This window comes from Argiope bruennichi, chromosome 4 (assembly GCF_947563725.1).
Source record: "Argiope bruennichi chromosome 4, qqArgBrue1.1, whole genome shotgun sequence".
NCBI classification, from domain to species: Eukaryota; Metazoa; Arthropoda; class Arachnida; order Araneae; family Araneidae; genus Argiope; species Argiope bruennichi.
The window spans coordinates 87,438,436-87,510,524 of NC_079154.1; the positions used below are offsets into that span (position 1 = coordinate 87,438,436).

A 72,089-nucleotide genomic window follows, 5' to 3' on the forward strand; every position below is an offset into this window, starting at 1 on the left:
TTCTTTTTTCTTTTACAAATTTTATATATATATATATATATATATATATATATATATATATATATATATATATATATATATATATATATATATATATATATATATATATATTAATAAATCTGCCCGCGGTTTTTTCTCAACTAAACGGCTTTTAACAGTTTATTTTGCTAACCGGAAGTTGATCACTGGATTAATGATAAGCTTTATTCCATTTTATTAACGACTTTCAGTTTTCCGAAGAAGGTAAGAAGGTAAGAATCCACTTAAGGTAAGAATCCGTGATATCATTTTTAGATCTCATTAAATTTCCATTTCTCTATTTTTTCTATATCAATGTAATGACCACCTTTTGACTGCAAGAGATATGCATGCTTTTATAAGAAAATTCTTGTCCGATATATAAGAATTTTACTCGATTTACAGAAACTATACCAAAACTCCGATATGCGGAATTTTCCAATTTGATTTTATACTCCATATTTTCGCTATCAATAGAGTCCAAAATAGTGTCACTTTTGTATCAAATCAGTTGTTTTCAATACATAAATTACAATAGTTCTTGCTTTTCGATTAAAAAAAAAAGTAGCATATAATTATAGTATAAGTATTTATGTATTGACTCTTTTCTAAACATTACTCTATAATTTTTACATTTAGAGATGATTACATTAAATATGCAAATAGATATTTTCCACGCTAACAATTTCTGAAAAAAAACTACATTTATTATGTATATAAGCTCGTTCTCTCTTAATTAAACAGATATGACTGAATAAAGTGAATCGGTGTGTAATACGCAAACAATAAACGATTTCACAATCTACCGGAGGGGCCTTGTTGTTGTTGTTGTTTGTTTCTTTTTCTTTTTCGGTAATTTCGGTTGATTTACTCGTAACACAAGTTTTCAAATAATTACCAAAATAATATATTGATGAAAAATATCTGTAATTTACATAAAAGTTTATTTAAAATGCTGTAGACAAATTAAGAATGAATGAATAAGCAGTTTTTCTTTGAATATGCAAATCATTTTTATTTAATCGATGTTTAGCTAATGTATTGTACTTTATTATTACTGTTATTACTTAGATTGCAAAAAGGATGTCATTATTATGTAATGATGTACAATATAATATTTAATTTATCTCTTTAAATACCTCGTTTTGATCAAAATTATATTTTACTGTGGTAGTATCTCCTGAGATTTGAGAGGCCGTTTATATGAATTATTATTCAACCCGCTCTTACCCAATTATGATACAATGAAAACAACTATGCAATCATTTTTAAAAGATATGCAGTTATATAATTACTATCATCAATTATTTATTTTAAAAAAATCTATAGGCAGATGTGTGCAAAGAAAGTGGTTCTTTTATACCATCCATAAATCAAATAATAATAATTGTTCGCAACTTCGAGCTTTTTGAAATCTGTATAAATAATTTAAAATAGTAGAATCTATGTGCCATAATATTAGTATCAATTCTTTTATTTTCGACTTTAAATATGCAGTGTTTGGAAGGCAAACACTCCAGATCATCGTATTTGTTTCGGTACATTATTCTCGGCTGCTCTGATTTAAAAAAATGCATTACAATTTTATTATAAGCAAATGCTTTTTTTCTTTTACTTTAAATTCTTCAACTTGTTTTTGAATTCTGTATTATTGCAATTCAAGAAAAATCCCAATGTGTCATTTTTAATTTTATTTTATCAATCATGTCATCTACTCAATACACAGCGGCAAATTTTATGAAAGACGAATATTATAAAGTACCAAAAAATGAATCTTCATGTGAAAAAATAGCATTTTTCTTGAATAGTATTCTATACCGAAATAATTACAATAAAAATAGCAATAGATTCTTTGCTCAGTTATTTGTTAATTCACCTGCATATATATTTAATAAAATCGGTACATCTTCATTCAGGAAAGCGTGGTATACAGTCCTTTTATTGTGCTTGTTTGGTTGCATTTACAAATTGGAAATGTTTCGCAGATTGTACGTACAGTACCCTATAGTAGTAAGTTTAGGAATTGATAAAGTTAAAAGTTTAGAATTCCCTGCAGTTACAATTTGCAATTTAAATCGAATACATATTGAATCTTATGAACGCACTCCTGATATGACTACTGGCACGCCTCTTATTCTTTCTGAGTTTAGAAGCTTGTATCACTGTCAAAATGGCACAGAAAAACGAACAGTGACAAATGATTTAGCATTAAACTTCTTAATGGATTATTACAGTAAAAGCATCAAAGAACGATACGAAATGGCATTAAAGCCCATGTTTTTTATAAATCAATGTTCTTTTAATAATAAAAAGTGTTCCTCTTTGAAGAGTGTTGCTAACTTCCGATATGGCAGTTGCATCGTTTTCAATAAACAAAAGCAAGGAAAAAAGTATTTGCAAATTTCACAAACTGGACAAGGAACTGGTTTGATTTTTCTTTTACATTTGCATCATCGTAACTATCATGAAAGCGATACCACGTTTGGAGTAAAAGTAATTATTCACCATCCTATGGTAAATCCAAATACAGAAGAAGATGGATTCATTGTCAGTCCTGGGTTCGAAACTTCAATATCTTTAAGACAAACTATTTATCGAAGATTACCAAAGCCATATAAAGATCACTGCGTGAACTATGGTGCTGGTACAAATAGCTTAGCTACAAATAAAAACGAATGCATTCGCAAATGCATCCAAGCTAGAAACTTCGAAACTTGTGGCTGCATTGATCAATCTTTAGGTGTGATGGATAATTTACGTCATTGTAATTTCACAGATATAGTAGAATCATGTTGCATTGATGCAGTTTTGAAGAACATGTCCCATCATAGTTCATCATGTAGTTGTCCTCTGCCTTGTTCTTCGGTATATTACAATGAAATAGTTTCAAAAGCTTTGTTATTAGGAACAAATGGAAGCTACTATCTCGAACAGTATAGTAATCCCGAAATAATCAAGTTCAGTATAGTGAGATTAAATATTTTTTATTCAACTTCAGAAATATACATTTATGAACAAAAGCCTCAATGGCAGGAAACGGAAATAATTAGTTACATAGGAAATGAGTTGGGATTATGGCTAGGTTTGTCTCTGGTGGTCATCTTCGAAGTATTTGAGATTTTAATGTTGGTTCTTAAATGTATAATAGCAAAACTTTTTTCTGTACTGAAAAACACCACTTGGTGTCAGAATTTTAAATGTTAATTTTGAGATACATCAAATGTCAAAGAAATAATTGTGATAAATAAAATTCGCTAGTGTATTTTTTTTTTAATTTTAAAACTCTAAAACCTTAACGTATGCTGTATATTAGAAATGTAAATGCTTTACAATAAAAATGAAGTCAGATAAATAAAAATATAAATTTTTTAAATGAAATGTAAATATTTGATTTTCGGCATAAATTAATATATTATTAAACTATAATATTTAAATTATCACTTGTTTTATATGAAATTAAATATCTCTTGTTGAATTTTTAATATGAAATATTATTTGAGAATCTGTGTATGTAACCATTTATTACTATTAAGTATGCTTTTACTTTTAAAATAGCAAAATCAACGAATCCTTTCCACAACTTCAACCACTGGTCCTACTTAATTTATTTTTATTTCATGTGAAAAAACTCATAACATCTAAGTATGTTATAAATGTCACCGCAACCAACTTCCATTTTCTTTAGAAATGGGAAAAAACATTACTTCACTGTAATTACCCAGGGAAAAAAAACCATGTCAGTTCCCATCTGCAACCACTATTTCAAATATTATTTCATATAAAAGTCCATGATCTATATAAACGTCGTCGAAAGTAATATATTTCTGCAATCCCACCCTCCTCCACTTTCGAGAAGTTCTGAAAAATAAATCTTGGAAAAGCCCCCGATCTCAACAAATGAACAGACTTCGCTAATTTTTATTACCAATTATTTTCGCCATTTTGAATCATACTATATTTTTTTTCTATTTTTAATGAAATTTTCAATATATTTTAAGCGTATTGTACAATAATATATTTAACTATTGATGTGAAGCTCGAATCGAATCGTTTTGAATGTTGCTACTAATATTTAATCCTTGTTTTTTTTCCCATTGTTAATCATCAAGATTATTTTTCCATGTTGAGTCAATTTCAGTATGAGATACATTTTTAATATATTTTTTTTTGTTTGTTGTATTTAAACAGTAAAGAAATTAATTTCAGAATCACGCTGTATTGAAAATGTTTGAAGTGCCTTCATTTTTAAATGTTGTTGCTCTTTTCTGGAATATATTGAGATATATGAAAATACAAATAGAAAATTAGGAAAATGCATAGCACAATGAACAGAAAAGTGTAAGATTTCTACAATAGTATGAATTATATGTCTATAAAAACTTGAAATTTAAAAATATTTGGCTGAAAAAGGTTATTAAGACATAGCTGAACAATATATATATATATAATATGCAATTTTTAGTAACCTTTAATACCAGGGAAACAATAGGTCTCCAAAGATGTCTAGTTGTATAAATACGCTCATGTCGACCAATTTTGATAAAAATAAGTATAATTAAAATAAAAGAAAGCATTGTAATAAATTATCCTTGCACAGTAATGATAGAGCTTTCAAACTGGTTAGTTGTTAAGATAGAAGGCTCCGTCAAATATTTATTTTACAATATCTTTCTAAAATTAAGGATGAGAGATCAGATGACCATTTATGATATGCTTAGGGTTCACAAACTTTCATATATATTGAAAATTAGTGAAATCAGACATGTAATTGGGCTCTGAGATACTCTTTAGTTTTGCTAATTATTTTAAATATATAATTGATGGATAAATCACGGAAGGCAACTTCGTTCTGGTTTAAGCTAAATTTATGATAAACCCTTTTAGCATTAAAGGGATTTATATGTGTATAATTTCATGAGAATTAAAAAAATGAGTATGAATAAATATTACTTTAATAATTTTTATAAGTACATAATTTTTATAGTTAAATGCAATCAATATATGCAAAAATCGAACAAATATGCTTGTTTTAATAGAATTTCACATGTGGTGAAGTTGGTCACGACAAGGTGTAATTACAAATTAAATGTTTGTCTTTAGAGTGTTAATCGCAACTTTTACGGCAGAATCCCTCACAGTTCCCAATACAACTGCAAGGGAGACATTTTATTTGTTGCAAATTATTAAAACTTCGCATTAGATGCTAAAGAAAGGGTTGCATCTAATTTCAATTGTTTTTAATAAAGGCAATAGTTTCAATGCAGTGCATTGTGAGGGTTATTTTATGTGCAATAAATAAAATAAAGTGTATCATTTATTTAAATTATATTTATAATGAATATAAAAATATGGGTAAGTTGTCATTTTCTAAAACCGGATCTTAACTATAATCCTCCAAATAATATTGTATATTCAAAAACTTTTGTTGGAAGTACCTAAATAGCAATAAAATGTTAACGTGTGATTGTGTTTTTGATTTTAGTATAACAAAAGTTGGATTCTGTGTATCATGTTTTATATATAAATAAGTATTTTTCCTCATTTATATATAGTTTAAATCAATATTTTTAGGAATGTCCAACTTCCAAAGATAACGTTTTTTTTTTTTTTTTTTTTTTTATGGTAACAAAGTCCTCTGATGATAAATAAATCACTTTCTGAAAGATGTTCTAAATGCTTTATCTATTCCTTTTCCGTAAAATTTTCCCTTCATTTCAATATTTTTAATCCAATTTCATACACAATTGATTTGACACAATGTTTTGAAATGTTATGATGGAATTAAAACTCATCCATCAAAACATTCAATTGCGCTGTATTGCAAATTATTAAGGAGACACGGTACCTTCACAATATATATATATATATATATATATATATATAAATGTTTCATAGTAGTGTATATTAACATTGAAATAAAAACACTTTGAAAAAGACAAAAACAGTTTTTATCTGCCTGCTTAGATAAAATTTCAATATTTTAAATTTGCTACTACTTTTTTAAATATGATTATTTTTAAATCAATTTTTTTAGAGATTCTCTGAAATATATTACACAAAATTGTGCATGGATTACAGATATATTCAGTACTTATTTTAATATAAAATGCATAATGCATGGACTTATGCACAAAATTTGAAAACTCTATCTTATTTAGGAAAAAAACTTCAATTTAAAAACATGAAGATGAAAAACATCAAAACATGGAGGAAAAAGACATATTTAAAGTTTTGATTTGTCAGTAAGAAGCTATATACGCTTTTCTCAAATAAATATTTTGCATTGTCATGATAACTATTTAATTTTAAATATATATACAAAATTGAAAACACCTATCTTCAATACAAAATATTTTATAATGACTTAAATACTCATTATTGGAGCAAAAAGAAACCTGATCGAGAAAAACAGCAGCATGAAACCGACAAAATATCCAGGTTTTTTTAATGAATTAACTAATCTGGACCTAGTCTATGATCTGGATGAATAAGCTGGTCGCCAAGGGCGGCTAGTCATAACACAGCACACTCAAAAATTTAAAGCAAAAGGAACTTCTGGAATTTCTAAAACTGATTATTATTTTAATAATGTAGTTGATAAATGTTTCCTTCTTATTTAAATAACTTTCTTCAAGTTATTAAACTTTAATTAAAATGCATTTAAACAGTTCCAAAGTAAGCACAGAAAGCATACATTGAAGGTGTAATCATTTTTTTTCGAAACTATCAATATAGATATAGTCACATAAAATCAAAAATTATCGGAATTAGGATTTGAATTTCACTTTTTTATTCTTAACTTTTTAATAATAAAAGATATTTGAAAAATTTACAAAAGTTTATTTTAATGAAATGCTAATTTGTCTCATTAATTTTTATTTATCATTTGCTTATCTTTTAATCGTAAGGTAATTAGAAGGAATCGTACGAGGAAATGAAAATTTAACCCCCCTCCACCCTCCTTCCGAAAAACACACACAATTTCCATTTCCTTTGAGATAGATGGTCCACCTAAGATCTCAGCCGAAATTTTTGCACTTTTTACAGCTTTACTTTCAAAGCTGATTAAAATTCAATCAAAATTACACAAATCATGTTAACATTGGCAACGCGTTATCCGCATGTATACACGAACTTTTGAATGAAGAGTAGTTTGGGGCTCTAGTGAACGTGATCGATGAAGATCTGTAGAAAGTTTGTCATAAAAATCATTGCAAATGGTAATTTTTGTATAAAGAATTTCCCTAAAAAATGAGATACCTCTATATAATTCGAGTATTATCGCATGTTCACAAACTTTTATTGATGAAAAGGACTCAAGAAGAATGTTTATTCAAATCATCAAACTGCTTAATCAACCTATTCAACATGGTTAGTTAAGTTCTGATGGATTTAAGTTTTAAGTCTACACCTTTATTAAGTTCTGATGGTTTTCTGAAAATAACACTTCCGATGTTAAAAAAGTCATATGTTGTTGTTTTTTAATAACATCTGAAAACCTGTATATATTTTATAAATATCTTTATACTTAGTTAAAGAACTTCATCTTTTATATAATTTATATAATAATAAATGAAATATTGATATTTTTTTCAAATTTTTAAACATGATTGTAAAAAAAGGAATTTTAACATAGACAAATTTTTGCATGAATATTACATTTTCGAAATATTTACAAAAAATTGAAAAATGATAACATTTAATTTTTTTCAAACATTGTATTTAACCGTTTTGTTTGATAACGAACTGCTCAAATTCGTGTTTTAGCGGTTATTATAAAATCGCACTTAAATAATTACAGAATTTTATTTTCATATCAAACGATTTAAATATAAAATTATCCCCCCTCCCCCTTTTTTTTTATTCACATCATTTAGAATATATGATATTTTTCATTAGAAAAGAGTTTCGTGACAGAATTTATCATTGGAAAAAAATAGATAGTCAAATTTTAAAATATGATTTTTAACAAATTAATATACAATTTTTTATCTAACTCCTTTTTTTACTCCCTTGTTACCAAGATTTAATTTTCAATGGCTGATTATCCTTATTTATGAATTTTTTAAATAAAATTTATGGTTTAAATATTTAAGATTTCATTTGAATCCTACTCTTTTTTTATAAATAAAAATCTAATATATTTTACAAAATTCTGTTTTTATATTTTTTCATTTGATTTACTTTATTCTTCTGCATGGTTAATACTTTTTTTTTGTTCTATTTATAAAGCATTTTTTCCAGATAAATACTTCTTAAATTTTAGTCGGTTTAAATATGTGATTTTACCATAGAAACTTAATTTCTCTTTATGCTATTCGAAGTTTATGACTCTGAATTTCTTTTTAAATTTGTGGATTAGAATAATAACTTTTTTAACTTCGAACCACAAAACAATAAAAATATTATTTAAATGTCTCTCATTGTCATTCCCATTCATTCTAAACAATAAATTCCTTGTTTTCATCGTAAACTTCATTGCACACACACACACAAAATTTTAATAATTAATCAAACATAATGATTTTAACTCAAATATGTCAATTGTTTCGGTTTTAAGGAAAACTTGAATACGCCAAAGCTCATGCACATATGAATGGCTGTTGTTATTCTTTATAATCGTTTCTTTAACTAGATGCAAGTCTGTGTATAAAAATATACACAAATTTCCTCTATCTTCTTTTTGAGTTACCATATATTCATGTATTAAAATGGACTAATACTCAAATTTCCATTACATGAACTTCATGCAAACTGCAACAAAAAAATTAATAAATCAAAATCACATGTCGAATTTCATTCATCTATTTTTAATTTATTGTGTTCAGTAGTTTCGTTGAATGAGCCTTTACATTTTGTACAGGCAATTATGCGCGAAAAATCGACTAAAAATAAAATTAAATATTTACTAAAAATTTCAATATTAAATTTGGAATCAATCTTCGAGGGACATTGAATCACCATTACGATTATCTATACTCCAAATTCTATATGATTGTGAGTGCAATAGATTTAGTAGACTGTCAGAGAACACCTCATACACATACGCAACGAGCATACAAATGCTTTCTATTATAAGCAAAGAATTTTGTTTCATTTCAGGGATGTTTAACAGGATTCAACAATAGACAAATGAGTGCGTTTGGTGAAAGGAATAAGTACAAAATAGGAAATAAGATGCAAAAAAATGACATTTATTGCAAATGTAATTGCGGAGATATGACAGATATTTCTAACATCAAATTTCTCTGGTCTGATATAATATATGATTCTTACATTTTAAAATCTTTTCTATTGAAAGTTTACTCTACTTCAATCAATTTTCCGCATTCATGATTTTTTACTTGCTGGTATACGTAATATAGAAAAAATATAGTAATCGACAAAAAAATTCAAACTCGTGATTTTGACAAATATCCACATTTTAAACCTCCCTGACTTGTAAAAACACATTTTTGAAAAATGTCTGTCTCTTAGTATGTCTGTCTCTGACAAAGATAGCTCAAACACACTTTGAGCTAAAAGGTTGAAATTTGGAATACAGCCTTAACACCAAATTCATTGATTTCTATCAAATTTTGAGTAAAATATGTTCAGAGGAAATCCGGCTTTCTAATATAAATTAACACGGTTGACTAGAAAACGAGAAGTTAATAAATAAAAATAGACTCGTCGATTTACCATGCTTTGTGCAGACAACTGTGCAATTTTGGGCCAAATCAAACAAGAGGTGTTAAACGTCAGTCTGTATTTTAAGAACCATGTAAACGTTATAACTCAATAACGCAATGATTTAAATGTATCAAATTTGGTATGAGATTTTTACTACTACTGTAGTTCTGATCAAATTTTGATTTCACTTGGTTGGGGAAAATATATCTAAAACTCAAATTCGATTTTCTAATACGATTAACCGCATTTCTGGGATTAATCACGAAAAAATCGCAATAAATCATATAATAGATTCAACAAAATCTAAGAAGGTTAATAATTCGTAACTATTGTACGCCAATGTCAAGAATAACAATGTCTGATATAACAAAGAAGTTCATTGGAGAATATGCGAGAAAGTTTGGGGGAGATCATTCCCACTAGTTTCACTTAAAATCCTCAAAAGATTTTTAAGAAGGAAATGCGAAACGAGGTATATATTTTTGAAAAAACATTATATTTATAAGATTTTGCTATTTGCGAGAAGACATTAAATAAACCTTAATTCATGGTTAGTTATTCAGAATAAATACATCTAAACTAAAAACATATTTGTTGTCATGTGCAGTAGTAGGTGTAAATAAATCTGATAATTTAAAATTTGTCTTTTCTATTGAAGAATTCTTATTTGAGTATAATTTCTTTTCCTTCAAACGTGCGTGTTTTGTATCATTTTGCTTATCAAATAAGTTTGATGTATTGTTTGATATGAAAGTATTTATTTTTAACTCGTTTGATTTTAAACTGTGATAACATCTTCCACTCATATCTCGTTGTGCATCATATTCTTAAAATAAAAGTGAAATTTGATGTAAATAAAAATATTTTTAAATGATTACGAAAAAGCGCAATGTTTATTTGTTTTTATTTATATTTGTACCTTATGCAACTAATTTTTTTAACGTAAATATCATTATTTTACAAACAATGTCAAGAAAGACAACCTTCTTTCACTTTAAATTTGAATACTTGTGTTAATGACTTATTTAATCTGTCAACATTTTTTTATGAATTTTTATTTAAATTTAAATCTATTCAATTTTTAATGTCGCTTGTTATATATCATTTATATTTTTAATCAAATTTTGATTTTCTTTAAAAAATTACAAATGATTTTTGATACAAGTGATAGTTATACTTTAATTATTCTTTTTATAGATATAAAATGTGGTCAACATTTGGAAGACTGTTGTCAATTTCCAATACTATTAGAAATTCAAAAAAATGTCAGAGGTAAAATTCTTTTCATTGACTTTTAAGCAAGTTAAAATATAATTTATATACTAAATGTAGTTTATGCATATATTTCATAAAACTGCAGCTTCTTATTATTGATTTTTTTTTTCTCATACTACTTTAGTTGAGTATCATACTGATTTATAACTCATATAAATAACATAATTGTCTTAATTGATATTATTGTATCTCAGAAACGATGCATTTTTAATGTGTTAACATTTAATTTTGTTGTAAATACTGCTAAATTTAATGATATTTTCTTTCTTATTATGTGAAATTGTAGATGCAATGATTAGTGTTAATTAATTTCTTTTAAATAGCATTCTTCTTCAGCTTCTTGAATTATCGCATTGTAAGATTTCGATATTAAAAGTTCAAAAAATTAGTTTATTTTCTATTTAATCTTTAGCTTTAAAAATATAAGAAAAGTAGAGAAAAAGTTTCATGGAGAATATATTTTGATTTATATATATTTCCATAGTTTGAAAATATATTTTTCCATACTTATGATTATATGTATAATTAAAATCCCTTTTAGCATAGTGTAACTTTATAGAGCAGAATTTCATAGTAGTTAAGAAATTGATTAATAGTTAAACACATATTTTAACAAGTAGAGAATTTGTTTTAAATTTTTAAGATTCTGTAGCATGTCATAGTGCAGTATTTTCCTCTGAAATTTAATTGCTTTCATTATTTAGAATTAATAGCTTTATTTTTTAGATTAATTGCTGCTGCTGTAGCAACTTCTGTTGCCAGCTATGAATATATTAAAATGAATAAAGTAAGTAAAATCTCTTTTATATATTAGGCATCTTTCAGTATAAGTTGTAGCCCATTCCATTAAAGCATGTTGCGATAGATAATTTGATTTATCAATATAAGAGGAAGTTGAAATTGTATTCATAGTTTACTTAATAGAATACTTTAGAATTTTATTCAAATGATCATATTTAATTATAATTATATGTTCAGTATTCATTTAAATTTGATGCCTATGAATTTAACAGTTTGTGGCATGAAACTTGTTAAATGCATCTATGAGTATTTGATTGAAAAATTTGTTGTTTATTTTAATATTTGCAAACATTTTTGACACTATTACTTATCTGTATTGAATTCATTTTCAATTTTATGTAGAATAATTTTGAGGAAAAACACTATTAAGTAGACATAATTTATTCTTCTTTTGTGTATTTATCATTTTTTATGAGTTATATAGTTTCAGTTGCATTTATTAAATCAATTTGATTGCATTTTAACAACACTAAATAAAAATCTCTGCTTTTATTTTATAATATTAAATAAAATAGCAGGTTGTGCAATTCAAATTCATTTCATATAAAAACAATTTTTTAATAATTTTTTTTTTCTTGTTATCTAGGTTTATTTAGCAACATCTGTTATTGAAGAGAGAAATTTTATGGCAGAGCCAATAACAGAGAAGAAAGTACTACAGTTGGTAAATATTAATTTAATTAGAAGAATATTTCAATAATTATTTTTTGAGCTTAGTATTTACTAATCAATTATTTTTTCTTTATTTTTAATAAATAATTTTTAACTGATCGATTCCTTTCCCTTTTTCTACAAACTATTAAAACAAAAAGTGTACTTTAGTTAATATTTGATAAAAGAATAATTAATTGATGATTATGGGTACAAGATGAATGATTTTTCTCTAACATTTCAAACATATTTTGTGTACAGTTTCAATCAGAAACATTCTACTTTTTATAGTTCTTTTTTCCCCTAAGCACATACTTACATGTTGATTATGTGTTTATTTTCTTGTTGTTCTTATATCTTTACATTTTAGTTTCATATCATAAAAGCTAGTTTTTACTTGTCTCTTTCTATATTTTATAGAGATTTTGAAATATTATTCATTTAAGATAGCTTGTTTTATGCATTATCATATTATGTAAAAGGAGATTCATTACAGAAAAGTTCAAAGAGATATATAATTTTTTTCACACAAAGAAATTTAGTTTAACAGATTTATGATGAATTTCAGTTTTCAAGTGTTTCTAATTACTTTTTTTCCTCAAAACAATTCAAGTGAATTGTAAATTTTTTAATCAAAATGTGAATGTTCTGAAATTTATAATTTTTTCTGTTTATTCTGTTCCTTTTTGTTTTTAACCGTTTAAAAAAATATTATTTATTCTAGAAAGCTACTCTGGACTAGAAGAAAACTATAATTAAAACAAATAAAAATATATAATTTATTTAAATTAAGTAAGCAGAGAACTGAGACTCACACTTAGCCCTCTGGCTGCATAATTCTTTAAAATCACTATTTAGATGCAAAGTTGGCAAATAAGTTCAAATATTTTTCAAAGAAATTGAACTGATACTACATGTTACATAATTATAGTATAATATAATAAAAATCTGTAACCATAAAAATAAACACTCTAAACTGCGAAAAACGTAGGATGCAACAGAAAATGGACTTATTGCTAATTCGCAGAAATCGCAAGATACGCAGATAGATGGTTAAGATATTGGTGTGTTTTTCATTTCTTTGAACAAAATTAAAATTAAGGAATTTTATTTTTTGATGCCATTTTATGTAATAGATGAAGGTGCTTTCTAATTAAATGAATGCAAAAAAAGGAGAATTAAAAGATACATTTTTTTTATTAATATAATTGCATTTAACAAAATTATTATGATACATAATATCAATGTATTAAATAAAAGATACAAGTATATATTTCAAAACTTTATGAAAGTCTCAAATATAATTTGGCATTTTTTAAAAATTCATTCTGTATATTGTCTAAGATTAAAATTAAAAGTGTTTTTTTTTTTCACTTCAGCTTTCTAAAATATTATATATTTCTGTATTTATTGTGTAATTTTCGAGCAAATTTTAGAAAAATAAAATATATATATATATACTATAACTTTCAAATATGTTGCTAAGAGAATGGAAATATTGCCAAGCAGATTAAGGGGATGGATTATTTTAAACTCAGTTCACTATTAAAGTAAAATGCTAGATGCCAATAACAGTAGTTTTTATTCTGGTAATTCTGTCTGAAGCTAGCACCCCCACCTGCCCCATTTATTTGCTGTTTGTATATGAATTATTATATCTGCACTATTCTTATTTTTTGTTCCATTTTATTTTTTATTTATAAGTTGAACAGAAGGAGAATATAGCAAATATCAAACTACAGATGATAATGTTTACAGAAAATTCTAACAGGTGGCTTGTAATTCTCCTTAAATCTGCTATTTGACTAAACAACCCAGCAATAATAAACAATTTCTAAAACAAAGCAACTCATTTTCTTAAAAAGAATAACTGGTTTTATTTAAAATTAATTTTTCCTTAAACTTGAGAAATATAAACTATAGAAATTAAAGGCGTTGAATATGGCAATATTTAGCAATTTATTGCTTATGGCCGACTAGGGAAATGTATCTACATTTTTTTTTTTTTTTTTTTTTTTTTTTTTTTGCTGGATTAGTGATCCATATATAAACTGGTCCCTTTAGTTTAGCTTTAGAAAATTCTCCAAATTTCTTGTTTATGCGCAGAAATATACTGTATTTATTTGTAAGTATTGTACCAAAGGTGTATAGCATGGAATAAAATATTCATTTGAATTTCTATAGAATAAACTAATTCTCAAAAGTAGTTATTATTTAAAATATATGAAGTATTTCTTTTTATATAGGCATTCTATCAATGTGTTTCTTAATAAATATCAAAGTTCACTGTTTTTATGAAAGAAATACATTTCCAAAATAAAAGTATGGTATTCTTGTAAGATTTCGTTTCAAAAATTTCTTTTTATGTATTTCAACTATTTCCAGTTTTCTCTCTTAAAATATTATGTAAATAAATAATGTATTCTTTTTTAGGATATGAATGACATGAAAAAGAGAATGGAAGTTATGATTTTAAATGCTCAAGTATGTTATGCTTGCTATATATATACATATGTGGCTTTAATCTATTTTCAATCATTATTTTAATTATTTAATTTTTTGATAGGCTGAATTTTGCAAGGCTTTGGAGAAGTATGAAGATACTCAAAAATTTAAAGTAGATAGATGGAAACGACCTGAAGTAAGCTTGTTTATCATAAAATGCTGATATCAATTATAATATTTATTTGCTGTATATTACTTATTAAATATTAATCATCTCACTGCATATCAAACAATTTCCACAGGCAACATAGAAGTAGCAAAATTTGTGCAATTTTTTAATTTTTATTTGTCTATTTAGCTATGCAATCCCCTTTTTATCCCATTCATGGTTTCATTTTGGCTTTTCTGATTTCATTCGGATTTGGATTAACAGATAGCGTTAGTTGCCAAAGGTTCTGTGAAATATACAAGCATGTTTTGCAGCATTTTGTGCACTCATTTCAAAGCTCAAAGATGTCTAACAGAAAACTTTTTGGAGTTTTTGAATTTATATTGATAAAAGAATTATGCCGCAAGAGGGTTAATGTATGTAAAATGAATTTTTTACATTAAGGCGGACATTTAGTTGAAAGTAGCCTACATTGGGCATGTATTAGTTTAGACTCTTGACAAATAGTATTTTCAGTAAAAGAAGTAATCAAAACAAATCAATGAAAATATTTGTGCATACTTGCATGCATCCTTTATTTGCTCTTCATTCTGATAAAGTCTATTTGTGTGGACTAATAACTTTTTTAAAATTATAACAAAATTACTCTAATCATTTTATAATATTAAACACGTATAATTAAATATAGTAAGTAAAATTTAATAATGTTTCTGAAGTTTACTAAAAATGAGCTATTTGTTTATTTATTGAATCATTTGTACATGTGATATGAATTCTCAACCATAACATTTAGTGCTTAATTATTAAGATAGTAAATTTTAAATTATTGTTTATGCAGATTAAATATTTTTTTTAAAAATTTAAAATAAAGAAGTAATTACTTTATATAAACTGCTATTAATTAAAGTACTAGAGGAACAAAAATTGTCTTGCTTTTCACCATCAATAATATTAATGTTGTATGGCTGAAAAATTATGTCATCAAAAAGAGGTATAAGTTTGCTTATACTTATTTCTGTACAATTTATTATTCAAAATGCAATCATTTTGATTTTGGGTACCCTACCTTGTAGTTCCAATTTATGAGTGTTAAATATATACTTTTTCAAATGAAAACCTTTCATCTAAATTCTACCAGTCAATATTTATTTAGCTGTTATGTATGTATTATTAATTAATTGTATTTATTTAATTCTTTTATCAAATGGTTAAATGTAGGAATTAATGTAAAATATGGCTAATAATTATTTAGCATTGTGGAATTTGATTTGATTCAAATGTAAATTATTTCTTACAGAAAATAAGTTCTATTTATTTTATTAACAAAACTTAATTTGGTATTTGTAATATTTTATAAAATCTATTTTTAAAATTAAATTTTTTATGGTTAAAATATTAAGACTATTGTTCAGATATAATCTTCTTTTTTATAGTTATTATATCTATTTTATATTTGCTACAACATTTACTGTTTAATTTATTATTTAAAATATTAAACTAAATGTGAGAGTGATGCATATTTTAGTGATTCACATAATGATTATGCTACAGAATATTACTGTCAAAGTGATTCAGTCCTTTGTACAATATTAAAAAAACTTCCAAACATATAATTGTATTAGTGTTACACATTTTATGTTAACATTTGTTTTTTACTATTTGCCTTTGATAACCAATTGGCTATATTTAATTCCAGTTAAATTATTTATTTAATTTATATAGTTTCATTTCTATGGTTCTACCATATTGCCTGTCATTAAAGCCATATTATTTTAATCATCCTGCATGTGCTCTGCTCATTGAATACATGAAACTTTCCAATTGGAAACCAATCCTTTGCTGTCATAGTACTATTAAATTTCACAAAAATGTAACCTCACTTTTTTATCCATCTTGTAAACTGCCCAGATAATTAAGAGAATCATTTTTCTTTAATGGAAGAAAATCATGAGATTCAATATTTGATTAAATGGTTTGTGTTTGAAAACAATAATGTAATTTTTGAGTTGAAAAATGAACAAAAAGGTAACTTTAAAAAATTGCTAAAATTCTATGAAAATTTTCAAAGTAGTATCCTTAGAAAGACAATTTTAAAATCATGTAACAATCATTTTTCTGATGATATATTTTCAGAAGTTATAGATGAAAAATGTCAAATTTTTTTCTTACATTAAATTCTAATGATTTTTTTTAAAAAAAAAGGCTCTGAAATGCCCATTTTACCCTCCAAAATATATATATATGTAAAGTTTGGTAGCTCTAGGTCTAACAATCTAACCTGTAGATTACTGTTGTACACGTGCACATATTCTTTTTTTATTTGTAGTAGAGATGAAATAAAAAATGTATTTTTATCACATACATTTTATATTTATCCATTGAATTCTTTATAATCAATAAAAAAGCAAAATTAGGTTGTTTTTGTTTAATCTTGGATTTTCAAATAGAATAAATGGTTTCTAAAATAATTTATTCACTTTTCTTTGGAAATAATCAAAATAATCTAGACCCTACTCTATGCAAGTGAATGGAAATTAAAATGAAAATACAATACCAGGAAAAATAATTTACCATTTGTTAATATCAGAGAGATCACAGTATTTTTGGAAAAAATGTTAAGAACCCACAAATCAAAATATGATCTAAACTTGAATTTTTATTTGAAATTCCAAAAAATTACTATAAATTATGATATATTTTTTTATATATATCTAAAACAGTTTTAATATAGTGACATATGTCTGTAAATATTACACTTTAATTTTATGTTGGAGCAGTAATGAAGTTGTCTAAGCTAAAATAGTCAATAGTGTCAAAAAAAAAAAAAAAATACATATGAGAAAGACACATGTTGAAAGAAAGACACAAAATTTCAAGGTCACAAGTAAAGTGAAAATATATTTTCTACTTAGTAAGAATCACATGTTTGAGTTAGTTTTCCATCTCTACCTATTATAAATTAAACTTGTTTTGTTCATATAATTTGGAGTATGATTTTTTTTTATATCATTCTTACTAGTCATATCTTATTTATATCAGAATTATTCATTATGCTTTAAGCTACACTAAAGTTTTCAATATAAAAGTAAAAAAAAGGTAGTAACAAACAGTCTTTTTTATTATAAATCAAATACAATTTTAGAATGAATTCCATCTGTTTGTTTGCTTTCTTAAATTCTTGAATGTTTAATAGTCTTCAATAAGAATTAAAAAAAAAAAAATGCCAGAAAATTATTTTCTTGTTGTTGTTTTTTTACCCAAAGATATATAAATTTTACAAATGAAATTTGTATCACTACAAGAGGTATGCCATATGATTTTAAAAGATTGATTGAAATGTCTGAAAAAATTAAATGGGTGATTAAAAAAAACAACAACCTTAATTTGAAAAACAAAAATGTACGACTTTAATCATCATATTTCATTTTCAAAATATAATTCCCATCAATATATGCATATAAATATTTTTCCTCTCAAATATATGTATCTGTTTTCTCAAGTTTAAGATGCATACTTTTTCCCAAATTTAAAGTTATGAATAGTTATTTTAAAATAGTTTGTTCTTTTATTTCCTGCTTTGTTCTTTGCATTCATCAATAAAGATAGATTCTTGGAGTAACATATTTTCTTGGGTGATGTGTGAAATCAAAATGAAAATATCTACTGAAACTGATGAAACATGTTTATTAATTTACTATTTTGTACAACACAAAAAATAAGGAAAATATTAATTTTTTAATGCTTGTTGAACTGTCTCATATGATAATTTGATTGTGATATCATCTTTCTCACACTATTTTGTATATACATTGTCTTATTTCTCAGTTTATTCAGAACATAATCCTTTCTTATTATGAATGTTGTCAATTTCTTGATATTTGGTTATTTAATATGAAATATTTTGAATCTATAGGTTTATAAACATTTGGAATGGTCTGTTTAAATCCATCAATGATTTTTCTGCATGAATGTATTTCAAAAGTAATGCTCCATCACAAAATTCTTTTCTCTTTGGGTAAAACACATCTTTATTTTATGCTTAGTGATTTTTTTAAGTAAAAATTTAGGATATTTTTATATGCAACAGCAATGTCATTTATTGATACAATTTTCTATTTATGTCCACTTTAAATTTGTCATGCTTTTGAAAGGGCGAATTATTCAACATAATGATCACTTTATAAAGGGTTGATTTGTTATGAATGACTTTATTATAGTCCCATAAAATACATATGTGTTTCTTATTTTAGGGTGGAGGTGGAATTACTTGTGTTTTAGAAGATGGTGATGTTTTTGAAAAAGCTGGTGTAAATATATCGGTGGTACATGGAATTTTGCCAGCTGGAGCTGTTGCACAAATGAGAGCAAGGTATAATTCAACTGTTTATTAATGAATAGCATTCCCTTGATTAGTTTTAGTTTTAAACTCATAAATTGTATAAAAGTTTAAAATATTAGTTTTTTTTTAACATTTTAAAAAGCATACAACTAAGTTTAAAGTAAAATGCATTTGTATGCCACATACATGTTAAATTTAATTGTCTTGTTAATACTAATAAAGTATATAACTAAGCTTAGTTAATAAAATTAATGCTTTTATAATTGTTAATTTTTGTTATATTTCATATATTTACTTATTCACCAGCATTTTAATGTCCCTGTTTGTTATATTTCATCAAAATTTTATTATATTATTATTCTAGCAGTTGCATTTATTATTTTGCTCTCAGATCTATTCGACTAGGAGGCATTATAATTTATCAGAGAGTATTCCATTATTTGTGAGCAATGAAATTCTATTTAAAAATTAAGTTACTGGCTGAAATAATTGATGTAGTTTTGCAACTTTGGGAGATTACAATGGCATAATGTATTACTTCAAAAAATGTTCGTTAAAAAATGTGATTGATTTAAAAATAAATTCATTAAAAATTGAATACAGTTATAATAACTACTTTTTTGTACTTTTCAGTATAAATATCTGTATATTATGAAGTTTACGAAGAGTATTTAAGCAGGACATTTAATTTTTCTGTGTTTTTAATTTTCTCTTTAGGACCACTTAAATTCAAATATAAAAACATATAGACTTCTGATTCAATTATGCTTTTATTTATTCCCATGCTTTTCAAACTTTAATAGTGGTAACTACCTTAAACTGCTGAGCTAGAAATTCGTTAAGTTCACTTTTTAAGTAAGGATGAAATCCTAATTCAATTGCATAAAAAATTAGTCAAATCAATGCAACCATCTGTTTGTTTCTTTGATATGCTGCCAATCATGTTTGAACAGCGTAATTACAAATTATATTCATAAAAAATTTTCTATACTGTTGAGAAGAAAATAAATGTGATGAAACAGAAAATGTTCTTCATTATTTACATTTTTTAATATATATATATATAATATATATATATATATATATAATCGATGGTAACATTCATGCAGAAAGCAGTTTTGCCCCAAAATATTCAGAAAAATTATAAAGCTAATACTGCTGTGATTGAAAATGCATTTTTTTATTTAAAAAATGCATTTTTAATCATTGAAATACTGATTTTGATTAATGTTATGAAAATTTGAATATATGAGATATTTGTGTTTTTAAATTATTTTTATCATATTGTTAATAAAAATTGATTTTAAATATGTACTGTATTGTTTTGTATAATTATAAAGCTATTGCTGCTGTAATTTTTTTTTTCATATCATTTTTGAACTATATATATTTTTTTTGCCTTGCCACTATACAGAGAATTCACAAACAAACCCTGCCAGTCTCTTGATGATCACAAATCGCCTCTATTTATTGAAATGCTTATTCTATAACTGATTTCAGTGAAAGTTGTGAAGTGTTTAACTATATATCTCGTAATTTAATTAATTTTTTTATTATGTTTAAAGCTTTTTAAGTAATCAATATTGGTATATTATATTATTTTGATCGATGCCTGCTTGCATTGTCATAAACTTAATTTAAAATAAAAAGGCCCCAAAAACATATAACCTTAATTAACTTTCCCTGATTTATTATACATTTCTTATATAATTTATTTTCATGGTAAATCTTTTCAATGCATTTATATTTTTGAAAAGATTAGTTATTTATTCCGTATTAGGCGTGTGAGAAGTTGCTTTCTTAATTACAAATTTAATCAAAAGACAGAATCAAAGATACATTATTATATAAAAAAAATTTTATTAGAAGAAACTAGTAATTTTTAAAGCATTTTTATAACTATTAAGAATTTTATAATGATAGGCTTCCTTTATTATGAACCTGATCTCAAAATTTTAATGTATCGCAACTCAGTTATGTTTGATGTATAATAATTTCATTATTTTCTTTTAAAAGCAACTTCCTTTAAAGAACAATTTGTTAGCATTTTCTGTACATTTTTAACAAAATTTAAGTAATTTGTTATTTGTTTTATCACCTACAAAATATTATTTATGCTAATTTAATTTTTTAGATTGCATTTTAAAAAGATTTTACAGAATATTAAATTTTAAAAGCACCCTCCCCCCCCCAATAAGTTAAAATTTTATTATATGGAATTAGAGCTATTCTGTCAAAGAAGCTATATCATGTATAATGCTCTTTGATATTTTTATTTCCATATTTTTGGCATTCTTTCATGTAGTATTTGTTCTTTCTTTTTCTTAATATACAAAAAAAGTTGCATTTTTCATTATCTGAATTAGAATTCCTCAGTTTTTAATAATTTCATAATATCTTGGAAATTTTATATCATTTGATGTAGGAATTAATTCAACAAATGTGTAACATTACTTCCCCCCCCTATTTTTGTTAAATTCCTAATTTCTTCAAAAAACTAAATTTTTATGCTAGTTAATTTTGATTGGCTATATATCATGTTGCTGTATGTGAAAGTAGATGAAATTCTGTATTTCAAAGTTTAGCAAATTTTGGACAAAATAGTAATCTTTTGTTTTTATTCTAAACTGATGCAAAGGTAAAAGTATTATAATTAATGTATTGCATTAACTTTGCTCCTTTCTGGTGTATTAAAATTTTGCTGTAAATAATACACCTTATGTTTATTTCCTTTAAAAAAAGCTTTTCTGCATACGAAGTAGGGAAAATATCCAAAATCATTGTATATTTAAATGTTTTAGATAAGATTTCCAGTTATCCTAATTCTTATATCCTAAATCCTCTGTTTCTTGACTGATATATATTTAATTAGTGATCAAAATAATGAATTGCTTCAAAAGAACTGTTCCAGAAATTTGTGGGTTTTATGTAAGGGACTGAAATATGTTGCTGTGCACTGTTTTCATTAATTATGCAGAGTACTTAATTATTCCAAGCTACATCCACATAATTACATATATTCAGTTTTATGTAAACTGTTATATCATATCCGGATTTTTAGTGCTCTTTAAATAATTTCAGTGGCAAATTTGATGAGTCTTTTATTATGAATTAATTTCTTTAAAATAACTTAAGAATTTTATTTTTAATTAATTATATTTTTAATTTTTTGCAGAGGTAAAAAATTTGCAAACAAAGATAAGCTTCCCTTTTTCGCTGCTGGAATAAGTTCTGTTATACATCCTGTGAGTATGTATTTCATCGCAAAATGGAAATTTCTAGTAATAAAATAATAGTTATTTAAAAATGCAATTAGGCGGTAAAATAGCACATTTTAACTTGAATGTTTTGAAAATAAACTTCAAAAATTCTAAAGAATAGTTTAATATTATTGCTTCATTCTTGATAAAACATGAAACCTTTTATAAGTATTAAAAATAATCTCTTTTCAACTTCATTTATTGTATTTTCTTTTAATTAGGTTTCTGTAAACTAGTGAGAAAATTGTGAATTGTGTGCCATCTAGTGATTTTAAATTGGATAAAATTTTAATTATCTACCTTTATTTAAAAGGAGCCATCTGTATAGTTGTCTATCATTTTAATACTTTTGCCAACAATTTATCTTTTCAATTATTAGCCCAGTATTATTTGTAAAAAAGTTATTATTCTTCATTAATGTAGATTTAGTAAACATTTTGAAAATATATTTTGGTTATTTTACTAAACTTTTAAAAATAGCTAGTAAAATTAATATTTCTCAGTCGTTATTCTAATTGTTTAAATGATTGAAAGCAGAAGACATTTCACATTAAATGTATACTTTTAGCTTTTAACATTTGGCATTTTTTAAAAATTATTTCCTTTCTAGCATCTGATTTTTGTGTTTATGTAAGTTAGAATACCTTCAAATTTAATATTTATTTTTAAAATGTTCATTGATGCTAATCAACAAACATATGACTACGTAAAAATTTACTATTTATTTATATGATATATTATACCAATTCTTATTTCTATTTACTCTTTTATTTTTAAATTATACTGTATGCTTATTCTCCTAGAGAAATCCAAATGTTCCAACTATCCATTTCAACTATCGATACTTTGAAGTGAGTAATGGAGATGGCACAACAACTTGGTGGTTTGGGGGAGGGACAGATATGACACCATACATTCTGGATGAGGATGATGCTCGTCATTTCCATGTAACATTAAAAGAGTGTTGTGATAAGCATGAAAATTCATATTACAGTCGCTTTAAAAAGTGGTGTGATGACTATTTTTTTATTAAACACAGAGGTAATAATTTTTATTTAGTGTTTATAAAATTGAGATTTATATGCTGTTATATTTTGCATTTTAAAAATCTATATTGATTATAGTACATGTACAGTGTGTAATATATATATATATATATATGTGTGTGTGTAATGATATTTTAAAATCTAATTCAAATCCTAATTAATTTCCGAATTTTTATTTTAATTTAGCCCATATTGACTTCATTCTAAAAGATCTCTTACTTACTAATCCAATTCTAATTTTTTATTTTATAAGTTCTACCTGTGATCAATAAAATTGTTGACTTTAGCATTTTCACACACTCCAAGCAAAGGGAGAGAATATCCTAGTGTTTACAACTAAAGATACTAAGATTCCCTTTCGTAAATTGACACATATCAAAGAAATCCCTATCAAAATCTCATAGTAAAATCTTTTAGGGAAAAAATTTGTCTCTTTGGCAATAGTGTTGTGATGGAAACGGATGTCAGTTTTATCATTGGTTATTGTACATAAAATTCCTCTCATAGTAAAATAAATTGAATTTAAAATTCTAAAAGTTTCTTTTGTCTCTTCTTATCCATGCAATTGCCAAATTATGTTATACATATATAAATATTATATATGTAAGTGTTATTTTATCTGTATATCCTCTATGGATTGTTTAGATATCCTTAGCTTGGATGCAAAATACAATTGATACAAACTTTGTATTTATATTCATTTATATTTGCATATAATCTTAATTACTATAGAAATAATATTTTAATATGAGAAAGCATCTAAATTTAAATATATTATTTTGAAAAAATATAATTTGCTTATATTGAAAAAACCGAAAATTGAGATATTAATAAAACTTTGGAAACAAACCCCAAACTTTGGTGTTGTAAAATGTTATTTTGGTGATGGATGTATCAGCTATCCTAAGAAATGTAATTTCGTTTTCAGTAATATCTGTTTTGAAAAGTAAATGGAAATTCATGGCATTTTTACTCAAAAATATTTTGTTATAAAAAAATTCAAAAAAAAAAAAAATCACAGAATTACAAATTGGACAAATTTACAACATTCCACTTCTAAAAGGCTTACATATGTTTAATTTTGATCCACATTTTAGAGGATTTAAATGTCTCAATGAAACAAAAAGAAAAATATTACATCTGTATAAAATTGGGCTGTTTAAATTTCTTTCACTTCCTACTCTTTCAGCCATTATTTTATTTGTTATTTTTATGTTTTTCTTCTCTCTGAGATATCCAAATTAGGAGTACTTATTAATGTTAAAGAATTTGATAGAGATGGGATGCTTTAAAAATGTTGATATCATCAAAAATCTCTACACAACTGCACTTATTGTAATCATTATACACGGATTATGATATCATGTTATCATTGAATATTTTTATTTCATTGGGACAAAATATTATTAATTATTAATTTTTATGTAATGGTTTTATTTGATTGTGTATATTTAAAATAAGATTTTTTATTATAGGAGAATGCCGTGGCATTGGAGGAATTTTCTTTGATGACTTGGATACTCCTGATCAAGAAAGCTGTTTTAAATTTGTTACTGTAAGTAAAAAAAAAGTCATATCATTAGTATTACATATTTTTATTAATATTGCTTTATCACAACAGTTTTAAAAATGAATTTGATCATGTTGACTTTTTTTTATTTAACCATTTTATCTCCAAGCTTAAATTAATAGTCTTAAACAATAAATCAAATTGTGGAAAGAATACTCTGACATTGAATATTACAAGGATTACAGGATTTTTTTTTTAAAGTTGAGGGGGGGGGGATCTAATAATTTAGGTCCAGATATATACAATTCGAACCTAAGTGAAAGAACTGAAAAAAATTATTTATGCAAAAGCATATTTTAAGTGCCAAAAAATTTTTTTTCATTTTATACATTTATATCACAATTTCAAATATTTAATAATTCAAATGTAAGAAAATCATAAAAAATAACTTATCTTTAATAATTAATTTGTATGGTATTGTAGAGAGCAATTACTTTTCGTAATACATAAGTAAATGCTGTGTTTAGTGCACATTGTGTCAATTTTAGTATTGCACAAGGTTGTTAGTATTTTGAGGCAATTTTTGTCATCTATAAACACTGATATATGCTCCACATTATTTAGTTGTACTTCAAAAATTAATTGGTTGATTTTTTTTTAAGGGGGTGGGGCACTTTTTTCTCAAGAGACTTAAGAATGATCTTTGCTCCTTGAGAATTCTGTTTTATTTCCTTGATACTTTAAAAGTCCCCATGCAATTTGCATTCTATTTTTATTAGTAAAATGGAATTTTTCAAATGTTTAGCTTAATTTAAAGCATACCTGTTTTGCCTAACAACTGGAAATAATGCAATCAATAAAGTGTGTGAATGCATTTATAGTCTTTTGTTCTTAATGAATAGGTCTAGTAGGCTATGTATCTGTCACATAAATCAATTTCCCCCTTAGAGACATTATAAGCCTGAACTATACAGATCGAGTTACACTGATTTTTTCCCCTTTTGACCATTTTCAACAGTTTTAAAGTAAAGCCATAGTTTCATTAAATATATCACCATTATCAGAATCTGCAAGCTTTTTCTATTTCACTTCATCAACATTAGAATCTAAGAAATCACTCAATTGCTGAATGGCTTAAATTTCTTCTGGTGTCAAAATTTCTTCACAAAAAGCAATTAAATAATTGGATTAGTTGTTTAACATAATTGCTTTTTAATCATCAAGCACTTGATGCAAAAATTCATGAAATAAAAATAACAGGTTAAGCAAAGCATTAAGATTACTGTAGAAAAAATAAAAAGGATCTATAGCTAAAATATATATAAATACTTCGTTGCACATATTTAAACCTGATAATTTAAAAGTAAGAATGACTGTATACTAAACATTTGGGAGAAATGGATAATTATGTTCCACATATGTAGATATCATTCAATTCACAGTACTGCATGTTAGTATTGTAATATAATAAAACTAAACATTATTATTATATAATAAAAAAAAGCATAAAAAATTTTAGGCTTTAACTACCTTAATAACAAAAACTACTTACTTTTATGTAGAGTTGGTGTCATTTTCTTCAATACTGTTTATAAATATACATTTTTACCAAAGTTTTTTAAAAAGGTGTTGCTAACTGCTGTTTATTGTGGCATTTAGACATCCAGGATTTTGTTTTGTACATTTTAAAAATTTATCATACAATGCTTGTAAAAATAATAGTCCACATGTGTGGACCTAGGGAGCGAATAAATTAATGTATATATATCTTTATTCTAGTCATTTTAATAAAATTTTGTGTGTCAGTTTGGTATAATAAATTAAGCTTTATTTAAATAAAAGAATTAGTCTAAATCTGGTATTTATTTTTACTTACACTTATTTTTAGTAATTCTTTTCACTTGATATAAAGAATTTCATTAAATGGTAAATCATTGTTAAAATAACATTATCACAATGATATGTTCCAATTTAATGTCTTAAAGTTTGCGTAACACAGTTTTACAGAGTATTTAAATCCAGTATTAATTTTTGATTACTAACAATGTTTAATAATTTTGATGAAAATATCATGTCTATCCAGACAATTTTTAAGAAATATTTTCTATTTTTAGAAACTTGCATTTTAAATATGTTGCTTATTCAATATATTTTAGAATATTTTTATCTATATTTGATGTAATTATATTATTTTTTAATAATTTTTCCTTAAATACATGCATTTTTTTTTAGAATTCAGTAACTATAGAAGACAAATATTTTTAAAAGAAATTATTGAAAATATATATAATTGGGTGAAAATATAGGATTAATTATAACTCTGTTACATAAAAAAACTTGTAAACAATTTTAACGGTTACATTTGAAATAACAGCCTGATTTCCGTCAGATTTATATTGTTCATTTCTCTTCTCCCACACAGACTGAAAGTGAATTATTAATGTTTGTCTTTTACAGTCATTATTTCACAGAATTCGGTTGGCTATATTCAGTTCTTTGCAAATTTGTATGCTTACAGTACTATAATTATTAAGTTATATTGATATGTTAATAATTGTTATACATGTCTTAAAACCTTAATTGCAATTATTTACTTTTTTTCTTCTATTTTTCCCTTCACTTTAAGGATTGTGCCAATAATGTTATTCCTAGTTATATACCTATTGTTGAAAAGAACAAAGATAAAGGTTATTCATATGAAGATAGACAATGGCAATTATTACGTAGGGGGAGGTAGGTTATTCATTCCTTTTTTAAAAAATTAATTTTAGAAACACAAAGAAATGTATGCAAAATTTGAAACCTTAATATGAATATTTGTTCTGTTTGTTTCTATTTTAACAAAATAATTCATTTAGATTTTTGGTATTTAAAAAATTTAAGAAAAATTGGCCTAAAAATACCATTGCTTATTTTTAAAAACAAATATAATGCAATATCTATTTTTGATGTATCTACATTTACTTTTTGGATTCATACTCATTTTTCCATTTAAAATATTGATTATTCAAAGAATATTTTAAGTAGTTGCTTGAAAATAATTTTTTTATTCTTTCAGGTATGTAGAATTTAATTTGATTTATGACCGAGGTACTAAATTTGGACTAATGACCCCAGGAGCTCGTTATGAAAGTATTCTAATGTCTCTTCCACCATTTGCTGTAAGTAATGTTCTGAATTCCTTAAAATTTATATTCTTAATTCTTTGATAAATTGCATGTAGAGTTTTTAGGTTTACTCTGATTTAAAGTATATTAAATATGTTGTACTTTAACAGTCTTGATAGTCCTCTCATACAAAATGATAGAAAGTTTTTAATTTTATATTCCTCTTCTGTATTACAAATAAATTATATTGAGTTCTCATATCCAAAATTTATTAAACTCTAAATTCTGCTATTCAGTTTCTTCTGGCAAAAATGCTAATATTTTTAAAGCTTTCTTTTTGACCAATTATATAGTTACATTTAAAACAACAGCCAGGGCTGAATTAATAAATAAAATAGGCAAGTGCTTAGGAATCCTGTAACTCTGGAAGAAGCCTAAAGTTTCAAGATTTCTTTTCTTTTTTAAAAAAAATAATTTCTTAAAAAACCAATTTCTTCCTTTTTCTGCTTTTATTTAATTTACAAAGATCATGCACTCTTAAATTGTTCAAATAAAAATCATACTGTTTAAATATTATCATATTCTGATAGTGTTTCTAAATAATTACTTTTTGTAACTTTATTTTATAAATCTAAAATTTATAATATTTTTTTAAAAAATGCTCTATTTCATAATTGAAAAATTATTAGATTTTATTTTTTTAAAATTAAATTAATTTTTAAAAATAATACCAGCTTATTATTTATAAGATGCATATACCAACTTTCCTGAAGGAGAACTGAAATGAAATGCAACCAAAATTAGCTACTTAAAATAAATTACATGAAAATTAAAGTAAATTAAGAATTATCTGATATTGGAAGGTCAAGAGGAGGAAGGAGATCTCCGAGACTTGCATTGCCTAAGAACCCTTAGAGGACTTAATGTGCCCTTACAGAACTAATCTATATAGCATATTACATTTTGATTCAGCAATATTTTTTACATATATGCTGTATAATTTTTGTTAATATAATAACATTTTATCTTTAAAAAAACAAAACAAGTGTAAATATTCATTTGGTTATATTGTATTACCACAAATTGTATTAACTGTTAAACATTTAAAAATGTTGTATTACTATATATATATATATATATATCTATATTTAAGTATCAGAATCGACAAAGAGAAATCTAAATATTGTGTTAACCTAAATCTTTGTCATAAATTTGGACTTGATGAGATTTTACTAAATTAGATGTTATTGTGATTTGTTCCTCTAATTCTTTATTTTATTGATACCTAAAATTTTTGCAAAATATGTATATGGAGAGAGCACAGAACAAAATATTTAATGGTTTTAATATACAACAATAATAATATTAGTTTTAGAAACACTTGTGTTTACATTACTACTTTTATTGAATTTCTTAAATGTAACTTGCTGAATAAATTACCAACATATTGTAGGTTTGTTTGTTTTTCTTTCTTTATTAAAGTCTTGAAAATGTTTGATTCCTTGTAACATATGGAGCATTGGGTTTGCTAATTTCTTTTCAATTATTAATCAAGAAATATTTCCATGTTCTGGCTGTTCATTACTAAACTGCATGACAATTATTTTTGAAAAAACTATTTGCACTTAAGTATACATTATTATTAAAATATTTGTGTTTAATTGAACTATTTCTTTGTTTAATATATATTTCCCAATAGACTTAATGTTGATGCTTCTTGTATTGTTTCTTTGGGAATTGGATTGACAATTTTGAATTTTAATCTATATTGCTTTAGAAATTTTTCTTTTTCATGCTATTTGCTTTTATATGATTATAATCATGAATTCTAATGTTTTAACTATTTTTTATTTCAGAAATGGCAGTATTGTCACTCACCAAAGGAAAATTCAAAAGAACATAAACTGATAGAAGTTTTAAAAAATCCACGTGATTGGGTTTAGTGTATCATAGAAAAAAGTAACATAATGTTATTTATTATCTTATTCAAAATCCAGTTGTGTTGATACTGTGATAAACTGACATTTTTTGAAGTGGCTATGGTTTGCCTACTAATATACTTATTTTATGTTACTATTTTGAAATATTTTTGATAAATAAAGTTTTATTATGTCTCATCTATTCGAATTTTTCCCCTTTTTTTTCAATTATGCAATAAAATATATAATTTCAGTTTTTACTTATTTTTTTAGTATTGCCATTTTAGATCTTGTATAAAAATGAATAGATAGATATTTGCACTAATTTTGACCAAATAGCTAATATCTGAACCATTAAAGATAGGAATGTACTTATAATTGGAGAAAATGCTGAAAATAATTTTCTTCGGTTATTAAACATACTGCTTTATAAATGTATGAAGCCTAATATTTATACTTTTTGTTCCAAAAGAACTTAGCATGTCAAGGATATTTTTACAAATAACCTCAATACAGTAACATTTTAAACAACAAACTCTCATACTCCTAGTAATCAAAATTGAATGAACTATGAAACTTTGCATTGCATAATTTTAAGCCAATCAAGAACCATCTTGAGGAAATGCCCTTCATTAACTGGTAGATCTTCTTCATGCCATTAAAATCATCGAGATTGATATTTTGCTATATTAAGAATTGTATGTATCAATATTAATAAACTAAATGTGACTGATAAGATTGGGAGAAAATAGAAGATTGAACTATATATTTAATAGAAGTTTATTATTATTATTATTATTATTCATTACACTGTTACATAGTTAGAACTAACTTGATTGAATCAAAATATATTTAAAATTTGTGCATTGTATTCCAGTTGGGATTGTGCAGGCTAATTAACACAAACCTGATGCAAATCTTTGGAAAATAGTTTTATATATTCCTTTTGAACTTTTATTAATTGTAATTAGAATTTTATATAATCATCAATAAGGATTTCTTCAATGCTCATGTGTAAACTAATATGTGTAGTCAATACATAGTCATTATAAAGGCAATGTTGTTACCAGAAAACATGTGTTAGAAATGCTTTTAAAAATTGTAGGAGGTTTTTAATAAATAGCTTTATGGATTGAATATTAGTTTTACCTTTAATTTATGTTATAATATCATTACATTAAAATGATAATAATATAGATTTAGAACCATTCTCTTTGCAAAAAATGGTACCATCAGTAAGCAGTTTTAATTATATGTTAATAAATTCTGAAATATTTAATTGTTGATTTAAATATCAGTTGAAACTTTGAACCATTAGATTTCCATATATTGCAATAGTGCTGTTGTGATTGTATATTGAAAAATGCAACTATATTTTACCTTAATATTTAAATATTGATTTATTTTTGTATAGAAATCACTTTTGACTCATAATTAGCAATTTTTAGATTTCTTGAAATTATATTTAAAAAAAAAAATCTTTTGAAGGATACAATTACATTGCTTATTACTTTTCAAGGGAAATAAAATTATTTTTGTGTCATGTAGTAACTTTAAAAGAGATTTTCAAAAGACATGGAACTCTAGCAATTAATTCTTAATGGAATTGCATTATATATATATATATATGAATATTTTTTTCCATGTTGCCTTCTAATTTTCTGAGAATAATTTAGTGACTATATTATTTCATTTAATTATAAAGGATTCTCGCATTAGTTTGACACTTCTGAATAGATATTCATGGGGAGGGGGAGGGAATAATGTTATTTAAGGAAAACAGCTAATTTTTTATGAGAATATTATTAATTTTAAACATGATTTTAGTTTTTATTGGAATTTAAGCATGTGAATAACTTTTTAATGAGACATTAGTGATCAATTTCTGTATCATAAATAAATAATATCAATAGCATATTTGTCGTATGGATTAGAAGGAACTGTCAATTTTTCAGAATCCAAAAGGTAATTAAAATATGTGAATGGAAAAAATTAAACAAAATAAATGATATTTTTAACTAATTATATAATTTCATTTCCATATATATATGTTTTTCTAATTTTTGAAATTTAATTTCATACACAAAGTGTTTATTGTTATAATAAAATTAAAACTAATTTCATTAGTCCATCAAATCATTCAAAGGTTAATTTTTTCCAACTTAAAATTAAGGTAAATAAAATTAATTTCTTTGTGCATTAACTTCCAAATATGATTTTCCACTTCCATTTTTTTTATTTCATAGTCTGTGCACTTTTTAATTTGAAGTAAACTGTATTCATTAAATTCATATTTTTTTAAAAATCTAATTGAATAAAGGTAAAATTTTAAATAAATGCTTACCATATTGTTACGAATCTGGAATGCTGCTTCCCAGCACGTATAGTTCCATCGTAAGAAAAATAGTTTTACGATCAGCTCTATTGGTTGCAGATCGGATGCCTGATCAAGGATTCCCGGGCTTGACGACAAAATGGATATTAGAATGTTCCAAGAATTTTAGCGATAGAACCAGTTGGAACCGAGTTATGCTTGAATGTTCGAGAATCTTCTCTGCCCTGCTCAGGAAGCTATAAAAGGCCGGCTGTCCAAGCCGAAGTGAGTGGTATCGTGAGTCGTATAAAGTCGTCTAGTTAGTCAAGAATTAGTTGTATCAGCCCAGCGAAGTGAAAGCATTAAGTGAAGCTCAGGCGATTGAGAACTGAGTCGTGTGTTGAGTAGACTATCGTTTTGTAAGGAGTCGGCATCTGGGTACACTAAAGCGGCAGACAGACGAGGAGGAGACTTACATCTAAAGCGAGGGGAAAACAGGCATTTGGAGAGACCTTAGAAAATAGCTACTTGGATTCTCTCCTCTTGCTGAGTTCTGTCTGACCGCTTTGTGCGCTGAGGTTGTTATTTACTACTGATTATTATTCTGGGCTGCTGTTTGTTTCTAAGTGTGCTACTGTGTTTTGCTTGTGTATGTGTTGTCTGTGTATTTGTGTTAATAAACGTCATTTGTTATTGAGGCCTTTTGCTGACTGTGTGACACTGTACACCCACTACACAGTGAACCCATCTTTGAGTTTCAGCTGAATTTTAATTTATTCCGTGACAATACTAATAATTCGACTTAAGTTCTGTTCAAGGAAATTATTTTGCACTTTGGAATTCAGGAGATTCTAGATTAAACTTATCATCTATCTAGATATTGTGATTAATTGCTTCCAAATTAATTGTAAATTAAATTTGCAAGAGATTCTCTCCGATTTTCTCAAAACTTAAAAACAATATAGTAGATTTTGTACTTCATCGTATTTTCAAGAAAAGCAAATATGCAATTTGGACTCCTTGTCTTTAATTGATTAGGATCAGAAATTTAACATCTAATTATGCTGGTGGTAAAATTATCATATATTAAATTTCATTGTTTTTGGTCGATACATTTTTGAGTTATCACATTGGTTCTACTCACGAAGGAATAGATGATGAACCCGAATCAAATCAGGACCAAAATTTCATTCAGATCTAAAATTTATATACTGAATTTCAACCATTTTGCGTGGCATTTTTGGATTCGGATGCACTAGCATGGGTGGATTGACTAAATTTTCGTGCGTGGATTTCGAGATTGCAGTTGTGTTAGTTTGATTTGATCAGAAATATAACAAATGAATCCAATCAATGAATACATCAAATTTCATGCATCTGAATCTTTGCGTTTGTGAGTTATCATATTGACAGACAGACGTATCTTAATATAAATCTTCGGACTTTGTTAAAGATGATAAAGATTCTTTCCCATGGCAACAGTATTGTTGAGAGAGTTTTTTCTATTTCATTGTTTATGGAAGAATATGAAAGAATAAACATCCATTGCAAAAAAATTGTTTATGACAGCATTCAAGCAAATAATGGAATAAGAGATTTTAAAGTGTAAAATCAGTCGATTTTAAGTGGGTGGAATTCATGGGCCAAATATGAAGAAAAGTATAAAGAAAAGGAATGAAAAAAAAGGGGGGGGGATATGTGAAACTTTGGAAAGAAAAAAGCAAGGAAAGTGCCAAATTTAAGAATCAAAAACAACAACAACAATAAAAAAAAACTTGTGGCAGTTTAAAAAGAGAATTTAAGAACCGAGGAAGAAATTTCAAGCCTCAAAATTTCGCAAAAAGAACGTTTTAAATCTTTTTATGTTTCACTTAAAGCAGAACTGATTGTTTTAAACCAAATATTTTTTAATTAGTACTCTAATAATTGATATTTCAATTTTGAAATATTAATTGATTGATTGTTGTTTGTAAATTTTTTGCATTTTAGTTCTAATAGGTAAGCATTTGTTAACTGAGTTATTATTTTTAAAATTAGTATTTTACATCTAGTATTATTTGTTATGAAAATGAAATTAAAATATTTTTATTTATTTATAAAGGTATGTGTTTTTGATCAAAGGAAGTAATTTCTTATGATTTATTCAAAAAAAGATTGAATTGTGCAATATAATTAAGTACATGGCAATTACTTTCGTTTAAATCTTTTGCCTATATATAATTAGGTGCATACAATTATACTATTTTTATATTTATGCTTTAAGACACACATACACACACATATATATATATGATAACTTAAATAACAACTAATACTTATGAAAAAAAACATTAATTAGTTATTGAAATATTTTAACATTTTTCTCAAAGATCATAATAACATTTACTATTAAAATAAATTGTGTTACAAAGAGCAGTTTTAATGTTTCCTAAAATTCTTATGAATTTACAGGGGTGTTTGTGCTCCGGGGATTTTGAACTTCGATACCCGGAAATTCCGGGGATCGTCGTTCAAAAGGAAGTAGGAATAATAATGAATTATTTATTTTGATCTGGGTAATTTTGTTTGCTTTGAAAGCAGAAAACGCAAGGTCAGTGTGTGTGGTGAAAACTTTTCCTTTCTTTCTCCAAAGGCAGTGATAATGCGTGAAAAGGGGGAAAAAACTTCTTTTTTGTTCATTCCTTATTGCGAGTTATGACTTATTCCCCCGGTTCTCGGACATTCTCTTCTGGATTCTTTTCGGCAAGTAGGCGCGGCAGAAAAAAAAGGTCGAGACTTCGTTCGACCAGATGTGCGATAACGTGACTCTGGGTTCAAAGGTCTTATCTCTCCTGGCGTGGCGCCAATAAGTAGAGAAGGGGGATTTTTCGCCGTATTAGCTATTTGTGATTGATCGCTTCGCAACTTTTTTTTCTCCGCTGTGTAAAATTTTCGTTTCATTTATTGATGCACGTGTAAATTTTTCGTTTCGCTTATTGAAATATTTTTTTTATTTATGTATTCAAGAGAATTTCACTTTGAAATTTCAGCATATGAAACAGAAATTACCCCTTAAAAATTCATATCTAATTAGTTTTACAGCATTAGATCCAGAGCTAAGAGGTAAAACCAGTACAATATTAGCTTTTGAAAAATTATCATCTTTTATGTCCCATATTTTTAGTGATAATGAAAAGTCAAAAGTAGAAGCTGAAATAAGGTTATACCAGAGTGATATTGATATCACCAAAGAAATGCTCTACACATCTGATGAAAGTGGAAGTCAAGTCAAGTGTACAATTGATAAATATTGGTCTAAAGTTTTTAATTTAAAAGATGATTTCACAAATGATTATAAGTATCCTACATTGGCTAAATTGGTCAAAGCCTGCCTTAGCTGCTTCCATGGCCCATTAGTGGAAAGTGCATTCAACTTAATGGATACACTTGTCACTGACTATAGAACTTCTCTTAAGATTGATTCCCTAGATGCAGTGCAGACTCTTAAATATAATTTAATGGCTTCTAAAGAAACCTCATGTGAAAAATATGGCTCAAAAAATCCAATGACTGATCCAATTCACAAAGATCTCTTACTGAATATGAACAGAAGTTGGAAAATATATCAAGAGGACTTAAAAACATGTATTTCAGATGAGTCACCTATAAAAGTCTCTGAAAAACCTTCTACATTAGCAGAAAAGCAAGCTGCATCTACCTCTGCATGTGCTGTTCTCGAGGAAATTTCTTCAACTGTAAATGAGGAAAATAAAAGTCAACCTTCCTGCAATTATGAAGTTCACCACAAAAGAAAGACAAGCCCACAAACATCAGAAAATAAAAAAAAGCAGCAGAAATTAGATAATTTTTTTTAAAGAATTAATTTAGGTAATTTAAAATATTTGCATAAAATGTAGTAGTTTATATGTTTGAAAATTTATGGTTGTTAATTTTGCAAAAAAAGTAATTCATTGAACTTTTATAATTAGGTCATTCAATACTTCATAATTGTAATTTTTCATTTCTCTCCCCCCCCCCTTCTCGAAACTCCAAAATGCCGGTAGTAAGTCCGTAAAAGTTTCAGGGGATTTTTTAGGGTCCCACAAACACCCCTGAATTTAGAAACATAATTTTTTCTTAGAATTTCCAATATTTTTTTCCATATACAAAATGTAATGTAGTACAGTCTGAATAGGTTTTTTTTAGGATTCTCATTCCATTTTTTTATTAAATTTCTTGTAAATGTAGTGTTTTGCATATGAAATTATTCCCCAAAACTATTTTTAATGATATTGTACACATAAAATGATTTTGAATAGGGAAAAAGTCAGGATTCTAATAGGTAGTATAAATGGCCGTAAGTCAAGGAAAGTCATCTTGTAAATGCCAAAACATCCTTCTTTCAAAAGTTCGCATATATATAGGTATATAAATACGCGTAAATGCTATGCCCATGTTATTTTGAGGACATAATAATTAGAATAATTTCGATTGTATTATAACCGACAAGAAATATGTTATAAGGAGTGAAAAAATCTTATATGATTTCGTAGATGCTCAAGATATAGCTCAAAAAGGAGGGGGGGGGTGCAATTTTTATTTTCCTGTGCTATTAAAGATAGGAAATTAAATTTTAAAAAAATTGAGACGGACAATTTTTATATTAAAAGGTTTTCCGATAGCTGCTTAAAAGGGATTTTCAGTTTCTAACTTCTACAATTTTTAACATCTCTATATTACTATTTTTTTAAGGAATAGAATAAACTTTAAAAATATTCTTGCTTTGAAATTATTTAAATGAACATAGACTAACGTTTAATGACTTGAAATTAATTAAATAATAATAATAAAGGAATAGATATATTTATTGATATTATGTAAAAAAAAAGATTTATCAGCTTTAAAAAAATTTATAAGTTACTTCTTTTAAATGCATTTTATTATAATATGTGCCATTGAAGCAAGATTGTGTACATGTTTGTTTTTATTTCATTTTTCAAATTAAACAAAATTATTTTCTAATAAAATTAATTGGACAAAGAAATGACAGTGGGTATAAAATTTTCTTTCCTTTATATCTGTGGGCAAACAGATTCTCACCGGGCTTTCTGGCTTGAAGATAGAGGACTTTTTTGAAATTTCTAAATTAGAGTTATTTTGCTTTAATCCAAATTTAATATTAGCTTCTGAAGATGCTTTCATTTATATTGACTGCGCTTTTAGACTTAATTCTTACACAATAAAACGTTCAATTCCTTTATATTTGTCTCAAACTTTTTATGAAACGTATAAATATATCGAGGAAGAATCGATTTAATCTTCAGTAAAGCTTCATGTTCATTTTAATCGGAATTTACATCCTGAACCTGACTTAAAACTGAATGGAACACTGAAAAAGGTTTTAGACGAAATTAAATTCATGAGTTTTATCCTTGATCGAATATTAAATTTTATATTACATATTTAAAAACAAAATATAGCAGTGCATTCAACGCTTTAAAAAGTTTTAACAGAATGCAAACTAGAGAGCTGACCATACATCGGTTATTTGAATCTATAAAGTATTGATCTGATGTGAATTTCTCGAATGGCATAAAATTTATGGTTCCGCACGACAAAATATCCTTTAAGAAACTGGGCATCATTTATCATTCTGGCATTCGATTATGTTTGAGAGCTCTCCGAACATTTCCCCGAGTCAGTGTATACATCAAATGCTGTCATCACTTTCCCAAAATGAGGTGTCAAATTTTATCCACAAATCTTTGCTATAGAAATTCATGTTATCCATTTCATAATTATAAACAATAAGCGCTTATACCTTCTCATATGAGAAATAAAAATAATGTAGTTAAAATAAATTGAATTCGAAATTTTGATGTATCTCCACGTTTCAGACTTCTCTGGATCAGAAAAGTCTGTCTGTATGCCTGTTTATCTATCTATCTGCTTGCCTATCTGAATGTTAAGAAGATAATTCGAAAATGCTTTGAGCTAGACGGATGAAATTTAATATCTGGTCTTTGCACCAAATTTCTAGATTTCTAACAAATTTTGAGAAAAATTCATTTAATAGAATTGTTTCTCTCAGTCCAAGTAGAAGTGAACACAATAACTATGAGTACAAAGCGTAAATAGGTCAATGTATTAAATTTGGTTCACAGTTTTAGCATCTAAAGTGAACAGCATTATTAAATTTTGAATGCATTAAGATATTGATCATCTATCGTTCTGTACTTTTACAAGCATTTAAACGTGAGAACTAAAAAATGCAAGAACTGAGTTATCTTTTTGAGTTATCTACGTCCCAGGCAGACAGGCATTTTCCAAAAGTGTGTGTTTCGAATTCAAGATCTAAAACGAGGAGATTTTCGTTCGATTCTCGATTCGAATGTTTTCGATTATTATACTTTCTCTATGCTAAGTATACGAGAAACAAACAAAAAAAAATATCGATGAGCATTATTAAAACTTCAGTAAATTTATTGAAAAAAAATCATAGACCGGAAATATTAATATGCAGCATTATTACAGTTTTGCATTCATCTTTAGCCATTAGTATATTGATGAAATCGGATAAACGGAAAGTTGCTCAACTAGGCCTTGCACTTACGTTGTTAAAAGGAAAATAATATACATTTCAAATTTAACTTTGTCAGGTTGAGTGAATTACTCCAAGATTCTCAGGACATCTTTTTATTTAACTGCTTAAAATTTTATTCTTATCTATAAAACTTTAATTTACATTCCTTAATATTACTTGCCTTATTTCTTTTAAGAAATTACTTTTAGTTTGGTATGAAACGCTTACAAAAGAATAAATTACCTAAACTATTGCCTAAATTACTAAATAAATTACCTAAATTATTACCTATAAATTACCTAAATTAAATCTATTCTTTTAATTAACTTTAAAAGAATGGATTTAATAATTAGTGAATAATTATTAAATCTAATTCGCAATATCTTTTAAATACCTTACTTATATTGAAACCATACATATCCATTAATTTTTGATATAGTGATACGGTAAATTTTGATAAATATTTCTACCAGATAATTTTTAATAATTGAAAGAAGAAATTGAATACTCTATCAGAAAGATTTTTGTTAAAGATTAGATAATTTGTATATATGGGCTCTTCAGACATGAGTATAATATATTGATTACTATTATATAATATCGAAATTCTAATGTTTGATGCATGTGAAATACATGCACTTACTTTTTTTCGTGAATTCCATATACCATACAAATTGTACAAGCAACAGGTGGAAGCATATCGATAATATAATTTACCATTACATTATTATTTTTTTTTCACTGTTGGTGCAACATTCATCAATGTTAATACATCTAGTCAAATCCACGAGTAAAGGATTCGTGATAAAGAGAAGCGTGACCATTTTCAGCTGATCGAAACTATCTTTGGACATTTAAACGTGGCGTAGTGAACGGCTTGAGAAAGAGGTGTGATGTCTTCTAGGGTGATTTGGAAATAAAATTGGATATTTATGCCGCTTTTAAAGTTGTATACAGTGAATGAACAAAAAGCAGATATTTTATCTTGGTGTAATTTGCATTTGTTTAGGGAAAACTGGGAATGAATTAGATTACGACGCGATGCCTAACTACACTTAAATTGTACTTTAAATAGTCTTACTATTTACTTATTTATTCAGTAACGTCGCGAGAGTAACTGATCTTCGGAACATTTTTTTTTTCGTCTTTTGCCCCAACCCATTGTGTTGCAAATTTGAGTGAATGGCATCCTGGCCATGGTATTATTTTAATGCCATGCCTGGATACCATTACGCATTTGACAGTTACTTTGTTACTGGACTTACTTTCACTGTATGGAGAGATTGCCTTTCTGAAGTATGTTTTAGTGTAATTATTAAGCTTTGGATGCTTATCTGAAAAATGAGACTTTATCTTATTTTTAAATTCAATTCACGTCTTCCCATTTAAGATTCTAAAACTTATGTTAAGTAGCAGTTTTTATTTATTTATTTTTTCATGTGAAGTAAGTCAGGCAAGAATTTTAAAAGGTGTTTTAATTATTTTTTGATTCTGAAATTCATTAGAAAATGTAAACAGTATGAATATCATGGAAATGCAGTTGCGAATAAAATTGTTGTATGGGATCCAGATGATTAAAATTACAGATCTTCTGATTGAAATTACAAAATAATTGAAAGTGTTTAGTTTGCATTTTATATGGAAGTATATATCTGTAAGCCCTATGTAAGGGCTGATAATGTTAAGAATTAACTTTATAGTATTCTGATTTGAAGGAAAAACATTGTCTGCCTCTTAAGGCAATTTTAAAGTATACGGACATTTAAAAACACAGTTAAATTCTTAAAATCTAAACAAAATTTATAAAGTAATTTTTATGCACTTGAAAGCATATATTTCTACACTTCATTTTTTTTTTCCTTTTTCTTGAGCAGTAGTTAATTCCAAATGGTCAAAAAGCACGAAACATTTATAATAATGTCAGCGAATATTTACTCATTTCAGACTGTAGCGTGATAGCTTTATTTCGTGAAAATGGAAAAATTTCAGAAAACGCCCTGCGTATTCCATACAGATTTGCATGAATCATAAATTTTATGAAAATAAAAAGAAAATAAATAAACTGCAAAGAAAGAATTCGTTATGTTTTTAAATGCGTTCTTTTCGGTTAAAATAACAATAAAAGCGAGCGCCATTTTCAATAAAAGTAAAAACAGTTATTATTCAGACGCTTAATGGGAGAAAATCGTCGGGTAAAAGAATTTTTGGAAGTGAAAAGAGCCAAGGGGGAATTCAATTGTTCTCTCTTTTTAATCATCTTTAACTTCAAATAAAATATAAGAATTTATGTCATTTGTTGTGGGTACACATGGAGTTCTTATACTGATAAATCATGACACAAAACTTATAAATCTTGAAAAAAAATTCTTCGGAAAAAAGATAATTATAGATTGTCTAATTTATTTATCATTATTTTAAATTTTTACAGGTGTTCGCTTTTGTACTGAATTCACTTTTTCTACACTGTCTTTTTTTAAGAATTTCAAGAACATGGTGTAGGACTTTCAAATGGTTCATTTATCCTTTCATTGGGATAATGTGACATTCACATATAATGATACACGAGTTATTAATATATTTTTGAGGTAATTCATATATAATGGTATATGAGTTATTAATATAGTTTTGAGGTAATTCATATATAATGATGTGTGAGTTAATATATTTTTGAGGCAATTCATATATAATGGTGTGTGAGTTATTAATATAGTTTTGAGGTAATTCATATATAATGGTGTGTGAGTTATTAATATAGTTTTGAGGTAAATCATATATAATGGTGTGTGAGTTATTAATATAGTTTTGAGGTAATTCGTATATAATGGTGTGTGAGTTATTAATATAGTTTTGAGGTAATTCGTATATAATGATGTGTGAGTTATTAATATAGTTGCAATACAAACATATATACGGAGAATACAAGAAGTATTGGTACAATGCAAAACATCGTATAAAATGCCGCCTGTCTCGCGAATGAATAATGCAAAGAGAAAATTGCATCATTTGATTATACATGTGACAAAAATAACTTGATTATAAATACAGGATATGATATATTTAAATATAAAGTGTGCTTTCTTTATAGCACATGCGATACAGCCTGGCTAATACGAAATCCTATTATGCAGAACTTGGTGCACATTTGCGTAATTTCAAAAGTGTCTCTAATTTGTAATTGTTAACATGATGATTTTTTATGATAATTTTTCCACTTTTTCGTATGCGAAGTATATAAAGAGAAAGTATTGTGATCGTCAAAAAAAAAAAAAAAAGGAATTTGAGATTTTGACATACGTGGTCTTTACAATAAATTTGTAGGTTTCAATAAAATTTTGAACAAAATCTTCTCTCAGTCATCTGGCTTTTCGAATACAAGCGAACATGATAAATGCGAAAAGAAAAGAACTGGATGAATAAAATTTTGGTGCACAGGTTTGGCGCCCAAAGCGTAAATGCGTATTAAATGTTGATCAAATCTCGTCAGGGAGCTGACCGTCTGTTAGTGTGTACTTTCGCATGCATGTAAATGGGATAATTTTAAAGCATAATAGCACAAATAAAAAAAAGCAGTATGTAATCTTGTTATTAAAATTGTATATATGTGCCATATTTCGATTTCAATTGCCCTGAAACGAACAGGAGAAGTTTTCCCGAAACTTTCTCGCATATTTTCTAATGGAGATGCTTTCTCTCCTACACCCCTCCTCCATAAATTGTAAATTTTGGACAGAACCATAATGTCATGGATGCTTAGATTTTTATTTTAATAGATGAGAATTATGCTTTTCGTATTATAGTAAAGAAAACTGGTACTTGAGTATTAACTGCATACTATGGGCAAACAATAATTATAAAAGATTGATGTTTGACGTGAATCTAGCGTTTTTACTGAATCTAGCATGCGTTTTTTGGCTATAAAATGCTACCTTGCTATTAATATTTGTGTATCAGAAAATTAAATATGTATTTTGGACTCATTTTTTCCAATAGATTGAAGACAAAATTTGATATAAAATTGTAATTGTAGTCGCAAGATCTTACGCCAAATTTCATTTATTTTAATCTTTATCTTTTACAGTTCTGCGTTTACGTACATGAGAAAGTATAAATATACAGATGATCAACCCTTTGACATATTTGTATCAAAATTTGAAAAGAATCTTCATTTTAGATGTTAAAATTGTAAAGCAAATTTCATTTACCTAAGATGGGGCATTTTTTATTAATTGCATGTACATACATGCAAAACACAGACTGACAGACTCTCAACCTCTTGATGGAAGTTTTTTCCAAATGTAGTACAAATTTACATTATGGATGCTGAATATGCGTACCAAATTATATTTTCCTTTATAATTATCGAGTGTACTTGCACTTGGATAGCCAGATAGACAGATCTCCCTTGAATGGATGTCGTTCAAATTTGATAGAAATCTACAAGTTCTGTGTAAAGACCATATGCCAAAGCCTAGTTTAAATCGTTTTTGAGTAATCATATTCGTAGACAGGAAGATAAACAGACATAATTCCAAAAACATTTATCAAATTCAAGGAGGTCTGATACGGGAATTCGTCAAAATATCGTTTTTAATTTTTAGACTATTACAATATTTTCGCTTTATTCCTCTTATACGAAAGAGTAAAAAAGAAAAAAAAATCGACCAAAATGCATATTCGGTTATTTTTTTTATACTACGGAACACAAATCTTATGTGCTGGAATTCTGATAATAAAAATCTTCGCACTCTTGGCTTTCACGGTTTCACAGAATGTCCACAATTTTTATGCGAAGCGCAGCAATGCACGGCACCTTTCTGAGAGAATATACTACGGAGTTTTATGAGAAACAATTCCTGTTGGGTTAAACTGTTAGATTCTTCATTTTTTTATGAAAACAATATATATAATTTGCTTTTATATTATATAAATTAAAATTATGGAACATTCAGTAAACCATTTAATTTATCTTGCTCATTTTTAGGGATGTTTAATCATCTGTATGAGAATCAGTCACACTTTTACATGAGTTTTGAGTGTGAATTCCATCACACTAAGAAATCAAAGGTCATAAGGTTCCCCCTTTCTTTTCCTCCCTCCCCTATTCTCTTCCAGTATCTAGAAATGCTGCGCTTCCTTTTTTTTTTTTTTTTTTTTTTTTTTTCTCTCCTCTAACAGAATTATTGGTACAGATAAGATATAGTAAAACTTTTACCCAAACTTCGGTTTAAACTTTAATCTTCCCCCTCCGCACCGACATACGCACATTACTCTTTATGTTATTCTTTTTTCAAACTCTCCCACTTTTAAAACTATTAAATCACTGTTTAGAGAAAAGTTTAAATACTTAAATTCACTTATAATCTATTTTTCAAATCGGACATAAACTTTTTGTTTAATTAGTTTTTTTAAGTGTTTTCATTGAAGAGAAAGATTTTTCTTTTCTTTTTTCTTAGAAATAGCCTATTATTAAATAATTTATTTCTAAGATAAACGATAAAGAAAAAAAAATAGAAATGTAAAGAGCATTAAATGAAATGATAAAATGAAGCATTGTAAAATAAAATATAAGATCTTTAAAATTTCCTAAATAGTTTGCATTTCAAATTGCTTTCAAAATATTTAGTTGTAATTAAGGTAATAAGTGCTTAATCCTTTATAATTTATTCAAACATTTTATTTTTTAAACAGATAATTATATAATAAATAATCACAACAGAACTTGGCAATTCGAAAGTTTTTAATTCAGATTTGATGGTAAGTATAAAATTTCTGTTCCACTAACTTTTTATGTTATACGAGAGTTAACTGTACAATACAAATTAGGACGAAATTAGATTGTTCGGAATATAAACCAAATAAAGGATAAGTAAGATATAGGTCAACTATCCATTCGGTAGGGAGAAGAAACAGGTGCCAGGTTAACATTTTCAATTTTTAGTTTCACATGTTAGTTAATTAACGAGTTTTATAAATTATTTTGGTGAATTCAAAGAGCAGCAATTTGGTTCTGAATTTTTTTTATCACTATATTTCTCTGCTGCTCATATTATATTTCTTGAATTAATAATGGACGTTTAACCTAATCTTGGAAAGGAATACACTAAAATCCATACTCATCTATCTTCATTATGCTGTGAAGCAAAAAAAAAAAAGTACCATGTGATAGCACATGAGAAAGTCGGTAGAAGCATGCTTGCGTTGGTTATATTTTTCTTTACATCATCCTAATTTGTAATTTTAATAATTAAATACATAGGGCATGTTAATTATTTTACATATTAATACATAATCTAGCTAAAGCATTCCTCAAATTTTTCTCAAATTGTAATTTATGAAGAATTACTTACTTCACACATTATGGATACTTGATAAAATTTATAATCTAATAAAAAAAGAAGTAGGGTGATTGGGAACACAGCTAAGTTGGTGTTATTAAAAACATATTTGGAATAATTGGGAATTAATTTTGAACTATAGATCATGGATAAGATAGAACTATGATTTATGAGATAATATAATCATGTTCTAGGGGGTTTATTACACAATGCCATTTTTTTCCTAAATTAATTTATGAATTAGTTATTAGAAGTTATAAAAGTGTTCATAATTACCCCGTATGATCCCAGTTATTATGGAACAAACAGGACTGACTATGGGATAAATAGGAACACCTGTTTTAGTTTGTGATTACAGAAGACAATTGGCTTGAAAAGAATACCTTTGAAATAAGAAACTATTGCTTGTTGCTTCAGAATTTATTTAACCACCCATTCCCAGATATCTAAAAGTAATGCATTTTTTTTTTTTTTTTACTGTTTTTCAATAAAAATGTAACTTGTTTCGTGCAACATCACATATAAACTAACTACTTAATGCCTTCATTTTGGAGTAACTTAAAATATTTCTATCCCTAATTTTTTTTAGAAAAATCAAGGTGCGAATCTTCATTACAACAGAAATGATGGAATTTAATAGGCACGAGAAGAAAATATCAAGGACTTAGAAATGCACGTTAAAGCGAGTAAGAACTGGTGGTAAAATTCAGCTGTAAAAAATAAAACTTTCATTTTAAATAGAACATTCAATCTCCTAATCAACTCATTTTTAGCTGACATTTACATTACTTGAGAAAGTATACTTAAGCGATAGGATCTGATAGAATAAATTTAATTCACTCTCGAAAATAGAAAATTGTCATTAACCACATTTCGTCAAAACCTGCCACAATCATTTGACAATATCAACTTCATTTAGCACTCAGTTTTACGAATAACCTGCCTTCATTCAGGTATATTCTACATAATCGACCAAAATGTACATATTTAACGAAAAGTCTGGCATGGATTCTAAAAGTTACTTCTTCCTTCTCTGAATCTTACAGTTATTAAAAATAATCACATTTCGCTCTCAACATCAGATTTTTTTTTTCTTTCTCTGTAAATTGTTCTTATTTTCTTCGATCAAAGTTTAGGATGAAATATTTGTTATTAATCAACTTTTGTTTATAAAAGGCCATATTTATGTAGATCTCATGGCAAATCCTTTAAAAATATCAGTGGTTGACATAAAAGGATGAACTTTATTTTGGGACGGAATACTACCACTTTCCTAGGTTTAATATTATTGTTACGAACCTGTGATGTGGCTTCCCAGCATAGTGGTTCCATAGGAGGTCCCAGAGCTTGGCGACAAACTTGGCGATCATTTGGCGACGAATTTGGTGACTTTGGCGCCAAAATAGATTATACCCGAAACATCGAGAATTTTCCCGATCCGTCCAGTAGGAACGAAGATACGCCTCGAACGTTCCTGATTGGTTGAGAGGCTTCTAGCCCCGCCTCCCGAGACCTATAAAAGGAAGCACCTGCAGCTGCCGGGGAGTCGACGGTGAGTCGAGTGGTGAACCAGTGGTGAATTGAGTAGTCGGAAGCGACAGAGAAGAGTGGTCGTGGACCAGTGGAGTCGTCGTAGTTGTGAACCGGTGGTGAATTGGGTCGTGGACCAGTGGAGTCATCGTAGTTGTGAACCGGTGGTGAATTGGGTCGTGGACCAGTGGAGTCGAAGAGTAGTCGGAAGCGACGGTGAAGAACTCGTCTTCCAGGGACTAGCGGAGTAGAGCTGCTGTGTATACTGTTGTATGCTGCTGTGTATATTGTTGTATGCTGCATGTCTCGGCTGAAGATAATCGTCTTCTGTGCTGTATATAGTTATCGTCTTTGTGCTGTCCTGTGTGTCTTCGTGTAAATAAACGTCGTTGTTTTATTTTCTACTGCCGACTGGTGATTGAGCGTTCTTCACACCATATAACCCCCACTATCCAAACGAACCCGGAAATTCCGTAACATTATCATACTACAAATTATTCCAAACTCGTTTTTATTTCTATAAAAGCTTATTAATAATAACTTTTAAACTTTTCGAAGTATGCGCTTGCTAAAAGACAATAAAAAACATTTTCGCTCCACTTTATATTTAAAATAATTAGATTTCCAGTGATATTAATTTAATTACCGTGCAAGGATTTCCTTAATTTTATTAATTTTTTCGAAACTAATTTTTAGCACAGTTTGTAACAACACTTTTTAATGCCTTATTAATATGATAATATTTTTTAGGCTAGCGTTATTTCTGTTAATTGCGTTATATAAAAATCATTTAGTATAGAATGCAACGTCTGATACAGACAAGGGAGTCAAATACAAGACATTTGAATCAATCTTAAAATATCATGTAACAAAATTTTAGGATAGGAATTTGGATTGTTTTTAATAAATGGAAAGGAGAATAAGGTTTAAAAATACCTTCTAATTTTCAAACTTTCACAAATTTTATTTATTTATTTATTTACTTTTTTTTACTATCAACAGGACAGAAAGAGAAAAAGCAAAAATTGTGTTGATCTTGTATTTTAAATAAATATTGACACGCTAATTTTTTTCAGATTCCGCCAAACGATTTTGGATATTATTCATAAAATTATAAACAATATAAATTCTCTCTATATATAAAACGCTAAAGCAGAAATCTAGTTTATTACTAAATGCTGAATGACAACAGAAAAATATAAACAAAACATCCTAAAAATTCCCATCTACTTCATTCATTGAACATTTTAACAGCTGTACTGAATTGAACGCTTCGCTTAGCTAATTAATGGAGCTGCAAAATATTACTAGAAATTTTTTGGAGATAATTCGTCATGTCATCAAAGAGGACATTCAGTCAGAGAAAAGAAGATATAAAAGAAACCAAGAAATAGACTTTAAACAAAAAGTTCAATCAGCTGCCAGATAAGTAATCATAGTAAGAATTAAGATTAATGTATACCGTTTCTGGCCAAGTATGTCAAAATCGTACCATCGTTCAAAATAATCTCTAAAAGTCTGCAATCCCGGGTATATACCAGAAATGCTAACAATAGGCTTTTAAGGTTGCATTAAAAATTATCACGATTATATTTGGCTAAAATCATTCCAAAAAGTTTCTATTTTGACTTCCCTTTATTAATCCTAAGTCTAGCTTTAATCGCTATGACTTGCTTACGGAAATTGACGCTCATATCTTTCAAAACAATTATCTTATAGAAATGCTTTTTTTATTATCTGAACATTAAAAAAAATTACCTTTTTAATTATTATATCAACTTCCTTTCAGTATAATTTTTCATTTATATTTAATAATATTTTAAATACAAGTTGAACAACAATATGATTAGATGATCTCAGAAAGAGTTTATGTAGATATAAAGCTATGAACTAAAATAAAACGAGGAAGTTCGGTTATCAGCGTCACACGGTCATGCTTGAATGCCACACCTTCGCTCCTTACCAGAAAATAGATCATTTTTAAATCTCTTTAGGGGATATATATCTTTGAAAGCAAATCTACTCGAAACCGTGATCGTATAGTGGTTAGTACATTGCGTTGTGGCCGCAATAACCCAGGTTCGAATCCTGGTCACGGCAAATGCTCATTTTTACACTGTTTAAAAAAAATGTTAGCAATATTGCTACGAATTCTCTTAATGAAAAACATTTCAATTGAGTTTTTTTAATAAAATAAAATTTAACCCCTAAATTGTTTGTCTTTTTTCGTGTATAGATTTAAAATTCTTTAACTTTTTGCAATATAGAATTATTCTAATAATTAAGTTTTAATTGTATATTTTTCTTGCTTTTGAGACCTTATAAGAATTTTTATTTTAAATGAAAACAAATTACACTTTAAAGTCTGTTTCGATAGTTACCTTTTTTATTAATTAGATATTGACATTTTTCCATTGTTAGTTTTCATTTTTTTTCACATGGATTTTTAACATACTTACAAACGAATTTTTATATATATTTTTATTTTATTTATATTTATTATAAAACGAATTTTTATTTATATTAATTATATTATGAATTTTTATTATATATTTTTAGGATGGTCAGTCATTAAAATATTAAATCGCAAAAGAAATTCAACAAATTTTGAATTAAGTCAAATTTATTAATTTGAAACCGGCAGTATAATAATATGCAAACTAAAGAAATAATTGTCGATAAGCAAAAATAAAGAACTTTTGTAATTGTTATTTTTGAAACAAATTATAAACACTCTTGAAATAAATCTTTTTTCTCCCATTTTCCATTGATATAACATAAATATGGTTGATTATAACTAATTAATTTATTGTTATCAATCAATTAATGTTATAAAAATGTTTAAATTAAGTACTCTCAATAAATATTACAAAGGAATTTTTTAATTAGCTACAACACCTCGATTTTTTACCGTTTATCAACATTGACAATTGACAAAGAATGTTTCTTTTCTTTATAATGCATAAAACCATTGGTAATTGATTAAATAGTAATTAGAAGGATTCTTGTTATGATACGAGTAGCTTAATAGAAAGAGGAAGTTCCAGGATTATCAGGGTCACACGGTCATGCATGAATACCACACCTTCGCTTCTTACCAGAAAATGCATCATTTTTAAATCTCGTTACAGGATATATATATCTTTGAAAGAAAATTTAATCGAAGCCGTGATCGTATAGTGGTTAGTACATTGCGTTGTGGCCGCAATAACCCAGGTTCGAATCCTGGTCACGGCAGATGTTACTTTTATATATTTATTAATATAACTTTTATTTTCTTCAAATTCTTTTTATAAAAAAAATTCATTTGATTTCTTTATGAAATGAGACCTAAGCTTTTAAAATTTGTCTCATACGTTGCATGTTTACTATGCACACATTTTATATTCATAAAATATTTGAAATAAATTGCTATTTTAATAATTGAATTTCAAATGCATATCAAATTTTTTTGCTTATAATTTTTTAATAATTATTTTTAAAGTTCTTTTATTTTTGATGAATACAAGTTATACTTTTTTCGAATCTTATTAATTCCATTTTTTTTAAAAAAAACTCTGTGTTTATTCATATATTTTTCTAGTTTTAGTTTCCATATTTGTTTTTTCCCGAGTCCCGTTTCTTTTACTCAGTTTGACCTGGTTTTTTTAATAATGAATAATAGAAGAATTGAAAAGAAGGTTTCATTTTACACTTTTCTATACTTATAAAATGGAAATCTTTCATAAAACAATGCATAAAAAACCAAACAAAAAGAATTGTTTAATGCATGTAAGGTAAATAATTACAAAACGAAAAAAGACAATTTTTTACATGGTTTCTTCGCATAATAAAAAAGCAGTGAATAGCTTAAAATTTGAATAACTACCACAATAATAGAATTTTGTTTTGTTTTTCACAATTTCACAAACTTATAGTAGAAATAATTAAAAAAAAAAACTAACCACTGAATTTGAATTAATCCTACTATAATTAAAAAATATTTATTATTTTTTATACTTTTGTAAACTTATAAAAGAATTAAGCAAAAAAAATTTTTTGAAAAGGTAAATAAATAATTTTTGCTGTCAAATGATTACTTGAGAAAATTAAGTGAAAAATTTACAAAAAAATGTTTTAATGTTATAAGAGAACGCAATTTTCCCAAGCATAATAAATAAACAAAGTGAATGTAGATGGCTCAGTAACAAGTATGAGCAGGAATAAGTAATAATTTTTTGAACGGGATACATTACATCTGGTATATTTTCAGTAAACTGTGTGATATGAAAATCATAATGAACAGAAAGATATTGAAGCAAATGTCAAACTCTAATCAAACATCCCGATGAAATATATAATTTCAGAAGATTTGCTATCAGACTGCTTAAGCATAGATAATGGTAAGTAAAAATGTATTTTCTCGAAAATCTAATTAAAAAAACAAAAGAAAGAAAAGAAATTGCCAATTAATTTTAAAATGTTACGATACAAATGATTTTATATCAAATGTAGATTACTTATTTACAAAAGAAAAAGCCCACCTTGAAAGATGTTGGCTGTACATTTGGCATTCTGATGTCATCTCTCAAACTTCAATTCGAACGGTGTATCATTTTTAATTTTCTTGATAGTTAAAAAAATTATAGAATTATAAGAAATCAGAAAGTGATATTTAAAAATATAATGAACTTATAAATTGCATTTTCCCCCGAAGTGACAAAATGAATTCTTACATATAGCAGATAATTACTCCATTTTATTACTCTTTCAAGTGCAAAAGGGAAAAAAAAATATTCAATTAAAATATGAAGACACTGCAAAAGCAACGAAGCATATCTTCGTCCATATTGCTTAAGGTCGTAGGTTAAAATTAAATTTGGTTAAAATTCACTAATTAGTATCTCCTTTTATCTCCAAAAGATATCATATCACCAATACTACAAAGCAAGATGGTATCGGCGATTTGGCATCCGTTGGCGATATAAAGTGGTGCAAGAAAATGGAATCAAACCGGATTTAAATTTTAGTGTGCGGACGTTTGCCATCTATGTGACGTTAAACAGATTAAACTATGTTTGTATAACTATTGATTATATTGAACATAAAATTACCATGTCCATATGATGTAAGGAAAAAGAAATATCCTAAACATAATGTAATCAATTAAAATAATCTGGCAGATAATAATAAAAGTTAAAGATTTGGCGGCAAAGTTACAATTAAAAGTTATAGTTAAAAGGCGTAATGAAATAGATTAAAATTTGAAAATTACAAACCAAGAGGCCTTTTGAGAACAAATTAAATACAAACTATGACAGTAACTGATATTAAAATATTTTTAACAGATTAATATTAGATATTCTAAAAGCTGCGACCGTTTTCCTCAGTTAAGGAATTTTCTTAATAGAAAATAAAACGTGACAGCTGATTTTAGCCATTCTAAAAGATTCAGTACCTTGGGAATTAACTTTATCTCAACAATATAAACCTCAAGTGTCTCTGTTTCATTCATATTCTTTTCTCGTAACATACAGACAATCTAGCCTCAGAGCAGATTTCTTTTAGTGAAATGTCGTGACTGCCAACTGGAAAGCTCGGTTGAAAGACGTAGTGTTAATTACGCATTCGTGGTGAAAAGGACGTTAGATAAATGGTTATCAAACCTGCTCACACACAACACGTGTAAAAATATCTCAGAAATTTCCATTTTCAGCCCAAGAAGTTTCTTGACATTTCTTGAAGACATCCATATTATTATTGTAAAAGTACGAGAGCCAGCAAAGTTCGTGTGCCATTTTCAGGAGCTTTAATTTAATGCATAATTGAAAGAATTGCAAATGGAATACAGAAGTGTACATTCCTTTTTTCTTATATTTTAAATTTTTCTTTTTAAAACTTTATTATGCTTTATATTCACTAAGTATTAATAATGGCTTCTTCAAAACAAGCTGATAATTAACAAAACTGGTTTATTTAAATGTTCAATCCTTATAGATATGGAATACAAGCTTTTTTATTGTTGTTGATTTATTAGATTTCAAATCTTTTTTGACGATAGAATTTAAAACAGCCTACTGAAGAATACATAAATCAACAATGAATCGGAGAAACATGCAATTTTTAAATGCAATTTCTAATTGAAAAAATCCCTGATACTCCAAGCCTTCTAATGTTTTTTTTTTTTTTTTTTTCTCATTCTTTCAATCGCATTTTTGCCCCAAAGTTGTAATTATTTATGTTGACCACGAAATTTAAGTTAATTAGTTAGTTTATAAACATAGTTAGTTTAATCAATTTATAATATTTAATCTTTCTATTAATGACTTTTTTTACAGATTGACTAAATTTCTACGTTGATTTTAGAACGTCTGTTTGTAAAAATCCTTAAAATGTCTGCTAGTTAATAGACGTTTGTTAGTTTAATCAATTTATAATATGTAATCTTTCTATCAATGACTTTTTTTACAGATTGATTAAATTTTTACTTTGATTTTAGAATGTCTGTCTGTAAAAATCTTTCGAATGTCTGCTAGTTAATAGACGTTTGTTAGTTTAATAAATTTATAATATGTAATCTTTCTATCAATGACTTTTTTTACAGATTGACTAAATTTCTACTTTGATTTTAGAATGTCTGTTTGTAAAAATCTTTCGAATGTCTGCTAGTTAATAGACGTTTGTTAGTTTAATCAATTTATAATATGTAATCTTTCTATCAATGATTTTTTTACCGATTGACTAAATTTCTACTTTGATTTTAGAATGTCTGTTTGTAAAAATCTTTCGAATGTCTGCTAGTTAATAGACGTTTGTTAGTTTAATCAATTTATAATATGTAATCTTTCTATCAATGATTTTTTTACCGATTGATTAAATTTCTACTTTGCTTTTAGAATGTCTGTCTGTAAATAAAATACAACATTCTAGTAAATAGATTATGAACCCAATTTTAAAGAATTTCATGTTAAGCATGTCAGAAATTGTGTACTGAAAGACCTTTCTCTATACTTATAAATATATATAATAAATATATATGAATTCCTAATGCATTCCTGAAATACAACTAAAAATATAACAAAAAAAATTCTTATTTACATATTTATTAAACTCTGTCTGTAATATGATTTTATATACATTTCCAGCTAATAATGAAAATTAGTATGAAGAATTATAAATAAATTTTGTTATTTATTATTTTTTTTGTGTGTGTCTCAAATGTTTCATGCGTTTTATATCAATTAATTTATAACTTGAAATTTATAAATTTGAATGCTGAAATAATTCCATAAATTTAATTTACGAAATATGTGGTTTTTATTTTTTATTAAAATGAAAGATTAATTTACAGACCTGCGGCTTTATTTAGGAACGTGGAAGAAGGCAAAAATATTTTTCTTTAAAAAAAAACTTAAAAGATGGCAAAATTACCATACATTCAGTCCTTAAAATGAGTGAAAATTAGTAATTAGTAAGCAAATACACTCATCTGAGCTCTTTTCTTAACACCCATTTACAGACAGCTTGTAAAGGAACTGGAATTTTAATTAGAATAAAGCCTTCTGATCAATGGTAACGAAACGTAAAAAGTTAACTATCTTTTGGTACCTTAGTATATCACATTCTCGAGACATTTCTACACCTTAAAATGAGTGAAAATTAGTAATTAGTAAGCAAATTCACTCATCTGAGCTCTTTTCTTAACACCCATTTACAGACAGCTCGTAAAGGAACTGGAATTTTAATTAGAATACGGCCTTCTGACCAATGGTAACGAAACGTAAAAAGTTAACTATCTTTTGGTACCTTAGTATATCACATTCTCGAGACATTTCTACACCTTAAAATGAGTGAAAATTAGTAATTAGTAAGCAAATTCACTCATCTGAGCTCTTTTCTTAACACCCATTTACAGACAGCTCGTAAAGGAACTGGAATTTTAATTAGAATACGGCCTTCTGACCAATGGTAACGAAACGTAAAAAGTTAACTATCTTTTGGTACCTTAGTATATCACATTCTCGAGACATTTCTACACCTTAAAATGAGTGAAAATTAGTAATTAGTAAGCAAATTCACTCATCTGAGCTCTTTTCTTAACACCCATTTACAGACAGCTCGTAAAGGAACTGGAATTTTAATTAGAATACGGCCTTCTGACCAATGGTAACGAAACGTAAAAAGTTAACTATCTTTTGGTACCTTAGTATATCACGTTCTCGGGACATTTCTACACCTTAAAATGGGTGAAAATTAGTAATTAGTAAGCAAATTCACTCATCTGAGCTCTTTTCTTAACACCCATTTACAGACAGCTCGTAAAGGAACTGGAATTTTAATTAGAATACGGCCTTCTGACCAATGGTAACGAAACATAAAAAGTTAACTATCTTTTGGTACCTTAGTATATCACATTCTCGAGACATTTCTACACCTTAAAATGAGTGAAAATTAGTAATTAGTAAGCAAATTCACTCATCTGAGCTCTTTTCTTAACACCCATTTACAGACAGCTCGTAAAGGAACTGGAATTTTAATTAGAATACGGCCTTCTGACCAATGGTAACGAAACATAAAAAGTTAACTATCTTTTGGTACCTTAGTATATCACATTCTCGAGACATTTCTACACCTTAAAATGAGTGAAAATTAGTAATTAGTAAGCAAATTCACTCATCTGAGCTCTTTTCTTAACACCCATTTACAGACAGCTCGTAGAGGAACTGGAATTTTAATTAGAATACGGCCTTCTGACCAATGGTAACGAAACATAAAAAGTTAACTATCTTTTGGTACCTTAGTATATCACATTCTCGGGACATTTCTACACCTTAAAATGAGTGAAAATTAGTAATTAGTAAGCAAATTCACTCATCTGAGCTCTTTTCTTAACACCCATTTACAGACAGCTCGTAAAGGAACTGGAATTTTAATTAGAATACGGCCTTCTGACCAATGGTAACGAAACATAAAAAGTTAACTATCTTTTGGTACCTTAGTATATCACATTCTCGGGACATTTCTACACTTCTTTTTTGGCGTGTTTCCGTTACATGAAATTAATCTTAAAATTATTCATCCAAAAAAAGTAATTTTTAGATAGATATTTCTAGCTATGTTTCTAAAATTCATTTATGCATACTTAAAAAGAAAAAGCATCTGTGTGTGCCTACGTGCGCACATTTGTGTTTCTGCGGTGCCCATGTAAATCTTTTTGTGCTTTTAGCCATGAAATTTTACACACAGATAGCTATACTGATGACCAAGTTTTTAAAATGTAATATTTAAAAACTTTTATTTATGGTTTTGTGTTATGTTAGGTGAGTTTTTTTTTGTGTGTTTGCCTAGTCGTTTGTTTGTTTGTTTCTCATGGCACTTGCCACCGACAAGCCCGCTGTTACGAAGACAGCGATTTAAGCCTGAGGGGAACGTCTCTTATTTTTTATAGCAGCGCCAACTAGGGCCAAGAGTACGACTTTGCCACTCACGCATCACTCATTCGCTTGCACAACCCCTTTTTACAGGAGGGCACATTCACACATCTCACAGATAGAACAACAGAAGAACAACCATGCCCAAACCGGGACTCGAACCCGGGACGCCCTGATCACGGGGAAGACGCGCTACCCCTATGCCAGGATGCCGGCTTGCCTAGTCGTAAAATCTGCATAGCATCGAAGAGAGCAAACAATTACCTGGTAAAAAAAAGAGTTGTTTTGCATTTCTGACTTTATTTACAAAATTTTGAAAAAAAAAAATCAAAAATAATAATTTTTCACGAAAAAGTTAAAGAAATGAAAGTTAATAAAGTCTAACAATTTTCACATTACTTTAATGAAAAAAAATAGTGGAACAGAGAATAATTTCAAATTACCATCAAATCTGAATTAAAAACTTTCGAATTTTCAAGTTCTGTTGCGTTGATTTATTTTATAATTATCTGTTTAAAAAAATAAAAGGTTTGAATAAATTAAAAAGGGTTAAGTTTTAAGCATTTATTAACTTAAGTACATCGAAATATTTTGAAAGCAATTTGACATGTAAATTGTTTAAGAAATTAAAAAGGTCTTATAATGATTTTTAAATTCCTTATTTTATCATTCATTAAATGTTCTTTGCATTTTTAAAAAATCTTTTTCGCTTATCTTGGAAATAGGTTATTTAATAATAATTTATTTCTAAGAAAAATTAAAAGGAAAAATCTTTCTATTCAATGTAAATACTTTACAAAAATAAAAAAGAAAACTAATCCAACAAAAAGTTTGTGCTCGATTTGAAAAATAGATTATAAGTGCATTTAAACATTTAAATTTTTCTCTAAAAAGTGGTTGAAGAGTTTTAAAAGAGGGAGGGTTCGAAAAAAAATAATAAAGAGTAACGTATGTATGTGCGGAAGGGGGGGGGGATTAAAGTTTAAACCGAAGTCCGGTTAAAAGTTTTACTATATCTTATCTGTACAAATGATTCTGCTGAAAAAAAAAAAGACGAAAAAGAAAAGAAAAAAAGGAAGCACAGCCTTTCCAGACATTGAAAGAGGATAGGGGAAGAGGAGGAGCGAGGGGGGGGGGACCTAAGACCTCTGATTTCTTAGTGTGATGGAATTCGCACTCAAAACTCATCTTACGAGAAAGATTTATTGGAATTTAGTCCCACATTTTCCTTAGCTTTTAAATTTAGTTTTGGCAAGAGCTGGAAAACTGCATTATAGGCGTGACTAGATATTTTTTTTTCAAGTTATTGAAAAGAAATCAGCACAAAGGTCGCCAAGTGAGCAAGAAAGAAATTTTCGAAGTACTTCCATTTGGAGTTTTGAATCAAATAACAGGCATTTAATTTCCATTCTGTACTTTGTATTTTATTGCTTATTTGGAATAATAAACATTGGCTGAATCTTTTAGAAGTGTCTGTTATTTCATTTAAAGGAAGGGAGGGGGGAATCATTATATCTTGGGAAAGTCTCTTAGGAGTTGTTCCCTTTTGAGTTGTTGAGAAAAGGTCTTGGCAATAAGTTTTAACAAAAAAATATATTTTTGCTAAAACTTATTACGCCATTTTTTATTTAAAAAAATAAATTACCTCATAATTTATTTTCAGAATTCGATTCCAACCGATATTGAAAAACAATATGCTAGTTTTAAATATGATGAAATGTTGTATTAAACCTAACCATATGCGTCCTTTAACATCTATTTATATTTTGTGTTATTGTATACTATCCCACCACCAGGGGGCACCGCTGAAATGAGGATAAGAAGCTTCTGGTATACGGGCTGGTTCTTGCCACTCTGTTGGGTATAGAAATGATGAGGGTCGGTAACCTCCTATTGATGACGAGACGTGCTACTCACGGCAAGGGTTGTATCGTAACCGATGATGGCCTTAAGACTCAACCTTAGTTTCTACCAGAGTTGTTATCACTACGGTGTTATCCCTACGGTTACCCACGTGGAGCAGCCAGTGTGTTTATTGCCTGCTATCAGCCATTGGACTAAAGGGTAATTTGAGTGCGATGAGGAATAAGACTGTTCCCAAGGCATGTATTAAGTGATGTGGGCTGTTTAATACCCATTCCTGATAAATACATCCTTTTGATTATATGGTAAGGACAATATCTAAGCAAGCTACATTATTTTCGAACAGAAATATGTTTGTTTATAAGAAGGCTATGATACTCCTTGAGAACGAGGATAAGAGAGATGTGGACTGTTTAAACTTTACACTTCGCAGTGGAATTGGCTACATCATTTTTGACCTCTTGCCCGACATGCAAAGTTTGGGTTGTGATTTATTTAATATTTAAATAAAGTAAAGATATTAAGCATATCAGATTTCATTTTTTCCCAATTATTATGGTAATCTAATAATCAAATATCAGTTAAACAAAAAATTCATTAGAAAGCTTAGATGTAATGGAAATAACAACAGCATTTTTTTTATAACTTAGATAGTTACAACAGACAATGGTTTTAATATCTCATCCATAAAATATTCAAAATTTAAACAAAAAGTAAAGCTAAAAGTAGTATTTTTTTTCAATTTACACAGTCCGTTAATGATACAAAATTTAACCGTTGCCAAGTTTTATTTGAACGAGTTCAAATATATAGCCCGTATGAATTAAATGAAAACACAAAAGTAAATGATTCAGAAAATACTACAAAAAAATATAGAGTCTTTGGACTCCGGAGTTGGCGGTTTCTAAGCAATCGTGTATTTTGTTCGTTTTTTAATCCATAATAATTTAATTCCATAAATGTTACAAATTTGGTAAAAATAATTTCGTTAATCAAATACAAAATTAATTTAATCTAATTATAAACTACGCATACCTCGTTTAAAAACATATCACATAACGAGTGATAACGATCAAAATAAAATGTAAGGAAATGACTCTTTTAACGAGCGATGTTTCACAGAAAGAGTGACGAGGAGACATCATGCCGGCACATGCAGTATTGCTTTGTATCTCGAGTATCCGTCTGTATTGAGCGCTTGTTCGAAAATAAATCTTATATTTATAGTCGGATAGCGTTGTCGAACGCTACTCATAAAGATCTGAGTAAGTGCTTATGAAATTTTAATAGACGGTATTATATTTATGCTCAAGATTCTTGGGATAGAAAGGGATAGCAACAGCATCGACGGGCTGGTGGAAGAGCATAGCAAGAACTACCCAAGACCCAAGAGAATAAACAATTGTATAAAACTCCAGACAATGAATGAAAATTGATTACAAAAATCCATCTTTATAAATATGAAACAAAAGTATTTAAAAATTAATGTTTGTGTTTTTTTAAAATTATTTTTCTGCCCTTTTTTATTCGTGTACTAATGATAGCTGTGATAAACAGTTTTAATAAAGTGAATAAGTGCAGGAGAGAAAAAAGATTTCTATTTATCACATATCACCACGGGAAAGATGTCAGAAAAGGCTGAATCTTCATTTTTAGATAGTCGCTGCGGGCTATAGTTGACTCAAATACAATAGATTGGATGAGAGCAGAACAGAATTACTTGAACTAAGAAATCTAAGGAGCTTTGGGAGGAAAGAATGAAATATTTGTAAGAATAGCCTTCAATCAGTTCAAGATAATGAAAGTGGAAATAGATAGATGCCATATTTCCCACTGTTCTTATTTCACAATGTTGTTAAACTGTTATTTCACAAATATTCTTAAGTTGTTTTAGAATTGTTAAAATTAAACTCTAGTAAAAAATTAATGATTAGCTTTGCCAAACTTTACATTTTCTTTACCTTTATTGTAGATATAAACTTATAAATAACATACAAAAATATATTCAGAAATATGAAAAATTCTCAGAAATACAAAATGAAAAATATTATGATGATTTAGACAGATACACCACCAATCTTTAAAAAAATGTACAAAATGAGAAAAAAAAACTAATATCTATAATCCAAAACTATGTTTAATATTTACGATAAATATCATTGTTCAAGACCAAATGACATAATAATAAATTTTATGTTTTGCATTTACAAAATTATTCTTATTTTTGTGTAAATTATTCTTTATCAATATTTATAGTAAACATCCCTATTAGTACAAAATGCAGAACAACATTGTCAAGATATCTTCCCGACATTATTCGGCATTCAGAACATCGGGCAACATTGTACAATATCTTGCGCTAATAGGAGTGAGCGAAATAATTCAATAAAAATTATGCTGACTTCATGCTTTCATTGTATCCCTAAACATGAATAATTTAAAAAGATTGTCTCATTTGTAACTTCTATAACTAATAAAAAATGCCCGCAGACAAGATTTCAACAGAGAAGGTAGAAGTCATCTGAAAAATCTGTTTTAATACATTACAGATGATTGTATTCGGTCATATGGTTAATATATAATAGGTAGTACATCACGCATGTTCCATTCTGAAGATTCAATAGTGGTCGACATAATTTATAGCTCTTGGTTCCACTGGGGGGAGGGGCAAAAATAAGGATGAGAAGCTTCCGGTATGGTGATCTCGCCATCCTGGTGGGTAAAGGAAAAGGTGGAAGTTGGCTACCTCCCATCGATTACGGGATGTACTTCCCAAGGGAAGGGTTGTACCGTGGACAGTGATGGCACTTAGGGCTCAAACATAGTCACCTCCTCAACCAATGTTGCTGTCGTGGTGATCCGATCATTCAGTTATATTTGTGTGCCTTAGGACGGATCCGAGTAGTCAATTTGTGATTTTCAGTTTTTGAAATGTTTTTGACAAGGGAGTCATAAGAGCTTTTATATATCCCCAAAGAAAGAAACTATCGTGAACAATGCCAGGAAATTTTAACGACTTAAGACAGAAAATGACATCATGAAGTTCACATTAAACGATCCAACAGTTTAACACCTGAAATAAAAATTTGCTAATCTCTCTTCTCCAATAAGGGATGTGTATGCTTTATCAGCCTAAAAAAAATGTAATATTTGAAATATGTAATCATGAAATGGCTACTCTAACCTAGCATCTGCCATTTGGAGAATCTGAATACCTATGCCACTGCAAATAATCACAAGGGTATTACGATCAATATCATTACGACCATCACTGATCCATGCATCTTTTCATCCTTCCAGCTAAGAATATGTTTCCATCGTCTGCGTAGAGTTTCACTCTCGTCTTTGTGAGCGATGGGGAAGTCAAAACCAATATGCTATGTTCGACCACTTGTAGACCACCTACTTGTGCTGCCACTCGGGGAATTTTGGAATAAATAAAGAATTATTTCATTATCTATTATTGAAGCATGCCAAGGTAAACTTTTTTAGGTGAGTGAATAAATGAATAAACGAGTTTGGGTTTTATGGCGCGAGGATCAGATTTGGCCATGTTCCATTATTCATGTGATTGGAGTTAAAGGCAAATGGTACAAGTTAAAGTGTATAGAAATCTAAAATGTGTAAAGTGAAAACTTAAAAAAGTGAATATTTTTAGTGAAAAATACTAATGTGACTAAAATAAAATTCGCAATATCTAAATAAACACAAATTATTTGTTAAAAATGCTAAAATATAGAGTTGTTTCCCCACCAAATCACTAATGTTTGGAAATAATACATGAAAAAAAAGTGTAATCACTGCTGAATATAAGTAAGACATTCTGATAATTTATGTAAGATTGCAAAATGAACAAAGTATGTTGTGCGTTTCAGGTACAGTTCATCAAACAAAATATATTTATGAGTAAAAAATGTGTGATCGTTGTATTCTCACGTTAAAATCTCGCACTGAGAAAACAGTCTACAAAGTTATGTAATAATGTTAAAATGCAATTTGGAGGAGATTTGCAGATTCTGTGATTTTTGCCATAGTTTACGGATGTAATAGTAAAGATATTTCGTCGCGAAAGAGTAGAAAAATGGCTATTGAAAATAAGTAGTTGCTGATTTCACCGCAGTGTCAATTAATTCATTATCGCTAATTTCAGCATGATCAGATAACCAAAAAAAGGCAATTCGCAGAATTCGAAAAGGCCAAAATATTTATAAAGCTATAGGATGTACTCAATTCGAAGGATGACAAACTTTTGTCAGAAATATTCGGTTCAAGCAAGGCAAATGAAGAATCACTAGTAAAAAAAACATTCCCCACCCCTGCTGCATTCCATTGAAAAGACAGAGTTCGGTCACTTGCCATCTACATACTCGGGATTTAAGAAAACTTTGAATCATAAAAAAAGTTATTGCACTGAGGCATATCATAATAAACCTTTGTTGAAACAGTTATATTCAAGCAAGGAAAATAGAGAGTAAAATCCTAGTCTTGTCGTCATCAGTTGTTTTTATTTATGACATAATGCAAATATTGGTTTTCGAAACACAACGCTCTTAACAGAGAGCAAAATTTCGAATATCCATATGCTTACTCTGTAAATTTCATGTTTGGATATTGTTCTTTAAATAATTAAAACCGTTTATAAGTTGGCCAATCATTTTGATTTAACTCGTTTACTTAAAAAGAAATTTTTAAAATAATTATTTACTAAGTGACACAGTATAAAGTTTCAAGAAAATAAAGTACATATTTCATTTAAATTTCAAAGTTTTGCTGTTAATTTAAAAATTATATAAATAAATGTATAATTAATACAACAAATTGGTGTATAATAGTTTATAAAATTTCCTGAAAAGAACATTTCTTAAACTCTTAAACAAAAAGAATTTTTCAAGTAGCTCTTCACATGTTTTTATTAAATAAATTTTCTTCAAAGACAAAACTGAAAGTAATTTTTTAGTCTTCAAAAAAAGACCTCTAACTGAAAAGAATTTTCATGAAGAATTAATGTAGCAAAAATTTTATGCTCCATTTGAAAAACGGATAATAAGTAAATGTAGAGATTTTACTTCTCTGCAAAAGTGGTTCGATAATTTAAAAAAAAGAGGAAGGATTAAAAAAAGAATACTGATAGAAAAAAGGACAGTCTAAGACCACGTCTTAGAAAAAGTTTTACAAGATCCTATCTTTGCCAACGATTTTGTTGAAAAAAAAATGTCAACGCGGCATTTTCAGATGCGGCAAAAGAATGAAAAAAAAAAAAAACTCTAAGAGCTCTGATTTTTTAGTGCGATGGGATTTACACTCAAAACTCATCTTACGAGAAAGATTTATAGGAATTTAGTCCCACATTTTCCTTTGGCCTTAAATTCAGTTTCGGCGAAAGCTGAAAAAAACTGCATTAAGGATATGAAGAATTTTTTTTTTGCCAAGCTATTGAGAAGAAATCTGCTCAGAGATCACTAAGTGAGCAGGAAGAGAATTTTCTGAGCAATTTTTTCTTAGGCTTCTAAGCCTTATATCACATATTTAATCTCTTAGGCCCTTTTTTTCACTTTAAATCTATGTATGCCCTTGGAATAAAGTTAGGATAAAATTTTTATTGGTAGCTATTATCTGATAAAAAAAAAAAAAGGGAACCTAAGTAAGTTTTACTTTCTCTCACTTGTTGGAATGAATTCTTTTAAGTAAATGATCATTGAATAAAAACATTGTATCATTATAAATTATTATTTTATTGTAATTCCATGTAGGTAAATGAATGTGCCCACAGATTCAGAGCGCGGTGGATCAATTTCTATTTATAAAAGATAAATTCTTATTTATAACAGACCAAGCATACACGGAAAGCATTGGTTAAGTAGTTGAAAAATTAAAATCAGTCATATTTCTATACTTTGGGGAAAAAAAGCCATGTTAGTAATTGAGTTGAGTCCATCAACAGAAATTACTAATAAGATAATCAATCAACTTTATACTAATAAGATAATCAGTCAACTTTATACAGCATGACTTAATAATACTGAACCTAAATGATGTAATCTGAGGTGGATTAATCTAACAAATAATGCACAAAATTATTTTTCAATTTATATTTATATTGAAAATATTCGTCCAGAATCAGTTGGTTAGCTTTAAAGATTAAACGAAAATATGCATATAAATTTAAAGAATTGCACATTTGTTTCGTTAATTTTGAAAATTAATCTTCTCTCTTGAGAGAAATCTATCATTTTATTAATTTAATTCATCTTTTGGAAGCCAAATACAGATTTTTGAAGAGAAATCGTCTTCAGTTTCTCGACTAAGGTTTTTTTAAAGACAAATTCAGTATTTGAATAAACAATCTTATTTTCTAGACATCCATACCAAAAAAAAAAAAGAAGTACTTTCTCTGGACATAGTTTAATTATATTAATGTCCCGTGCATCAGGGACAAATTCTTATCCTGTATTAAAATAGAATCAGGCTTATTGTGAAACTAATTTCTTAATTTTAACTCGCAGTCAGATAAAGAGAACGACACCAGAGCTGGCACCCCCTCTCCAATTTCCCATATTTTCGCCCTGATACATTTAAAGTGCATTATATCCACTTACACGGGGGATTTTCGATGGAATTTGGTCTTGGAATCTGGAAATTTCAGATCTAAGGATAAAGACCTTACATTAAAATATCGGCTGTGCTTTCAATTGGAGCAATAAGATACCCTTTATTTTCGTCGAACTTAATGCAATAGAAAATAAAATTATAATTATTTTGAATTTCTAACATGCAGTATTTACATGCACACAATCTTTTAAATAATTGTAAATAAAAATATAATCACCTTCTTCTTTTTTTTATCGTAGGAATACTCTGAAAAGTAAAATGATCCTTATCTTTTATTGTATTTTGTGATTTTTTATTTTGCTTAATTATTTAAATCGTTTTATCTAAAAGAACTTCCAGCCATTTGGTAGCGTCCTTATTTAAAAGATAAAAAGCGATTGGCTTATATTTATTAACATCAGCAGCTGTAATATTGTAGTCTAATTTGATACATAAGTAATATTTTGTATATTTTTCTCTTGGTTCACAAATTTAAATTCCATTCTTCATTTCGTAATACCTTTATTATATAATCTTTTGTTTTTAAAATAACCATTAGGTGGAATTGATTTTTAATAGAGAAGTTTTAGAGTTATAGATAATCATGATAGTTAAACTATTATCGGTTTTTAATGAAGGAGAAAATTATGAATTGTAGCGCGGAAGAACGGAAAGAAGTATCACCTAACAAAAAATGTTTATGAATCAGCTTCACACCATATATACTGTATATAATTTCAAGTGACTTTTAAGAATAAACAATTGAAAAGACAATTTGGAATTCATGATCCACTGGACCAAATATGCAAAAATGCATACCTCATTTCAAAACTCAAAATATTTTGAATATAGAATGAATGGTGTAAATATTGTGTTTGAGACGTTGTTAAGTATTGTTTCTTGTGTGCATGAATTTCTCTTTTTATTTGGTTTTTAATAAGGCAATGCTGAAAAAGAGCCTGACATAATTTCTCGACAAAGATTTCTTTGAAACAACAACAAAAAAAAAACAACTAGTTATTTCCATTTCTTATCTCAAGCCATAATAAAGGATACTGATTTGTTATTTAATAATAATTAATCAAGTTAAAAGCTATATAATTTTTTAAAAATCGGTAATTCTAAAAGTAATTTAAAATAACATTATTATAAAGCGGTTCATTAAAAATCTAAATCTCTACTCCGACTCATTTACTGCAGCAAAATGTTATCGTATATTCTTTAAACATTCTAATATTATTTCCCCATATTATGCAGATAGTGTTATTAGAAAATACTTTATGAAGTTTTAATCGAATTTACGAATTATATCTGTTCATTATTCATTAAAATACAGAAAGAAACACCATTTCATGGCATATTAACGCATAATGGCGTTTTTCAATCATATCCCATGAAACAGTTAATCTAATATGATTATTGTGCCTTTTCTTTTTCTTAAAGAAATTCATTCTTTTCTTCATCAAAGAATAATCATTTTTGGCATCAAGCCCTCGGTTTTAGGAAGTAAATAAACTGTAAAATATTAATAATCACAATCTTCGGATTTGTTATTTATATGGATTCGCACAGCAAGAATAATATTCAGAAGAATAGAAGAAACAACATAGCAAAATAAGACAAGAAAATGTCTTTTGGTTCCACAAACAGAAAAAAGACACCATTAGCATTGGGAAAATACTCTTTTATAATAATAAAATTCTTCATAATGGTTAAAAGAGGAAAAGAAAGTAGGCTAAATTCAATAATAAATTATTGAAAGAGTTCAAATTCAATTATAGCCCTCATGGATTGTTGAGTTTCATATATTAAATCACTGAAAATAACCGACTCACGAAATTTCTTTTTTCTACTTTCTTTCTTAACCTTTACATTCTTTTGCTAGGGACATTATGAATTCAATAGAAAAATCGAAAACACATTTAAGAAACTATTGTAAACGTTTAATAGGACTTCGTAAACTGAAAATGTTGCTATTTTTTCAGAGAAGTATAACGTAATCTTGCTTTAAATTTTAGGTTCTTCATCAGGCTGTGAAATAGCATTTTTTGTTTAATACATACTAATCATATGGATTTTTGAAGTTAGAGAAGTTGCTACTTTAAAAGATAAGTTGCCATATTCAGAAAATATCGTAATATCAAAAAGCTTTGTCAATTCAATGTATAAATAAGAAAGTCGTTTTTATCTAACTTCAAAGATATTGGCTTTAAGGGTAGTGAACTTTGAAATAAACAAAAATGGACGGAAACAGGGAATTTTATTTTTATCGTTTTGTCATCAATACATATATTTATATTGAATTAAAACAGTGTTATTAAATATATTGTTAAATAAAATTCATTATTTGAAGGGCCTAGAGGAAATATAGTACATCTCTTTTTCCTATCGGTAGTTTTCTCAATAGTTAAAAAGTCAATTTTAGTTCAGAAAAACAAAATGTATTTGAAAATTCAGCACGAGTACATTAAAATACTACTAAAAATGGAATTTTATTTTAATTGCAAAATTATACACAGTTTTGTTTGAAATAAATTTAAATTGGGTAATAAGGAAAAAACAATAGAAAAAAGTTAAAAATTATGTCGCCTTAAATATTTAGAAATTATTTTTAAAATTACATATTTTTTAATTTAATAAATAATATATTTAGTTTTAAAATGTATTTTAAAAGAAACTCGGTGTATAAATATTTTAACACATATTTATAAGAATTTCACATTCTGTGAACAATTCGCAAAAGTGCCTATTAGATCCACGGTCCCCTTAACGTTCTTTTGAAGCTTCTCAATAGTCTAGAAGTACTCTGAGTTTTCTATTATGGAAAGAATACGGAGCACGGACCTCTAAGCATTCATCTAAAGTCGGAATTTTGGCATGCTGATAAGGTTGAGTGATACTGTATCAAGTTGATACTTTGTATCAGAAACGCAAAAGTATCAACTATATAAAATTGATTAAAAAATACCAGGCACTCAGTATTTGGACAATAATGCCGATTGATAATCTTCTCGACCTTATTCATTATCAATCAGGTACATCATATTAGTTTAATACAACGTATTAGATCGATAATGCCTAGTTCACCGTTTTCCCTCGGCGACGCTATGAGCATGCATGATGTTTTTTTTTTAATTATATGTATTTCATCCCTAGCCATAACTATTCCCTACAAAACCATGCACATAACATTGAAAAATAACGTCCTTCTCAAATTCGACATGCTGATAGGCTTGAGTGATACTGTATCAAGTTGATACTTTGTATCAGGTTCTGAAAAGTATCAAATACAGAGAATTGATACAAAGAATACCAGGTACTCGGTATTTGGACTCCATTAATGACGATTGATAATCCCTTCTATCTAATTCATCATCAGTCGGATACATCATATCAATCTGATGCAAAGTATTAGATCTATAATGTCCAGTTCGCCGTATTGATTCGACAACACTATAATGTATTTCATCACTTGGCGTAACTGTCCTCTACAATATAGTGCACATACCACTGAAGAATTCTCTATTTCTCCTATACCAAATATAGCATCAACCCTTTCTCTTCTCTTCTTTCCTCCTCTCCTCTTCTCATCTCATCTATAAATCACTCTTAAAACCAAGGCCAGTACCTCTTCCTAAGAATAAATCCCAAAGTAGAATCATATTTGTATCAGCATTAATTATCAGCCTCGATTAGGGTTGAATGATAAAGTCTCATAAAAATTATCAAAGTGCCACTTGTATCAGTATGATACAAAGTATCAAGGTGATACTTGAATCAACATGAAACATCGGATAATATTGTAACCCAATGCCATATGCCCAATGCCAATGCCTCTGTTGTGCCTCGGTGACATTATAATCAGTTATGTTTTTCAAATTCACATATGCGTTATTTCCTATCAGTTAGCTACCTAGGATTACTGGACTGAAAGATGCCCAGATAAGCCAATTAAAATGTTTTTAACTTATTTGTTATATAAATAATTGTAAAAAATATAAATATAAATTAAGTAATATATTAGAGTTGTATTTTGAATTTATATTCCATTCCCTAAGTCCTTCTCAAATAAATTAACGGATAAGTAATCGCTTTTAAAAAAATTATTATAATATCAATAATTTAGTAATTGTTTGTTATTTTTCACTTGATAGGCCTTATAAAATGATAATAGTTTATGTTATATTTGTTTAAAATGTATTATTTGTTTATAATTTTTCATAATAATTAAATGCTTTTATTTAGTAGAAAGAAAATCTTTAATTAATAATTGTGGTTATTTTCAAGACTTTAATCGATTTATTTTTGGATTAATAATCTAAAAATATATAAATAATATATTTTCAATGTTATGCATATGTATTTTCAGTGTTACTAGATAAAAAAATAAAATAAATTATTTTAATTAACTTTAAAATGTGAAACTAAATTGACTATTTATTAAAAAAAAAAGTGTATCTCAGGATGTGTATTTACTAGGGCCACAAAATGTTTAAATCCATAACTGCTTATATATATTACCATTATTTGGAGTAAAAACATTTCTAATGCATTTATTTAACTTTTCTTTCAATGCATATTAAGTATGTTAGGTTGAAGAATTTTCAGTGATTAAATGAATGTATTTTTCTTCAAACAAATTTTTATTTGGAACAAACTGATAACTCAAACAACAGAATTATTATTAGTAAATTCATTGAAAGCAAATACAAACTAAGCGTTGATCATGAACACTTTTTAAAATATAAAAATTTAAGAAATATATTTGAAAAGAAAGTTTTTATATTTTTAAATCTAAAAATATAAATATTTTCTAAATAAATGTATGTCCGAATATTAAAAAATAAAACGATTGTACTTGCATACTTTGTATTCTTTCTATCGGACTTACTTTTTGTAAAAGTCTTTACTTATTAATAATACTTTAAAAAACAAAGTGCAAAATTAGAATTAACAAATAAAATTATAGGGTAAATACAATTATAGGATAAATAACAAATAAAAATATATTTGTTTAGAGTCTTCAAAGCTAATATCTTTTAACAGCCTGTAAATCAATACCTATTGACTCAAAGGAATCGATTGTCCATCGTATCAAATATAAAACTATCAGATAAAAGTATTAATATCAATCTATTTTTGATGCAGAGAATTATAAATCAACTCAACTCAACATGCTGTTGAGCCCGCTTTTTACTAGGAATTGTATCATCCTCTTGTCTTTCGAGACACTTGCTCACCTCGTTGTACAAGTGAACAGACTTGAGCCCTAATCTGCAGTTATCGAGAACGCGATTTAAAGCCGAATGATTTTCATTTCTTCCTTGGATTGAAGTACTAGCTAGAAGCTTCCAGATCAAGGATCTTTAAAGGAACATTAAGGCTGATTATTTTATTGACAGCAACATTCCTTGAAGAGATCTGAATCCTGGTTCGAAGATGTAATAAATGAATCTTCAAGGTAGTTTATATAAAGATATGGTTATTTTTCGATAAAAGTTTGTAATTCAATTTCTTTTTTTTTAAATCTTGTCTTTTTATGGTCCTCTGGGAAGGGTAAAAAAAAGCAAACTCACATATAATAGAAAATATCGAAAAGAGCTCTTTATAGTTAAAATTTGATTATTTACTGAGGTATTTATTTTAATTTGAAAATTAAAAAAGTTACAATTTTAAAATTGCTTCCAAATCTGTTTGCTTTAAAAATAATATAAAAATGATTAAATTAAAAATTAATTTTATTGCTTTATGAAACTGCTATTATATCATGTAATAATTATCTTTGCTATCTAAATTTAATAAGGTGGAAAATTTCTATCTTAAATTTATAAAAAAAATATACGATTTAATATATTTTAATTGTATAATACTTTTCCATATATTCAATACTCTTCGTTATAATTTTTTTAAATATATTAAAAAACGAAGAAGAGCTATACAATCAAAAAATTTTTAATCCAACTTTTACGAATGCTACATAATGCTCCAAGATTCAATAACTGTCTAAAATCAAAGAACAGAATAAAATACCCTTGTAAATTTTTCACGTACTAACAAAATAAAGAAATAAGATACAGGAAAAAAAAATCAAAAAAGAAAGTATCTTTTTTTTGTACGACAACGTAAAAGATTTCCTTCGGAACAGTATTATTCATGCGGGGAAAAAATTCTTTTGGATTCAATTTTTTAAATCCAATTTGCTCTCTTTTCTAAGGATAATTTTCTGAAAAAAAGTAAATTTTTGGGTACATGCAACGAAAACAAAATCTTTTGAATTAGAATAATTGAGTTTTTATGGTAATGGTTTTCTTCAATGTTTTTCAGTACACGTTGAAAAAAGTTAATTCATTTTCTGTTCTTAATATTGTTAAGATATATAAAGAAAAGTTCCCAAATGAAGTATTCATTTATATGATGCAGAAAAAAACGTGAACTTTTATTAAAATATATTTTTTCAATGTATGCGAATGATGATCATATTCTGCAACTTTAAAATCCTTCTATTCAGCGATTTTGCTTTGCATGCATCTTTGATTGCAGAATTTGATATTAAATAATACCTTTGAAAAAAAATCAATATGAAATCGATACATTTTAAACGTTTCCATCAGTTGCACTTTTTATATTGATGTTTTCCCCCTAAATAAACAACTATTTATTTCAAATTATTTTTCTAGAAAATATAATCATATCTGGAAATATTATTCAACACACTGTGAAGATATATATCAAATTTTGAGTAAAATATACTCAGAGGAAGACCGGCTTTTCTGTCTGTATTTTCAGAAATAAGTAAAAGGCGCATTGACTTGAATGTATCAAATTTGGTATGGAATTTTGTGACTACAAATACAATTTTGTGTCAAATTTTTGTTTCAAACGTTTGTGAAAAACGTGTTTAAAACATAAATTCGAATTTTGAATATGATTAAAGCATGCCAAGGATTAATCGCCAAAATACTCGCCAAGGGTCACACGATAGATCCAGCAAAAATGTTAAATTCACTCCAAAAGTTAATATTTCAAAATTATTATATGCCAGTGCCTTGTAAGGCGTTCTGGGGGATAAATGGGATAAGAGAGTATTACTAGAGAGTATGCAAGAATGTTTTAAGGAGACCCTTCCCGTTGGTTATCAATCTCAAGCCAAAGGATTTTTAATTTCCCTAAGAAGAACAGGAAAAATAAGGCATCATACATGTGGTACAGAAACTCATATTTTGGTTTATTTTTCAAATTACCTTTATGCCAATGTAGAAACAGTTTGTACAGAAC

General features: G+C 27.3%; 1 protein-coding gene and 2 non-coding genes across 7 annotated transcripts; all 3 read left to right on the forward strand.

The window, feature by feature from the left end:
* Positions 1-10,032: 10,032 nt before the first annotated feature.
* Positions 10,033-30,414, forward strand: LOC129965504 (oxygen-dependent coproporphyrinogen-III oxidase-like). 5 transcript variants are annotated; one of them, XM_056079468.1, is made up of 13 exons: positions 10,033-10,162; positions 10,888-10,962; positions 11,692-11,752; positions 12,353-12,430; positions 14,851-14,901; positions 14,984-15,058; positions 19,282-19,400; positions 22,546-22,615; positions 23,434-23,671; positions 25,152-25,231; positions 27,813-27,919; positions 28,245-28,347; positions 30,150-30,414. In XM_056079468.1, the coding sequence occupies exons 2-13, from the start codon at positions 10,895-10,897 to the stop codon at positions 30,234-30,236; spliced, it is 1,137 nt and encodes a 378-aa protein (XP_055935443.1). In that variant the 5' UTR covers positions 10,033-10,162; positions 10,888-10,894; the 3' UTR covers positions 30,237-30,414. The 5 variants fall into 5 exon arrangements, with proteins under 5 accessions (XP_055935443.1, XP_055935441.1, XP_055935444.1 ...); XM_056079466.1 differs by lacking the exon at positions 10,033-10,162 and adding an exon at positions 10,277-10,384; XM_056079467.1 differs by lacking the exon at positions 10,033-10,162 and adding an exon at positions 10,438-10,540.
* Positions 30,415-48,981: 18,567 nt separating this feature from the next.
* On the forward strand, positions 48,982-49,053 carry Trnah-gug (transfer RNA histidin (anticodon GUG)). Its single transcript has one exon. It is a non-coding gene; the product is annotated as a tRNA-His (tRNA).
* A 1,065-nt stretch (positions 49,054-50,118) lies between these two features.
* Positions 50,119-50,190, forward strand: Trnah-gug (transfer RNA histidin (anticodon GUG)). Its single transcript has one exon. It is a non-coding gene; the product is annotated as a tRNA-His (tRNA).
* Positions 50,191-72,089: the final 21,899 nt, after the last annotated feature.

Coding starts and splice junctions, on each gene's coding strand:
- LOC129965504 (XM_056079465.1), top strand. CDS start 10,613: ATGCAACTAATTTTTTTAAC. Junction 23,672..25,151: donor TTTTTTTATTAAACACAGAG/GTAATAATTTTT, acceptor TTTTTATTATAG/GAGAATGCCGTGGCATTGGA. Junction 27,920..28,244: donor CAATTATTACGTAGGGGGAG/GTAGGTTATTCA, acceptor TTATTCTTTCAG/GTATGTAGAATTTAATTTGA.